The following is a 72089-nucleotide window of genomic DNA, read 5'->3' as shown; positions in this document are numbered from 1 at the left end:
AGCTTGGCCAACAGTTCATGGGTTCTCTCCTTAGAAAATTGATGATAATAATAAAACAAAACTTGTGAATTTTCATCACTATCAATTACAAAGGAGCCGTACTTCACATCATTTATGCCTAGGCATTTTTAGTTGTTTTTAGGCTTCTTTTTGAATAGTTTTCTTAGGTTTGAATCAAAGTTCTTATGTTTTTAAGTGAAGTTTTTATGACTAAGCATATGTTTGAAGTTGTTTTAGAATAACTGTGTTTTCAGGATTTATTTTCAAGTAATCGGGATAAAAGAACAAGAAAACACAAGTACATTTCCAGGGAAGAAACACAAAGTTGGCGCCAGGCTTCAAGAGGCCAAGTCCAGTGCTAGCATAGGGGAGCCAACGCCAGAACATGTGCCCAATGGTGTGAATTTTGAAAACCACAAACAAACCAATAAGTGCACCGAGTTGTACCAAGTAATACCTCAGGTGAGTGAGGGTCGATCCCACAAGTATTGATGGATCATGCAATAATTGTTGAGTGATTTACTTAGTTAGACAAGCAAAAAGGGGTGTTTGAGAGTTCAAATTGCATTAAACAATAATCAGAGAAATTTAGAATGCAAATAGTAAATTAGTTATGAAAATTATATGAGAAAATAGTTAAGGTTTTGAAGATATTTACTTTTCTGGATTAATAATTCTTATTAACCACTTCGATTATGCAAGGATTTAATCTATAGCAACTTTAAGTGATTAGATTCCAATTCCTTGGTAATTTAATTCTCCTCTAACTCAATTAACTGCCAATTCCTTGGTCACTCAATCTAATTAGAGGGTTTAAGTTCAAACCCTAGTTTATAGCCACACAAAACCCTAAAGATCCAAAGATGATATAATTATATGTCACGTATCATATAAAATTTAGATAATTAGAGAGTTCTGAAAATTCAGTTTCAAATTATTATTCAGGTGAAATAACTTTTCCAAGATTCAACAAGAATTCAATTTAGAAAAGAGATATTTTCTAGTACACTCTAATCCACGGCAACGACACCAAAAACTTGTGCAGATTTCGAAAACCACAAACTTACCGACAAGTGCACTGTGTCGTACCAAGTAATACCTCAGGTGAGTGAGGGTCAATCCCACGAGGATTGATGGACCAAGCAACAATGATTGAATGATTCACTTAGTCAGACAAGCAGAAAATGGTGTTTTGGGATTTAAAAGCAAAACAGTAAATTTGGTGTGAGAAATATATGAGAGAATAGTTAGGGTTTCAGAGGTATTTATTTTTATGGATTAATATTTCTTACCAACTATTTTAATCATGCAAGATCCAATTCATGGCAAGACCCTAATTGACTAAACCCTGATTCCTTAGTAATTTAGTCTCCTCTAACCTAATCAACTGCCAATTCCTTGGTCACTTAATATAGATTAAAGGGTTAAGTCCAATTCTAGTTTATTAGCCACAAAATTCCTAATTATCCAAATATAAGAGGATTATATATCACGTATCCCATTAAGTCCAAGTATTTAGTGATTTAGGAGGAATTACTTTCAAGTTGTTATTCAAGTGAGTTAACTTTTCCAAGAATCAACAAGAATTCATGTAGAACAAGAGTTATTTTCCAATATACTCAAATTCATAAGATGAAGAACGAAAGTAATCCTTGAATTTAAATCCATAGAATAATTAAAATAGAGTGACAATAGTATTAATCCATAGAATAAACAGAGCTCCTAACCTTAACAAGGAAGGTTTAGTTGCTCATGGCTCAAAGAAAAACTTGGGTTGTAAAATGTGTGTAAAGTCTAGAATGAGGTAGAAGAGAGAAGAGAGAGTCCGAATCTTTTTCCTTTTATATCTAACCTAATTTTATTTGAAAATAAAATAGAATATAAATTTTAAACCTAAAAGATTGTGTTTTGAAATACTAATTACCAAAAAAAAAAAATAAAACTAATTACTAATGAGAATCTAAGCCAACGAAGCCTTCTTTAAGAATCATATTCGCGCTACTGGCGCTAAATGCCAGCGCCAACTTCACAGAATGGCTGCACGCTTTTCAAAGCAAGTGCGCGCTAAACGTCAGATGTGGCTATAAGAAAAAAAAATATATAAATGCATTGGGATGATTGAATTTCGGAACATTAAGGACGAAGATGTATGTCACCTTCACTTTTTTTATGTTGACATTGCATTTGAGTTCTATAATAGGTATGCAAGGACAAGAGGTTTTAGTGCTCGAAAGAACAGGACTAGGAAGAGTCGTGCGGGCGTACTTAAGTTGAAGAACCTTGTATGTCATCGTGAAGGATTTAGCCCACAAAATAATTATGACACTGAAAACTGTAAGAAAAAAACCCACGCCATAGACAAGGTGTGGACGCAGTGCAATGATGAAGATTCGTCTAGATGTACCTGGTGGTCGTTGGATTATTTTTTATTTTTCTGATGGACACAGTCATCTTCTTCTAAATTGAACGGATAGCTTCGTGGGAATAGATTCATGTCTGATGCTGATATTGGACACATGATTAACATCAGAAAGGGTGAGATTAGTGTTGGGCAGATATATCGGGCATTAGCAAATCAGGCAGGTGGCTATGAGCATCACGCAAAGAACATGTATAATAAAATAGCAAAACAGAGGTGCCAGTACCGGGTGATGCATATGCAGTTTTGAAGTATCTAGAAGATCAAGCAACAAATGACCCTTCTCTGTATTTTAATCTTCACATAGATGTCGATGGTACTTTCTGCAATTTATTCTGGTGTGATGGTCTCAGCAGGGCAGATTACTCAGTATTTGACAATGTGCTGGCTTTTGTTGCTACCATAAGAGGAACAAATATATGTGTCCATTGGTGGTATTTTCTTGTGTCAATCATCACAACCAAACAATTATTTTTGCTGCAGCTTTAATTTGCAATGAGGAAAAAGACACATATAGGTGGTTGTTACAACAATTGAAGGTGGCAATGAATGGGAAAGCACATGTTTTGGTTATCACGGATGGTGATCTATCAATGAAGTTCGCCATTGAGAAAGAGTTTCCTAATGAACATAATAGATTATGTGCATAGCAGCTGATTCGCAATGCAACAAGTAATATTGGCAAGCTCCAATTCACCTTCATATTTAAAAAATGTATGCTATGCGACTATGAAATTGATGTATTTCATCAAAAGTGATTTGAAATTGTTGAGAAATTTGGTGTTGAAAACAAGAATTGGATCCTAGATATGTATGAGGAGAGACATTTGTGGACAAATGCACATATAAGAGGAAAATTTTTTGCTGATTTTTGGACTACTTCTCAGTGTAAGGGATTGAACTCGATCATTGCAAAGTATGTCAATTCAAGGTATAATCTGGTTGAGTTCATTCAACACTTTAATCAATGTGTTGACCATACTCGGTGGAAAGAGGTCCAGGCTGACCTTGCATCTGTGAATGGGAAACCAGTATGCAAACATGTTTCGAACATTTAGAGAGGAGTGCTGCCAATGTTTACACTCTATCTATATTTCATCTGTTCCAACCAATCCTTGTACAAGATGCATCAATGAAGGTAATAAACATGAGGCAAGCTAGCTCTTATGTGATTTACTCTGTCGGTTTGGACCGAAAGTCAAATGAGATGTGGCATGCATTTTTTTCTTGACATTGAGATAGAGTTCAATTGTTCATGCATGAGAATGGAGTCATTTGGCATACCTTGTGAACATATAGTTTGTGTGTTAGTGTATAAAAATATAGATGAGTTGCCAAGGTAATTAGTCTTGCCTAGGTGGACCAAGACTGCCAAAGCAGGTTTACAAAACACGACTGAATTTAGGTGGGATTCTTTGATTCTAAGTCAATATCGTTGTTTGATGGACTAGTTTAGACAACTAGCTAACATTGCTTGCCAAGATAACAAGATATTTATCTTCACACGGAAAGTGGCTATGAATTTGTTAAAACAATTTAGGGAGGAAGATGCTACACAAAAAGAGTTGGCTAATGATGTAAATAGTGTGAAAACGGATGTGCAAGTGAATGCTTCTAGAGCTGGGCTTGCAACCAATGATATGGGACATGGTATTCCAAGGGACCCAAGAATATGTAGGACAAAGGGAAGTGCTGCACAATTCAATGAAAGAAAACATCGATGTGTTAAGTGTGGCATGGAGGGCTACAATCGAACAACTTGTCATGTTCGTCGAGACATTAATCGGTTAGAAGGCAATGAATTTGATATATTTGAGGATGACTTGGTTGATCAGGTGAACATTGAAGATGATGAAGTTGTAAGTATATAGTCAATAAGTTACAATAATATGTTATTTGCTTCTTATTAGCTAGTACTAATGATATTGTTTTGCTTATATTGTAGGTATATGATGAGAATATTCCGTATGATAGCAATGAAGTTGTTGTAATATGATATAGTTAATGGTTTAAGGTTGTAGAATCCTTTGTCTGAGTAAAAGCCTTATACTTACTACAAATACAGATATGTTGGTCTCAAGGAAGGAAAAAAAATGTCATTTTCATCCTTTGATTTTACATTTTTAAAATGTTACAATGAATTCTGCATTACCCTTTTTCAAGCAACAAGGGAATTTGATTTCTGGTTGCGTTGGGTGAGTGTTTTCAAGAAGAATGAGCCATTGATCTTATTTAGTGTTCTATAATTTTTTTTTATTTTAATTTTTTTAATGGAAGCTTGAGGAGGAGAGAATTCCTGTATATTTTGAAGACTATTGTTTTATAGTTGACGTGTTTAATATCTTACATAAAGGATGATCAATTTTTGGCCTTTTACTTATGGTTAGGTACGTAGATCTTTAGCATTGTATAATTATAACGGGACAGTTCAAATATTGATTTATTTTATAATCATGAAAATTATTTAGGCATGGTTTCGTATAATAATAGGCAAGACAAGAATGTTTTAGTGTTTAGAGGAGAATTTAATGATAGTAGCATTTTTGGTGAATCGTTGATATGTTTATATTGTTTATATTGCACTTTAAATCTTTCTTGTTTGGTAACTCTTTTTTATAAGGGTATTTGCTATTATAAAGTAGTAAACTAATTCAGTCTATATAGCGATCGTTATATAGTCTTTAGCACTTACCACTTACAAGTCCAAACAGGGGGATTGAAAAAAAGTCATATTTACTACAAAATAAATTACTAAACAACTTCTTCTTAAAAGAATACTTTATCGGGTCATGCTTGTATAATACTATACCAAAACAATGATAATTAATGAGGTTTAGGAGTCAAAGAATGTTCTCTTGTATCACTAGTTGTTAAACTAATCATAATTATATTCAAGTTTGTATTTGCACATATATAATAATAATAATAATAATAATAATAATAATAATAATAATAATAATAATAATAAGGATTCTCTAATTAGTATGATTAGTGAATAGATCATTATTATTCAAGTTTTAAGTAATTTTGTTTTTATAGTTATGAAATATATATTGTACAGTTTATTTTTTTATTTTAATAAAAAAAGCTCACTATAAAAAAAGAAAAAAATGAGGTAAATAACATTGATGATTTTGAGGTTTAATAATAATTATGAGTAAGTTCTTACTAGGATAACAATAAAGTGATTCACAATGAAAGAAATAAAAAAATGCACAATAAAACAATTTGTCTATCGTATTAAGTCTAAAAGGAAGAGATGAATAATTATTCTCCAATGATGCTACTAGTGTATCATAAGCCACCATAATTAAAATCTCTTGTTAACATCTGCTTGTATCGTATTTCAATCTCTGGTGTCGAAATCTAATGCTAAATACATTATACTCCTTCTGTCATGCAGCTTTAATTTATTTTAATAAGTGTTAACACATGTATTAGTGTAATTAACGAGCATAATTGTCTATGTTAAAAGTTATCTTTGAGAAAACTACAGGAGTAAATTTCTATTACATATCTACTCATTGCGTAATCAATACAGTTAAATTATTGTTGTGTAACAATGTATCATATAATACCACACAAGACAGTCGAAAGCAATATATATATATATTAAATTAAATAACTAACAATTTTAATAATTACCTATTTATACACTTAAGAATACCTATTGGCCTGCGGACTTTCTAATCCTAAAAAATCACTATATTTTGTATACCACATTCTGTATACTTCTCTGAAAATATTATTTTAGAAAGAGCCACTCCTTGTAATAAAAATATTGTGCTTTATTATTTAAAGTAAATATAATATTTGCTTTGTATGTAGAATAGGTGAACTTACTACATTTCTAAAATGGTGTTTGTGTGGTTCATCATCTTCAACCTTATAGTGAGAGTCTAAATGATAAAGTATTTTATTAGAAATTCTCATTACCATTAGATATCAGTGATTTTCGTTCTCTTTGATTAGGACATATATCTATATAACAAATAGGATGTAATATGTTTGAATACAAGTTTGAGTACTTTTTATATTACAATAAAAATAATGCAAATAATTAATGAGAACTTACAAATTGAAGGTCACGGATTGGTGGCATATAATGTGCATATTTTTTTAGTAGATCTTGATTCTCCATATATAATGATACGTCATCCTAAGTATGTTTGAGGACATTGGTTATTTATTTTACCTTGTTAAAATGAGACAATCAAGATTTTAACTTACCACAAAGGATGGTGAAAGGGACCAAATATTCTTTAATTTTGTTATGCTAAGATTTGATGTTACCTTCAATGCCATCAACTTCATTACCAGTTCAGACACTTGATTTTTAGGTATAAGACAAAACAGATCTTTTTTGGTTGCAGTTGTGTCATAAATATGAACCAAATCCTTTTTAACACAAAGCTACAATTTTAGACACAGAGATAACTAAAATTAAAAATAAAAGAAAGCTAAAAATAATCCTTATGTTATATCATTATCATCACTAAAGATGTACATAGCTATGTTGACCAAGTCCTCACTCAATTTCATGTCTTGTGGTGGTCTGAATCTACAATTAAGATTTTTCATACAACAAAGAGGTTATCTATAATATACATATTCAAATAATATACTGAAAAATACTTGTAAATATATGAAATACTTTTGAGATAGAAGATTACTTGAATACCATTTTCTATTTTTTTTTTGCAGAGTTCATTCTACTTGTTAACCATGCATTGTCTATATTGAAAGTTAACGGCCTTTGCGTTGTCTAGTTGTCACTATTTTGCTTGATAATTGAATTTTGTACTCAAACTTAGGCATTTTAGCGGCCGTGTAATAGCAAACGCTTTAAAAGCTATGTTTTGGATAGATAGTAGATTATTGGCTCCTACTAATTTGCCCTCTTGCCTTACAAACTTACTCATATGTTCTTGCATTGTTTTATGAGTTATACTATTTGTTTGGAAGTTCAGTCTTAATTTTAGCTTCGACCTTCCTTCTCTATTGACGCCTGTTTGCATTCTTTTGCAAAATGATGATGGCATGTTGTCTAAAATCTCAGCGTCCTTATTCTTATCGGATAAATTAGTAAACACACAAGTCTTCGTAATTGCAGACTTTTCTTGCAATGGACACAAGTTCTTTGTTACATTATCAAAAGATTTATTATTCATCTCGTATACGTCTATATAATCAAATTTCTCGTGATGCTTCTCATCAATTTTACATTAATAGAAGGTTAGTTTATCAAGTGACTTTTTCGCTTGGCACATTACTTTCTTCATCTCATCACTCTCTTGATTAGAGATTATGCAATAAAAAAAAAATTAGTATCGGTATATTTAAAAGACATTCTAATTTATCAAGAGTTGGATATATTACTTTTATTGCATGTAGAACTTGCTTCAACAAAAAAGTTTTAATAATGTCCATTGAAAAAGATCCCATGTGATCATTTGTTTCTTTTTCTTTCATTGATCTACTGAATTATAATATTAGTTTTAATAAAAAATAATATGACACAATGACTAATAGTGTTTTGTATTTGAGTGTTAAAATATACAAAATAAGATTATATTTCATACAATTAATTTTTTTTAATAATTTAAATATGACCAGTAATAATTTATAATTTGAATTAAAATTAAAAAATTAAAACCAAAACCGAATCTAAAATTAAGATCTTTACCGCCAAGATTGTGTATATTTTTTTTAAATAACCTTATCAATAATGAATATGATGTTCTTTTAATATTAATTTTTTTAAAAGATAAAACCAGAACATTTTATATATTTTTATTATTTTTAATTTATTTTATTTTACTCTAATCAGTTTATCTTTTTTAATTAATTTTTTATAAAAAAATAAAATAAAAATATTTTTGAAATTTTTATTATTTTTATCTTGTTTTACTTTACAATAATAAGTTCTTCTTTTGTCGTTAGTCTTTTTTTAAAAAAAAAAAGATAAAATTAAAATATTTATAAAATTTTTATTATTTTATTTTATCTTATTTTTTATCATTAAATTTTATATATATTTATATTAATGGGTTATATAGTATAATACAAGACAAAATACGATCTAAGTGAGCAATAAGAGATTATTTCAATAGAGCACAATACAGGTTAAGAATATGTTTAACAATTTAACAAAAAGGATCAAAAACATAGAATCGGTAATTCATATTCTAAACCCAAAGATTAATGTGATCATGGCACAACAGATAACTTTCACAAATGGTGGCTCGATATTGAATTCTAATATAATTCTACACTCTTAAAAAATATATAAACTAGCAGTGACCTTACTAGCATTCTATCCACTTAACTCAAAATGTTCTATTCAAATATCACTTATGAATCAATAAATTCATCTAATGGACAACCACAGGTTAAAATAAGAGTTGTACTATACTATAGGTAAACTTTTTTTATTTTTATTTTTATCTTTGCTTTATTTTTTTCTATTTAATCTTAAAACTATATTTTTTTAATTACAGTGGTGGACATTTATTGCATTCGAATCTACATCTTCGATGATGTTAACTGAGCTTGAAGTTGATGTTGCAGCCTATATTTTTTTGAATACGCTAGAGGCGTATGTGTGATTTATTTTTATGTGTAATATATAATAATTTAAATTTCTATGATTCTTCTAGCTAACCATTTTATGACTTTAACAGTTCTAAACAGTTAGTAATCACACTAGATAAAAAAGACTATAGAAGTACTGATAAACTCCATTTTTAGGGTTTATCTTGTGCTTAATTTAGTAGATTCTATCCATTATTCTCACACTTATTCATATAATTCGCATGCTTTACATTTTTTCTCCTAATTTTGTACTATGATTGAAAACATACTTCTTTGGCCTTAAATTTGCTAATTTTAATCCCCTCTTATTATCATTCGATGCCGTGATATGTTTGATGAGTGTTTTCAGGGTTTATAGGGCAGGAACGGCTTAGAGGATGGAAAGGAAGCATGCAAAAGTGGAAGGAACGCAAGAAAATGATGTTTTGAGAAGCTGGCAATGACGCGTATGCGTGACCGACGCATACGCGTGACAAAGCGTCACGTGCTGCATTACACAGAAGACGCTGGGGTGATTTCTGGGTTACTTTTGGCCCAGTTTCAAACCCGAAAGTGAAGCTTAGAGGCTGTAGAGTAGAGCTGGATGGGGAAATGATTCATTCAACACTTTCATACACATTAGTGAGGTTTTAGATGTAGTTTTTAGAGAGAATCTCTCCTCTCTCTAGGATTTTAGGTTTTTTAGTTTTATTTCTTCTCCAATTCATATTTGCATGTTGCTTTAATTTAGTTCCTCTTCTACATTCTATTATTCTAGCACTTTAGTTATCTATTTCTCTTTGTGATTTCCTTATTTTGCTACTTTAGTTTATGAATTCTTCATGTTAAATTCAATTTTCTTTTAATGCAATTTGAGATATTTCATGTTTATTGCTTCTTTCTTCAATTGTTGTTATTGATTCCTTGCAATTGGTTGTTTAGATTTAATATTCTCTTATTACTTTTCTATGCTTTTATTTTGTACCTTCTAAATGTTTGATAAAATGTTTGGGAGGATTTTAAATTAGATTTTTGTATTCTTAGCTTGGATTGAGTAATTTGAGACTCTTGAGTTATCAAAACTCATTTGTTGATTGGTACTTGAAGATTGCCGGTTAGCTTGAACTTCACCAAAGCTAGTATCTCACTTTGAGTTGACTAGGACTTGTGAACTCAAGTTAATTGTATGTACTTGACTTTCCTCCATTGGTTAGAGGTTAACTAAGTGAAGGCAACTCGCACTTACCATCACAATTGACACTGATAATAAGAATAAAACTTTTAATTATCAATCCTTGCTAAGAGCTTTCTTAGTTACTAATTTATTTTCTTTTTATTTACATTCTTTGTTTATTAAACTCAAAATCCAAAAAGATACAACCTCATAACCAATAATAAACTACACTTCCCTGCAATTTCTTGAGAGACGACACGAGATTTAAATACTTCGGTTAATTTTATTAGGTTTGCTTAAGTGACAAACAAATTAAATTTGATTGAGGTTTAATTGTCGGTTTAGAACTATACTTACAACGCGCTTATTTTTGTGAAATTTTTTACCGACGATTTTTCCCCATCAAGTACATTTAAATGTCTCGTGCTAAAAAATTGTATCAAATCATGAGAAAGTATAAAAGTCAATGCATAATACCTTTTTTTATAATTATATTTTTTGTTTGTAATTTGTATTTTACCTATAAACATGTTTTACATATCAATTTAACATATTATAGGTTATAAACCTGGTTGCACTTATGTTAACACGTGTATTTCGATGTAGGAGTGAAGATCCAATTTACTAGTTTATGCCTAGGCATTTTATAGTAAATTTATCCTTATAATATTTTTAAAATATTAGTTAATATTATGGGCCAATATTTTGTACGAATATACTAATATATAGAGAAGTTCTTACTTCTAGACAAAATCATGCCATGTACTCACATGAGTAAAGTTTAAAATTATCAATTAAAAAATAGTGTTAAAAGTAAAATACATTTTGATTTAACAAGTATTTTTCTATTTGCAGCGATATGCTTTAAGTAATAAATATAAGCCGACTGAGGTTACCTATGATTTTTTTGGAGCTTATATGTCACAGAAAATTAACCATGTCATTAGGGTACAAATGATCAATTTGTTTCCCATTAATATACTATTTTCTAATGTTTATAATGGTTTAAGGTTAATTGCAGATTTTTATCCATATCTATGAGGATCCACATCGGTATCACTACAAGAAAATAGAATATTTGTAACAAAAATTTTGTATCAAATTTAAAATTGTTACAAAAAATAATTTTTTGTAATAATAATTAGTGATTGTCACAAAAGAATAATGTTTTGTAACAATATTACAAATTGTTACAAAACATGCTAATATTTTATAACAACCTGATTTTTTTATTACGAATTATGTTAGCTTTTGTAACGAACTATTGTTTCGTTACAAAATATTATAATATTTTGTAACAAAGAATAAAGTAGTTGCAAATATTTGAAATATTTTGTAACAAAATATTTTTTGTTTCAAAAACTTCGATTATTTTGTAACAAAAAATTAATTTATCACAAAATTCAACATTATTTGTAACAAGTTACTTGTTTGTCACAAAATATAAGTATATTTTATAATAAAAAAATTATTTTAAAATGTTAAACACTTTGAGAGTAAAAAAATTGTTTATATAATTCTTTTCAGAATAATTTTAATTTGTTTCAAAAATTAAAATATTTTACATATTGTTTATATTTATTAATTTTTAAAAATTGTAAATATTCTTTTAAAAAATTAATATATAATTTTTATTAATAATCAGATTTTTAATGTTAACTAAAAATTAATTTGTGAAACTTAAAAAAATTTAATTAAATTATAAATATAAATAACAATAATTAAATATAAAAGAGAAAAAACTAAGATACACAAATATAATTTTAAGTAATTAAAATTCTTATGTAATTTTTTATAATTGGTTATTTCATATGATTTGAAATTAAAATTTAGTAATGGAAGCATTATATAATTTAATTTAAGTAATTTCTATTATGAATAAATTATAGTTTATTTTATTAAATTGAGCTCTAAGAGATTAATTTATTAAAAATGATTAAATTAATTTTTATAAATACTTTAAGTTTAAGTTAATTAATGTTTATGTACAATTTTTATTATAATTAGTTATTTTATATAAATTGAAATTAAAGTTTTGGTAATAGAAAAATAATGAAAAATTATATCAATAATCTGAATAATTAATATTTTCGGGTTCAAAACTGTATTTTATAAAATGTGATTAATACGTTTATTTTATAATTTAAATTAAAAATAATTATTTAAACTCATTGATATATTGATAAATAAAATTTTACACGTTATGAAAGTAATCTTTTATAGTATTAAATTTAAATTTTAAATTATTATTTTATCTCAAATATTTTGTAAAATTATTATATTACTTATATATATTTTATCTTAACTTAAAATTCCTAAATTAAAACCTAATTTTATAAAACATAAACCTATACATATATTCAAAAAGGAAAGAAAGAAATAGGGGGGAGCTCGAAGGGGAAACGGGAATCAGAAAGCGAGGGAACCGGGAGGGAAGAAGGAAGGGGAAGAGGGAGACGGCGTGATGGGCATCACTGCCACCGGCGCCGCCGTCGAATCACGACGGGGGAGAAGGAGAGAGAAGCAGAACCGCAGAAAGAGAGATTGACAGAGACGTTCAGGCCGTTCGTTCGTCCTCGTCGACGTTAGTTTCACTATCGTCGAGCTTGAAGGAGAAAGGGAGAGCGACACTGACAGAGAGATTGACGGAAGCCAGTGAAGCGCGTGAGAGAAGGGAAGCCGATTTTGTCATCGCCGCCGCACCCAGTCGCGTCGGTCGAGCTCGCCGTCGCTGGAGGTGAACCGGTGTCGCGTCCTTGCTGCCAGAGCCACCAGCACATATCAGCCACTAAATTTCAAGTCACAAAGTGCGCAAAAGGAACGCCAAACTCAAAAGTCTGCTCAACCTTCAACTTATCCTCAAATTGAATTGCTTGATGATGAAGAGGAAATTATTTTTGTAGCCGGGTATGGAGAAAATCCAAGTTCAGATTACTCAGTTGTGAATCTTCCAGAAAACGACATGGGGCCACTAAATTAGGGGCAACATGTAAGTAACTGATGTAGTTTACAAAAGTAGTGTGTCAGTCTTTTATCTGATATAGAGTAACATGTAGTGTTGGCTTCTATATGAACCTAACTCGGAAGAAATAATAATTTGATTGGTGTGAATTTTAACCAAAAAATCTATTAGAAAGTTGGAGCATGTTCATAGTTATTTCTATGCTTGTGTCTTTTTGTAGATCTTGTAACGGTACAAAGTTTTGAGAAGAAGAATTAAATATTCTTGGATTGTTATGTAAAATTGTGCTCATTTCATTCAAATTGGCATTGCAACCATGATTTACACTTGGATCTTTTGCCTTTTAATTTAAGCATAAATCCAAGGTTGGGTAATGAATAAGGAAGTGAGTTGAGATGTAGCTGAGATGTCATGTTCTAAATGGAATGAGTATAATTTTGTCATGACAGGGGAATATATAATAATTTTTGTATCCATTTTATGTCTTAATTTATCTCCTTTTCTGTTTTTATGTTTTATCTGTTGTAAATTTAGCTCTTTTCTGTTGATTTACACATTCAATTCAACTCTTCTATAACTAGTTCTTCTTTTTTCTTCTTTATTTATAACTTTGATGTTAGGCCTTTGGTTGAATGCGCTGGGTTGTTCATTTCTTGTGAGCATGGCTTTCCTTGTCTGTCTCATTATCCTCCCTTTAATCTTTGGTAAGTAATTTATTTCTCATTCTATATTGTGGATCATATAATCCAAATTGATCTTTTCAAACATCATAAAGGGACTATTTATGTTGCGCAAAACTGAACTTTTCTGGATTACTCTCCTATTTCAGTGCAAGGGAAACCATCCAAGGCTGTTGTTGATACTTTGGAAGTTATTCTTTTCGGGTTTGAATTTTTTATTATGACAACTATTGAGGTGTTCAAAGAAAAATTTGAAGAGCAACGAACACGGCAAGAGAAAGAATTAGATCGAGTGAAAGCTCAATTGGAAGCTCAACACGCCATTGTGAACTCATTCATAGCGCGCTTTGACAATGAAAGAAACTAGACAATTAAAGGTACCCTAAAATTGCTTATTATGATTTAATATATATTCATAGATGATTCATATAGTTTAATTGTATATGGATAATCACCTATTATTTGGTTTGATAAATTTGGTTGTGTATTGGCTGAGAAATAAGTAATGAATTAGTTGTTTTTTATGGAACCGTAGACGGTGAAAATTAAATATCCAAGTTTTAGGAGAGGTTTTGTCAAAATTTTTCTAAAAATTTTGGATAAAAGTTAATGAAAAAAATTATAATTGGTGTTATATCTTATTTCTAATTTTTTGTTTTGGTTTCTCATTTACAGGAGTGCTAAAATGGTGACAACATCCTATCTAAAGGACTCAAGAACATTTTGATTCATAGAAACACTAATCTATGTTAGACTTTTAACTTTTGGTTAAACTTGTGTAAAAAATATAACTTGTAGAACTAATCAATGTAGTCACTAATGTTATTTTGTTTTAAAACAATTTTAGTTAAATGAAGCATGTTCGAATTATCTATATTTTTACATATTATATAAATGTTGACTTGCTTAGTAAAGTAGTTAATATATCAGTTAATTAAAAAAATAATTTGGTAAATTATGCATGCAATATTTATTAAAAAAATTATTACAAAATAAATATTGTGCTTTTGTAACTAAAGAAAAAAATATTACAAAATCAAGTTATATTTTGTAACAAAATTTTATGATAAAAAAATATATTGTCACAAAATATTTTGAAGATTAAAATTTGTTTTCACTTTTGTAACAAATTTTGGTTTTTGTATCAAAAAAATTTGTTAGAAAATATTACTTTGAATTGTAACAGTTTCATTTTTTGTTACAAAAATTTTTTGTAACGGGACATACTGCAACGACCCATTTTTTTGTTACAAATTTCTTTTGTTTCAAAATTTCGATTTTTTGTAACAATTTTTTGTTACAAATATTGCTTTTTTTATAGTGTATTTGGTTATTGTTGACTTTACAAGTTGTTGCCTAATCTTATTGGATTCACTCTCTTGTGTCGAAAAATATCAACAACGCAAAAGGAACGTAATTAAAGTGGTAATTATTTGTTCTAAAATAGTACTCAATCATCTTGAATCACTTAACAATTTAAATAACAGTTTATTGTAATTAGTACTTGTAATTAATTTAAATCACATATAATTAACTCCTGTACATGCAACTTATTTGGAAGCGATCTTAGATGTTCATATTTTTTATGATAATAAGTCTAAAGTTATAGATTGCTCTGGATTTTAGTCTATCACATCTCTTGGTCTACTCACTCAAAAAAATAAATAGTAAGTCTTCTCACTATTTTCTTTTGAATATTATAACAAGTTCAGTAGTTTATATCTTGCATTTATATAATAACTATTTATTAAATGCTTTATATCTTAGGAATGATAGTAGAGTTTTGGTGGCGAGTTGGATGAGAGAATGTAATTTAGACGCTGACTTCAAAATTTAGGTAATATCTATAATATTTGTATTTTTAACATTATTTTTTCAACACGCTTTTAATTATAATTATATTATTGGTGTTTTAATTAGATTAATAACTCCATACGAATGAGACTTGCTGTGGATCTAATTTTAGAGGAGTACAACGATTTTAGTCCTGTAATCTAAAAGAATGCTTGAAAATATAGGAGTAGGGTGAAAGTAGAGCAAGAAGATATTTGAAAATGATGAATATTTTTTTTTTAAATATTTTTACTATTTTTTTTAAAAGTCAAATTGTTGAATTATTTTTCATTAAGTTATATACTAATTTATCCTTCCTCTATATGTTACAATTCTATATTATTAATTTCTTTAAATTTTTCAGTTATATGACAAAGAAAATAATATAAGTTATTAGTGACCTATATATTATTGTAACTAATTATTACTGAGTATAATAGATACAATATAACTTAATCAAAAGAATGAGCAATAGCAAAGTTCAAACATATCCTAAATTTATAAGATACAATTGATCTATAAATGCACAAAAAAAAATAATGACCTACTAATCTAAAGAATCATATTGAAAAAAAGAATTAGACCATAATTACAAAAATTTGCTATTAACCAAGACCAACTAAAATCTTGGACCCAGGATTGGAAACTTGTTAAAACCTTTACTTGTCCAAATGGCAAAAGCAACAACTTTCAGTCACTTCTGATGTAATGCAATATTATTGAAACTAGCAATCTTTGAACCATTAAGCATACTTCTCCACAAACTCATTTAGAAAATCAACAAGCTTGTCTTTATTGACGTTTGATATCATCACCACATGTACTATATTTTTCTGGCATACTTCAGTTTTGTTATCTGAACACACAAGGCATTAGACACCCCACAAATTTGTGGTTGGAGACTCTAACACTACTAATGGATTTTTTAAAAGAAACTCTTGGAGCCTGATATAATTTTTAAATGCAAGACAAATAACAAGCTACAGTAGCATAGACAAGGTTATGTGCCAGAACCAAAATGCTATAAAAAATAAAGAATTACAACAAAAGTACAATAATACATACGAGTTCCAATTAAAAAAGAGAGGAGAAAAAAATAAATATGCATTCAATATCACGTTTCTAAAATTTAAATATTTCTGAAATTTAAACTAACAAATTTTACAAAAGATATCATGAGATAAAATTAATCAAATCCCTTCAGGAGTGCATCCTCGTCCAAAACTATACAAGCCAACATAATTTTTCTTGATTGCTCCATTGTTGTATACTAATACGGTGGAAAGATTTCGATCTGAATAGTTAGAAATGTAATCAGTTGATATTATGTTGACAAATTTTGTTGCAAGATGTAACCAGTTCTTCAATGAATTGCATCAAAATCTCACATTCAGTAATGCTATCAAAAATAAAAGTATAATAGATTTCATCAATCAGCACAAGAAGCATAACAATAAGATTAAACAAATTTGGATCACCCAAATAATTTATAGATATTATATGAGGACGTGTGGTGTTTGAAAACATTTTCTAGAATTTGAATATAGAAATGTCATATAGCATACTTATCTTTGTAAAGGATGACAACTATCCAAACATTAGAGAGAGCCTGTAAAACCTCTAGAACGAAACTAGATCATGACTTGGGAACCACAGATTCAAACCTCAAAATTTTAGCTGCTTCCTTGATCTCAGCTAATCTCTTTTTCCTGTTAAAGCATAATGATTTATATCATAAGATATAGAATAAGAGCAAGACTTAATCTACTTACACCTCATTCATTACTCATTCCATGCCAAACTCTCAATTCAAATCTTAACGAACTAACCAAGCATTAAGATAAGTAGACTTTTTCATATCTCCATAAAGGATATTGAACTCTCAGAGTTTATGAAGTCCCTAAATTGAATTTGCAAGTTATAGTTCACAATTCAATTTTATCTACGCTTCATGACTTCAAATGAACTCTAGAGTTTGATATCTTTGTTCAAGATTATTTGTTATAAATCTTAAATTTATCAAACTAAAGCAAAACAAACCATGATTACTGGCCAAATTTCAATCAACAGAACACAATCTACCAACAACAACTACTATTATTCAAATAGCTGGGAACAACTATATTTAGGGGTGGTAACATGCACCCTACCTGCAGGTATCCAACCCGACTCCACCTAGTCGGATAGGGTTGTCAACCCAATTTGCAGCGAATAGGGTAGAGTGCAGGTAGGATTCTCGTGCAGGTCGGGTAGAGTTCGGGTTGAACCTCAACCCTATCCGACTAACTCGCACCCTATATATGTATATGTTATATACTTATATAAAAAATATGTTTCAAATAGATGTTGAATCAAAGACTTCTCACTAAATACAAAAAATTTTTAGCCACTAAAAGAAGATCATTAATTAACAATTTAATACTTTTTTTTTTACATAAAAATCAGTTTTATTTTAAATTATCATCAAGTTATATAATAACTTTGCATCTTTTTGTAACCCGTGGATAAAGTTGGATACCCGCAGGTTAAGAACGGGTAGGGTTAGGATTGGGATATTCTCAACCCACAGATAAGGTAGGGTTGAGTTTATATAAAAATCTCAACCTATGGGTAAGGTTAGGATTGACTCCAAACCCGACCCTACCCTACCTATTGCCACCCCTAACTACATTGATCAAATGACGCCAACAGTACTATGTCATACACCATGAATTGTATTTTAGTTCTTGTCCTACTTCCACAATAGAGGTTAAATTTTAAACATGAAAAAAATAGGAACCTTATTCAATTAGAAATTAAAATAGTTTCTACCAACAAAATTTCAACAATGAAATTCAATCATTCAAGCATAATCAAGGACTCCTAATCCATTTTGAAACTTCTATTTGAAAACTGGTTTAGTATAAAATACTTTTGAAATCAAAACAACATTCAAGTAAAATTATTAAACTCAAATAAATTTATTGCCAATGAAAATTGTATTTTTGTACACTTCTCAAAAGGCATATTCTGAAAAATGAATTTATAAAGATTAGGCCATGGATAGATAAAAGAAATGTTACAATTTACAAATCTCAACAATTTTTTAAGACGTTCTTTCGCTGACAATGATAAAAGATACCTGAAATAACAAAAAGAGAAAAGATACAAAAGACAGAGATAGGTGCATTTGTAGATACTTTGAGAAAAAAGATAGTTGACAAAATGATCACTAGAACTAAATTAATAGAATGACAGTATCTTTTAGAAGTTCCTTAGATGAAATATGGGTGTTTATTCTAGGTCATAGTGCAATAACAGTCACAATTTAAAACATTCAAAAATTTACAAACTTGATAGAGATAAAAATGAATACAGCTGCGACAGCGACCCGGAATTTAAGCGGTGATAACGACTATAAAAGCAATCGTGATGATGCTGGCTGAGTACAGAAAGAAATTTTAGTAGAGATTTTCTATTCTTCGAATTTGAAAAGAATGTTTAGAAGAAAAGAAAAAAATTAAAAAAATTAAAAATTTTAAAAAATGTCTAATTATAAATGTTTTCAAAAAAAAATTTATAAATATTTTTATAACAATTAATGATATTCCCACACAAAAATAGAAATAACGAATCCGTGGCAAAAAAAAAAATCAGCCTCGTATTTCTTTATTTTCTTATAAAATTTTATTTTTCGGAAGAAGCTCCCTAGCTATTTTAATTTGTAGTAGCTCCTCATTGTTTCCATTCATTTTTGACGGTCAAATATGGTGTTGTCATCCGCTATGAATATAACAATTTAAACATAAGTATGATTACAATATAGGACCCGAATTAACAAGCTATATAGTCATGACGAAGTAGATTAGGCCAAATTATTGATTGATACACAACATAGGAGTAGAATTTCTAATAATAATATAATATAATATGTTATCTACCTAACTTTTCACTTCTAAACGCTACTAATCTTCAATTGATCTCGATCTAAAAAAGAAATTGGCATGATTAGTGCAAAAAATTTGGGAAACAACCGAAAAGAAAAGGAATATCGTATGAAGGGTGTTATTAGCTACAGCTTTATCCTTCATATATGTCATGCAAATTTTTTTTAACGGTATCTTTTGTCCGACGAATTAGACTAATTCGTTGTAAATTAAAATTCTATACAATGGTTTGATAATAATAAATGAATTACGGGATATACAAAATAAAATTTGAATCTCAATATTTATTTAAACGAACTAATAAATTAATCACTTAACTAACTTAAATTAATTATATATAAATTGTTAGATACCATTTTATATTTTCTTAAAATACATTTAATTTTTATAATCTAAAAATAATTATAATTATTTATTTTTATTTATAAGAACTAAAATTTTATATAAAAAAGTAAAAGTGATGGATTACTTATTTTAAAATATACATTTATTAAATATATTTAAAAGTGTAAAAAATTGATTTTCTTAACTTGAGTCGCTTTCTAATCTTTCTCATCTCCCACGCCAGATTGGAACGAAAAACAATTTTATTTTGGGTATTAAAGTGATAAAGTTGGCTTAGCTGTGGGACACAAACGCATCTGCTTCTGCTTTCTCATCCACATGTAGCTTTCAAATCTTACGTTATTGCTTTCGTCATCACTTTTTTCTTTCATTGGACCTTGCTTCCTTCCCTACATCGCAATTATTATTCGTCTTTGAAGGGTTTTCAAAAATTTCCAGTAGTTAACGCCAGTACTACACACTTCATAAAAAATGTTCCACTTCCATGCATATATCATATATAAATGCTATTTTTTTGATTTATTTAAGTAAAATTATATGTTAGGTAGTGGACATGTTTTCTACAAGATTAACATCGCATTTATTATTGGGTGAAATAATTAATACTTGGATGTAATACTTATGTTAATTATGGAAAAATTACATGAGAAATAATAGTAAAATATTTTAAAAAACTTTATTTACAAGGTGATACAAAGTTAGACATATTTTTGAGAACTATTTTTTAAAAAATTGATTAAACAAATAAAAATATAAGCATTATATTATCATCGTATTATATTAAATATATTTAATATATTTAGTTGTTACCTTAACAGATTATAACTTTTTTTTGAAACATAAAAAGTTTAACACATTAGGGTGGAGCAACAAACAAAGACTCAAAAAATAAAATCAAACACAATGAATATCAATTTTCTATTATCTCTAACATTGTCATCAACAACAAAAAAAATTGATGTCAGATCATTTCTTATAGTTCAAAAACATCCTTTATTGTATTTTCTTAACACCTACTTTTTTTTTGTTAAAAAATCTGTTATTATGTTTCACCCAAATATTCCAAATCACTATAAAGAATTCAATCAGCAATATCTTCTGCTCCTCTTTTTTATTATGCATGCCAATCCAATTCTCAAATATTCCTTTCATGGTTCCTGGGACGACCTATGGTCTCTCAAAACACATCAACCAAGCGCATCATACATGCCACGCAAATTCACAGAAAAGAAACAAATGATGAACAAATTTCATATCTTTTTTACACAGGACACGTATATTGTCACTCTGATGAATCATGCCTAATCTACTCAACCTCTCTTTCGTATTCACCCTGCCGATTAGAACAAACTAACCAAAAAACTCAATTCTCGGAGGTACCAGCCCTCTCCAAATTGAACTTGTGAAACTGTAGATCGTAATCTCCTCCGAAAGAATCTCCGATTGTAACATCTGCATAAAAGAGTTAGTAGAAAAAATATTTTTATTATCAAATTTTCACACTACATTATCTTCTCTACCATTTGATAGTTTCACCAATCTTAATCTCTCATGAAGTTGATGAATAAGTTTCAACTCCCATTGGAATAATTCTCTCCTCCAAAAAAAAATTTTAAATCCATTCTAATCCATTCCAAAACTTACTATCCCCATTTTTAGTTAAAAAATTATAACTAAAAGCATATATTAATTGAACTAGCTAGTACCTAGCTATCCGAGAAAAAAAGAAGTTGAAACAATATAAATAGATCAAATTAATATTAATTATGATTGTTCAGTAGTTTTCATCTCTTATAGCTATTTATAATAAATTATTCAAGCCATTTTGAATTCCGGGAAAATTTGTAAATTATTTTAATCCATTTTGAAGGAATTTTATATGTTAATTAGATCCATGGTTGTGGTGAAGGACTTGAACATCCTATTTCATTCTCCACAGCGAAAAAATATTTGTTGAGTGATGAGAAGTTAGAGAAAGGTGATGATGCATTGGGGAAGAAGTTATCCATAGGCAGAAACGTGAAGGGAAAATAAATCTTTGTTTTCTTTATTTTAGGACCTGTAATGTATCCATATTCAATATTTTATCTAATTGATTTAAGAAATTCTTAATAGAAAATAAACTACTCAATCATGTCCTTTGTTTTTTTTTTTTATAAACTAACTATAATTATGAACCAAAATAATTTATAATATAATTCATAATCAATGTTTCGAGTGTCATCCAGACTAGATATCCTATCCAAATGAAGTATATATTTTGTGCAATTTTATAGTTTTAGTGGACTAACACCTGGCATTCTGAAATAATTATTTGGCTTTATTATTTATTGGCAATAATGTAATATTATTAGAAATTGTTTGAGGGACATCTCAAGACCCAAGTCAGCCTCTCTCCCACCTAACAGAATTAGATATTTGATTCTTATATTAATTAATCCTTTTGACTTGAGTAAACCCTATGTATGCTTTTGATTAAGTTAATAACAAGTAGTTTGATAAGAGACTTAATAATATATCTTTGTCTTAAATAAATAATTAAATTAAAAAAACAAAGCGCTCACGCTTCTCATGAGACTTGGTCGTTTTTGGATTTTTATGGTTAGACTTGAGAAGAGAATTATAAAAGATCAACATGTATAATAAGGAAAACGCTCTAGAACCTAAACAATATAAGGTGAAGAACCCGTTAATTGAAGTGCCTCACATGGTCACATGGTATGTTTGCTGAACCAATTTAAAATTAATCAAATTCAAAGAATTAAATTCATTCTAGTATAATTGTTCAACGGCATGGCTTTGCTAGTCTGACGTGACTTTTATGCCCAAGTTGGTCCAACTTTAATTCTTTTTCTATAAATCTTTAAATTATTTTTTCCAATTTCATGCAAAGTTATGGATTATGGAATACATAAGAAGAAACCGTCAACAAAATGGGTTACATAGAAACTAGTATTTCTGTGATACATATATTCATTTAAAATATATCATGTTGCTATTGCTATTACTATTTATAAGATATATATAGTATAATTTATATTTCAAATGAATTTTTCTATTTCACATATATATATATATATACACACACACACATAAAGTCATAGATTTAAAATTTCGTTGAGAATTTGTAACTTTTTAGTGCTTTCTAGTTTAAGAACCTTAATTATTGTGCTTCTAACATCCCTAAGCAAAACCCTAAAACTTATAGGCATATAGTGGTTTAATTACTGGGACTCAGCGATGTCACTCTTGAGTGACCACAAACAAGTAAACATTGGATTTATATTGGGTGCTTGATTCAGAAGCGTTGGTTTTATAAACTTGATATTGACTTAAAGGGTTCGGTGACTTGAAAGCTATGGCAATGTTAATAACAGAAATAGACATGGTTGTCGAATATATAAGTGTAAACATAGGCAAAAAAAAAAAAAAAAAAAAAATCCTCCCAAAAAGGCAAATGTTGCCCTACAAATAACGCCTCAATCTCTCCTTCATTGATAGTGAAAGATAAAAAAGAAAAAATTATGGTATAACTATGCACTATATATGCAAATTCTAAACTTTAAATTAAACCACTAATAAAAGCGCGCCTCCATGCCCTTTGCATCTTATATGGGAACCACTAAATGAAGGAGAAACCATATGCATAGAACACAGATTTAAACCGCCCAAACCAGTTGACACACTTTAATGCACCTGAAAACTGAAATCACAAGAGAATATAACCTTGTCACCTAAACTGAGCCAAACCCACAAGACTATAAGAATGGAAAAAATCATAAAGTTGCATTCACACTTCACAGATCCGTTAGGAAGCTTCCTCTGAGCATTCAGGACCCAGCTAAGTCCTATCTTCGGGACCAATAGCCAAAAATATTTGGACAAGTAACAACGTTGACACGCAGCACATTCGAGTCAATCCCTTAAAATTCTTGAGGTGCAAATTACATTTATTGAAGCTTGCATGATACATTATAGTTTAAGCAAAGAATTAAATAGCCATTTCAGTACACAACCCTAAGGAAGAGAGTTAAAACGCCAAGTGCCAATTTCCGCCATAAATAAGGCACCACATTGTTAATACTTAATACATAAACATCTAATTGCATTGATTAGGTTAACTATGCTAAATAAACAAAGCTATTTTTCAGTTTTCACCATCCAAATCTCCAATACACCCTCATTAACAACAATAAAAGAAACTATGTGACAGAAAATACATAAAAAAAAAAAAAAGATTTTTTAAAAAAAAAGGAAAATACAGTCATCCATTATCCATATCTATCCCCTTCCCCAGATTTACAAACAGATCCTAGCTAGGCCTTCATATCCTGAACCCACAAGAGGGGCAAAAAAGGGAAAACAAAAAAAAGGAGAAAGGAAAGGAAAATTGGGGTGTGTCTGATCTCAATTCTCACATAACCTTCCATGACTCCAGAGTGGGGAAACTCGAGAAAGTGTCAAAATCTGCAGAACCGAGAGAAGGAGAAGCATCCACCAATCCCATGGGCTGGGAGAAAGGCAGTGGGCCTGAGACAGAAACACCGGGCCCAGCAGAACCCGAGTTCGGGCCCACAACCTGCTGCTGGTGATGGTCCAGCAAAAACGCTGACGTGTCCAGCGTCGGCAGCAAGCACGCTGCCCCGGCCGGAAACCTCCCTCCGCCGCCGGAAACAAGTCTCTGAGGCTCCGGCTTCAGCACCGGCGCCATTGCAATATCGGCCGCCGCTCCGCCCCCGAACCTCACGCCGGTGACCTGCTGCACCATCTGCCGGAAGTTCGCCGGGTCTGCCGTGATGAACGTCGTCTGAGATCGCTTCGACGCGCGTGACTTCCGTTTAGTAACCCTCCCTGTTGCCGGTGGAAGCGTCGATCCGCGGCGCTTGGGAGCAGATTCCTGATCGGAGCCGGCGGAGATGCCGGAAACTGTCGGCGTGGAGGCAGCGGCAGTGGTAGCGTCGGGCTTGGGAGATGCGATGAAGGGAGAGAGGACGTCGTCGCCGGAGATGGATTTTTGAAGCGCCTTGGTTAGGGTTTCGGCGTCGCGAGCTATGTAATCGGCGAACCACGTGTCGAGTGCAGGGCGAAAGGCCCATGACTCAATCAAATTCTCGGATGACGCCATAGTGAAAGACTGAGAGAGAGTTTTTGTGCGTGTTGAATTAAATACGAAAGAAAAAGAAGAGAATTTGTATGAAAATGAAGTGATAAATAAAATAAAGAAGAAAAGAGAAGCAGTGGTGGTTACTGGTTACTCAAAGGAATAAGTAGAATTTGTTTGCCATGGTGGTTATGGATGTTTGTTGAGTTTTGTTGTGTTGTGTTGTGGTGTGTGTGGGGGAAGGAAGTGAGATAGGAAGGAGAAGAGTAGTGGAGAGTAGGGTGATAAATAGGGAAGGTTGCAAGGGGTATTTTGGGGAGGGAGGAAGAGAGAGAGAGAGGACAGAGGAGAGGGGTGAGAAAGAAACCGCGTTGTTAGGGGGACGAGAAGACACGCGTCAGATTGTCCGTACGGAGTGCTGTGAGCTAAGCTGATGTTGATGCTCAACTTGGCGGACTCCCACTCCGACTCACAACCTCCCTCGCTATTTCTAATTCTGTAAATTACGAAAAATATATTTTAGAGATTGAGGAATTTTTTTCTATTGTAAAATAAAAAAATATTATTATTCGAAAACAATTATTCAAACTTTAATTTTTTTAATTTATTTTTTTTAAGCAAGTTTTTTGTATCTCGATGAATTTTAAATTCTTAGCGATAGGAACTCAAAGCATCTCTCTCTTTTCCATTAGAAGAAATTAACTTTAATTTTGATTGTCGTCTCATTTAATTAATTAATTAAAATACTTAAAATAAATGTAATTAATTTTTTTTAATAATATAATTTAAATTTATAAATTTAAAAATAATTATTATAATTATTAATAAATTAATTATTATTTAAATAATTAATATAAATTATTAATTAAATAAAAATATAATTATTTAATATAACTAATTATTATAATTATTATAAATTTAATTATTATTTAAAATAACTAACCCAACAAAAAATTATTTTGTTAAATATAAAAATTAAATGTATTTTTTTATGTAAATAAATTTAATTAATTATAATTTATTATAATAATATAAATAATATTTAATATTAATTATGATATAAATAATTAATAAAAATTATTAATTAAATAAAAATATCAGTATTTAATATAATTAATTATTATAATTATTATTGAATTAATTAACATTTTATATAATAATTTATTTTTTTTTACTTACTTTGTCAAATGACAAGTGTTGATTGAATAATGAGAGTCCCCATTCAAAGGGACTCCCTCTTCTTGAAATTAGTGAGGGAATTCATTTTCTCTCCACTCCAACGTTCCAACTCTTCTTTCTCTCTGACATAATAGGAATTCAGCTCCATTTTTTAACCCGTTGGAGATGCTTAGGAGTGGCAGTGGGGCGGGTAGGGACGGATTTTTGCCCTACCCGACCCCGCCTTGCCGTCCTTGCACTCCACTACTACCCGCCCCACGGGTACCTGTCCCGCCCCTATAAAAATTAAATAACATTCTAATTTTTATATATTCATATATAAATTAAGATAAAAACTTAAAATTCATAACTAAATTAAAATACAAACATAAGATTCATACAATGTCAAATAACTTGAAATTAAAAAAAGATTAATGTTTAATCACTATAAATTTAACAGCATAATAAAGAAATTGCATCAAAAGAGTCTTCAATTATTATTCTTGTTCTTCCACCATTTAACAAACCTACATTGAAAACACAACATATAAACTAGTTAAGTTAAGCATTATGATTAGTAAACAGTAAACACAAAGTTTTACCAAATAATTTGGCACCATTTTAAAAAAAAGGTAAAATAATTTTTCAAAAATAAAAGTAATACCATTGAGAAGAAAGCAACACCAAATTAAAATTCTAAAGCAAAGGTAACAAAAATAGAAGCAACCAACACTTATTTCAGAATTGAACAATCTGCATAGATATAGTTTTCATGGTCAACCAATAAAATAACTCTAATAATGATGCAATTAAAAATTACTATATAACTATGTAAAAATATTTACTCTAACTCTAACTCTGTAAAATAATAAATAAAAAATCCAATCTCAATAATGCCTCATGCTAAGAATATATAAAAAATGAGTCATATTAACCAATCTCACCACTCTTTACCTATTAACCACAACCAATCAAGTGTTACCCCAGCAAAAAATTTTTAATTATATCGAAAGACCAAGTGCAAACTCTACAAGACTGGTTCCAAGTTCCAAGTTCCTAGTCAATCTTTTTAAAAGTAAAGCCAAAAATAAATTAGGGTGATTCTTCATTCTTGTTTAACTAATTTGCTAGTTAATTGTTAAGGGAACGTTGTCTAAAATAAATTAAAAATTCAAATTAGAGTTGGTCCATGGCAGCCAATAACTTTAGCCATTCATCAAAAGAGGGACTTATCTTGGTCAATATAAATCTTTGGGGACCAACATGTGAGTTTGAGCAAAACCACTGTAAGACAACTTGGAAGCGAGTCCTTCATCACATCATCAATTCATTATCATTCATTCATGGTGCTACTATGTCTACTTGTATGCATAGCAAAATTATTTTTGTAAAATTGCAGGTTGCATTCAAATAAAAAGAAAATGTTGCAGAGAAAATGAATGTTTTGCTTGTTTGAATAAACAATATTATGAGTCTAGTTTGACAAAATCAAAGCATCAACAATAAAAAATCAAAAATCAGAATGCACACAATCAAAACATCAACAACACAAAACCAAAAATAAAAGCATCAACAATTAACATCACAAAATCATCCATCAACAACACAAAATCAGATTATCAGCCATCAACAATAATCATAAGTAATATTATGAATTTAGTTTAACTATTATAACATAAAAAATAAATCATACAAAACTAACTTAAAATAAAAACTGAAGAAGCGAGCCGGAGAGGAGTGCTTACCAGTTAGCGGAGAGACGATGAGGGAGAGGCAAGCAGAGACCAGAGACTGTAAACGGGAGAGGCGAGCTGGCGAGGAGAGTGACAGCAAGGACAGTGACGGAGAGGAGAGAAGTGGGAGTGACGCTGACGTGAGCTCAGTAAGGGACAGCGGCGAGGTGACCGAAGCAGTTGAGCAGAGGCTGTGGTCCTTAGAGAAGAGCTGAAGAGGTGAGCTCGGTGGCTGTGACGACACCGACCGGCTGCAGGGACGGGCCGTGGGCGAGCTATGACGGGTGGTCTAGTGCAGCTGAGCAGAGGCGGTCGTCCTTGGAGGCTTGGAGAAGAGTTGAAGAGGGTAGTTGAGGGTTTGGGATTTGGGAACTAGAGTGACGGTGACAATGTGACATCTGAACCCTAATGACCTAATCCCCCAAAAATTATATATGCACTCCGGGGCGGGTAGGGGCGGGTTTATCCTAAACCCGACCCCGCCCTACCCCACTCAACACCCCGCTCCGGTCAGACCCCGTCCCGTTCCGGGTCGGGTTTAAACCCGCCCTGACCAGGTAGGGGCGGGCAGGTACCCACGGTACGGGTACTACTGCCAACCCTAGAGATGCTCTTATGCTCCTTAATCACGTTTGTATTTTTAATTTAGAAAAAATATATACTCTTCAATCGCTCCTATATTTCTAATTTGAAAAAAAATATCAAGATCAAAATTTTTTATTTTAGAAAAATTTAGGTTGGTTTAATTTTGATTAAAAGAAAAGTTAGAGAGTTGAATATTAGACAGATAATAGGTATGATTTTCTTAACATTGCCACGGCAAAGACAACCATTATCATGGCCGTCCATATTTAAAGAAATCATACTTGTTGTCCGTCTAAATTAAACCAAACTAAATTTTTTTAAAATTAGGGTGTGTGTGGTTCAAGTATTACATTGTTATAAAGATTCCATTCCCATGAAAATTAAAGATACTTAAGGGGAAGGTGGGAATTAAAAGGATGGTATTTTGATTCTCTGGAATCAAACTTGTTTAGGAATAATTTTTCAAACTTTGAACCAAACATGGGAATATGATATTTCCATCTTAAAATTTTTAGGAATTATTTATAATTCCTCCAACCACACACACCCTTAAGGTGTTAGAAATACCATTCCTCTATACCATTGTACTCCTGTAATGATGGTCAACTTTTCTTTTCATGTAGTATGATATTTATGAAAAGAGAGAAGTGAAGTTTGTCAGGAGATATAATATAGTGTGTATTTGGATTATAATTTACAAACGAGACTTTGCATAAAATTGATTTTGTAAAATTGATTTTAATGAAAAGCAAGTTTAGGTTAACGTTTTTGGCAATCTTTATATCAAAACTGATTATAGTAAAATAAATGTTATTTGGATTATACTACTTAAAATCACTTTTAGATGAAAAATTACTAAAAGAGACATTAATTTAAATAATTTTTTTATATACATGCAAAATCAAAACACTAACAAAATTAATATAAAAAATATTTATTATATAAATAAAATAAATACAATAAAAAATAAAATTATAAAAGAGAGTACTATAAATTTTATAATGTCAAACAAAAAAAAAACTATTCTATAAATTTTCTAGTACTGTCAGTGCTTTTTAATTTTGTATTATTTTAGACTATAATTTTTTATTATTTATAGCTCTATTGTTACTTATAATTAATTTTGTCCTTTTTCTATAGGATCATAATTTATATTATACAAAATTTTGATAATAAACGTAGTATATATGAATTACAATTAAAAATTTTACAAAGTCAGAATAAAAAATAAAAAATTAATACAACATAAATAAAAAGTAAATAAAATTCATATGAATAAAATTAAATAAAAAAATTTCATACACAACATAAATATAATGCAGTAAAGGATAAAAAAATTCATATGAATAAAAAATAATAAAAATATCATAAAAAATGTCAACAACATTTGGTATATGAATAAAAGAAATACAATAAAATAAATAAAAAATCATATGAACAAAGCCAAACAAAAATAAAAAAATTCATAAAAAATATACATATAAAAAATAATAAAAAAATTCATAAAAATATAACATGAAAAATCAGAATACTACGCAAATAATATAAAAATATTTATCATATAAATAAAAAATATAATTAAAAAATATAAATAAAAAATACAATAAAAAATATAAAAATTAAAATATGAAAATGAATACTAAAAATAATAAAAAATTAAAATATTCAATTTGCTAGTAATTCAAATAAATCCGAACTATTTTGATGAAAAAAAATTGGAGCGAAGAACTATGAAGAAGTAGGAAGACCTACAAAGAACTATTGTGAAGGTAATAGTTACTGTATCCCTTTTAGAGAAGAAAATAAAGAGTAGGGTTGGTAAAAAAGAAATAAATTTTTCACCTAATTTTTCAAGGGTAATCAACAACCATGAACGTTAAACGAAGAAACTACAAATTTTAGCTTCTCCCGAACGTGCGTTCAGAGGCAGAATCATTTCTACCTTCAAAAAGATAAAAATTGCCAAATATACAAGTGAAACATTTGTAGCCTGTTTTAAACTTTGTGGCTGTTTATCTTGAACTTTGTCTCTGAATAGTTGGCGATAATGTTTTGGGTACCAAGTAGATAACTTGGTTGTGATACTTTTGTTTTCCGAGCATATAGCTTGGCTTAATGATGACTTATCTTATAAAAGATGATGTTTTAGATAATTTTGTGATAGTGTGTTGGAAGTAATCGTATATATGTATTGGAGATGGTCAAAGCCATTCTGTTTAAGTGAGCTTGTTAGAAATGATAGTAGATGTTCTAATGTAGTACTTGTGTTTTTGAATGGAAGCGCGGTAAGATTTGTTTTAGTAATTAGATGATATTGTTTGTTTGTACTTCTTCTGAGTAGTATGCTTGGCGTGCGTTTGTTGTTTTCCGAGTATGAAGCTCGGATTAGTCTGTTGATTGGAAAAACTTTGACATTTTCTTATGATGGAAATATTCCGAGGATTATGCTCGGCTCGTGATGTTAGTGTTCCGAGGACAATGCTCGGATAAATCGGAGCGTTCATTAAATGAAACGTGTGTTGACTGTCAGGATGAGAACTCTTTTGATTGCACAGTGAGTTTTGTGAGTACAATGATTTGTTTCGGCCTCATTAAAACCCTTTTCGAGTAAAACCCTTGCGTTTTGGGAAAAAACCTTCGGAGGGAAAAAGAGTACCATCATTCGCTATTATACAGGCTATGTCATGACTGGTATTTCCTTAGAGAGGAGACGTTCCAAGTTCCTGGAAGTTGTTCTCCTCTAAGAGTTTCTAATTTGTAAGCCCCCTTTCCGAGGTTTTGAAGGACTCGGAAAGGTCCTTCCCAATTTGCCGCTAATTTGCCATGTGATGAAGGTTTCCGAGCATCTTCTGTTCGTCTGAGTACAAGATCTCCATTGTTGAAAGACCTGTGAACTACTCTTTTGTTGTGTCTTTGCTCTAGGTATTGTTTTCTGGCTCGCTGCTTTATGGCGGAAATGTCTCTGTTTTCTTCTACAAGGTCCAATTCGGCTTTTCGAGCTTGTTGATTGTTTGATTGATTATAGAGCTCGGTCCTTAATGTTGGGACGCTGACCTCTACTGGAATGAGCGCTTCTGCGCCATATACCAATTTAAAAGGATTTTCCCCTGTGGCGGATTGGATGCTGGTATTGTAACCCCACAGGATTTCTAGGATGAGGTCGGCCCACTCTCCTTTAGCTTCGCCGAGCTTTTTCTTTAATCCCTGCAAGATAATTCTGTTAGCTGATTCAACTTGTCCGTTAGTCTGTGGGTGTTCTACTGAGCTGAAGTGATGTTTAATGTTAAAATTTTTCAGAAAAGTGGCGAGCTTGTGATCTGTAAATTGTCTCCCGTTATCCGAGATTATTTCTCTTGGGATACCGAATCTGCATATGATATTTTTCCATAGAAAAGATCACACTTTTTATGCTGTTATGTGCGCTAGTGGTTGTGCTTCTATCCACTTAGAGAAATAGTCAATTGACACTAAGAGAAACTTTACCTGGCCTGGCGCTTTCGGAAAGGGTCCGAGGATATCCAATCCCCACCTATCGAAAGGGCAGCTTACCTCTATGGTATGGAGCTCCTCGGCTGGGGTTGCTGAGAGGGTGGCGTGCTTTTGACAATTATCACATGCTTTGACTTTTGTGATGCAGTCCCGTTTTATCGTCAGCCAATAGTATCCTGTTCGCAGGATCTTTGCTGCTAATGCTCGGCCGTCGATATGGTTGCCACAGACTCCTTCATGTGTTTCAGCCATAACCTCCTCGGCTTCCTCGTTGCTGATGCACTTGAGCAATGGTTGTGAGTGTCCTCGCCCGTATAGGGTGTTTCCGAGCACTGTATAGAAGCTTGCTCTTCTTCGGAAGAACGGCAAGTTCGGCTCATCATTTGGAATGGTGCCTGTATTAATGTAATCGAAAAAAGGTGTTCGCCAATCTGGGACCTGTGTAATACTCAAAACTGTATCTTGCTCAAAGCTTGGTTTGTCAAGTGTTAGCTGGGACAGTGCCGATGTGTTTTCGGCTTGCCGTGTTGTGGCTAACTTAGATAACACATCGGCCCTGGTATTTTGTTCTCGGTTTACATGGATAATATCAAATTCTTTAAATTTTGAAATTAGATCCTTTGTTATGAGCCAATATTTCTCTAACAAAGGATCTTTTACCTGAAATTCGCCCTTTATTTGATGTACCACTAAGGAAGAGTCGCAGTAGGCTGTTATTCGAGGTATTTGTAGTTGTAGGGCGAGCTTCAGTCCAGCAAGTAGGGCCTCATATTCTGCCTGATTGTTGCTTGCGTTGAAGCGGAACTGTAGTGACTGCTCGGCCACCACCTTGTCTCTTTCTTTTAGTAGTATCCCTGCCCCACTGCCTTCTTTGTTTGACGCTCCATCCACATGTATGCTCTAACTGACCTCTGTATTATGTGTGTCTTTAGTCATCTCCGATATAAAGTCGGCTAGCACCTATGACTTCAGTGTTTTCCTTGATTCGTACTGGATGTCGAACTCGGAGAGCTCGACCGACCACTTTATCAATCTGCCGGCGAGCTCGGGTCTGGTTAATATCTGCCTCAGCGGTTGGTCCGTTCGTACTATGATTGTGTGGCTCTGAAAATAGTGCCGCAGTCTTCTTGCTGTGGTGATTAGTGCTAGCGCCAGTTGTTCTATCTTCGGGTACCTTGTTTCTGTTGGTTGTAGCACCCTACTGATGAAGTATACTGGGCTTTGCTTTCTTCCTGTTTCTGTTACTAAAACCGAGCTTATAGCATGGTTAGATACTGATAGGTATAAATACAGTGGGTTACCTGTCTCTGGTCTTTGGAGGATTGGTGGTGATGTTAAGTGTTGTTTAAGTTCGGTAAAAGCATTTTCGCATTCGTCTGTCCAGTTGAACTTCCTGCCTTTAGAGAATGTCTGAAAAAAGTGATAAGATCGGTTTGCCACTGCAGGTAGGAAACGTGACAGGGCAGCTATTCGTCCTGCAAGTTGCTGGACTTCCTTTACCGTTTTTGGGCTTGTCATGTTCAGCACGGCCTTGCACTTTTCTGGGTTGGCCTCGATGCCTCGAGATGTTAACATGAATCCCAGGAACTTCCCTCCTTGTACTCCGAATGCACATTTGTCTGGATTGAGTCTCATGTTATATGCTCGGAGTTGTCTGAAGATTTCTACTAGGTCGTCACAGTGTGACCCCTGCATAGGTGTTTTTGCTACCATGTCATCTACGTAGACCTCCATATTGCGGCCTATCTGTTGTTGGAACACGTTGTCCATTAGCCTTTGATATGTCGCACCTGCATTCTTTAGGCCAAAGGGCATTACCTTGTAACAAAAATTCCCATGTTCTGTTATAAAAGCTATTTTCCTTTGGTCTTCTGGGTGCATTAGAATCTGGTTATAGCCAGAGTATGCATCCATAAAACTCAAAGCTTTGAAACCAGAGGCGTTATCAACTAATTTATCAATGCAAGGCAGTGGATATGCATCTTTAGGGCAAGCTTTATTTAAGTTTGTAAAGTCGACGCACATGCGCCATTTACCTGAGCTCTTCCTTACCATTACCACGTTGGACAACCATGTGGTGAAGCGAATCTCTCTGATGAAACCTGCATTGAGGAGCTTTTGGGTTTCTTCGAGTGCTGCTTGTTTTTTCTCTTCTCCGAGGTTCCTTTTCTTCTGTGCAACTGGTCGGATTGTTTTGTCGATTGCTAGCTTATGGCAGATGACTTCTGGATTGATTCCGGGCATGTCATCTGGTGTCCATGCAAAAAGGTCGGCGTTCTGACGCAGTATGTGAATGAGTCTTGCTCGGTCTACTCCTTCTAATGCTTCTCCAACATATGTGCATTGTTTGTCGTCTGATGTCAGTGTTACTTGTTGAAGATTGTCCATTGGCCGAGGTCTTTCGCCGAGGTCTTCCCTTGGGTTGAGATCGGCTAGTGTCGCTGTGTTGGCAGACGTGTGGATTGCTTGAACCTGGGGCCGAGCTTCCTGTTTTGTTTGTACTGGTTTTAGACCAGCGTTATAGCATTGCCGAGCTTCTTGATGGTCGGCATACACCGTAGCGATCTTGTTTTCCTGCACTGGAAACTTGACACACAGATGTAATGTGGAAACCACTGCCCTGAATATATTCAGGGCGGGTCTCCCAAGTATAATATTGTAAGGGCTGTAACAATTTACTATTAGATATTGAATATCAATCGACTTTGACATAGGGATTTCTCCCATTGTGGTCTTTAGCCATATGTGTCCCATGATAGGGACTCTCTCTCCGGAGAACCCAATTAGCTCTCCGGAGGAGGGTTGTATCAATTTTTCTGATAATTTTATTTTGGTAAAAGTAGAGTAAAATAAAACATCAGCACTACTACCTGGATCTAACAATGTTTTTCTTACCAACAGTTCTCCGATCTGGATTGAAATTACCACGGGATCGTCGAGGTTAGGGCTTGCCGATTTGAAGTCTGCTTGGCTGAAGGATATTGTGACATCTGGTTCTTTGTCCTTCTTTGGTTGTATAGTTCCTTCGATTGCCAGCATCGCTTTATAGCTTCGTTTCCCGGCCGAGCTTGTTTCTCCTCCGCCTGCGAATCCCCCTAATATGTGGTTGATGACTCCTCTTGGTGGATCAGGAGTCGTCCTTTCTTTTTTGTCGTCGGCGACCGCTTGCTTATGTTCTACCCTGTCCGAGTTCCCTCCTCTGCCTTTCCGGGTCTCGATGTATCTGTCCAGGAGCCCTTGGCGTGCTAGCCTTTCCAGGAGGTCTTTTGCAACGATGCAGTCATCCGTAGTATGACCGAACTTCCGGTGGAAGGCACAATGCTTTGTCTTGTCCACGAACCGTTGATCATGGTAGTTCCCTGCTCGGGCTGGTGGCTTTATGATTTTGGCATTGAGGATTTCTCTGATGATGTTGAATCTGGTGTATGTGTTGTACTTCGACGCGGGCCTAGAAAGTTTCTTAGTGTCCCTATTGCTTGGCGATCTGAAAGTCCTTTCCTCGTCTCTCCGATGAGGTTGTTTGTCCGTCTTTTGGGCTTCTCGGAGTTCTTCGATCTCCATTTGACCTGCCGCCCTTTCTCGGAATTCCTCTAGCGTCTTTCGTTTTGTTATGGCAATGGTCTCCCGAAATTTTCCAGGCCTGAGGCCGGCCTTAAGAGCGTGCAGGTGGACGGCCGGGTCCAAGTCTTGGATCTCCATAGTGGCGTCAGCGAATCTGGTCATGTAGTCTTTCAGGCTCTCGTGCTGACCTTGTTTGATGGTGCCGAGATAGTCCGAGCCATGTACGTAGATTCTTGATGCAGCAAAATAATCGATGAATGATCTGGCGAGGTCTTCAAATGAGGAAATCGAACCTGCAGAAAGTTTAGAAAACCAGAGTAACGCAGCGCCGTCTAGGTACGTGAGGAATGCTCGGCAGAGGACGGGCTCATTGTTAGGGCCGTTGAAAAACATCATTGATTAGAACTTCTTCACATGGGCCCGAGGGTCGCCGAACCCCTTGTATGGTTCTAGCGCGGTGGGCAGCGTAAAGTTTTTCGGCATCTGGTAGTTTGTGATCTCCTCGGAGAAAGGGTTGTCAAGGGTGAGCTTCTCCTTTGGCGGGACGATGTTTAAAGGGTCCGCCGCACTTTGAGCCGAGCCCTTGGAGTTCTCTCCATTGTTCTGTGTTGAAAGCTCGGCTATCCTTCGTACCTCCGCCTGAAGCTCAGCGATTTGAGCCAGGAGGTCATCCTGTGAGAGTTGTGGGTTTTCCTTGTCAGCCATGTCCGAGGATCGGAAATCCTGCAAAAATAAAGTAGAAGACTAAACGAAGGAAAAAATGGGGTTAGATGTACTCCGGGCCCCACGGTGGGCGCCAAGTGGTTCGTCCGAACACTAGGGAGGCCGAGCTTAAGCGCTTCCGAGTGAGTTGACACCGGGGTGGAAGAGCTTGACGTCGGCCGGAAGTCAAACACCGCGGCGGGAATACCTGCACAAGATACTCCGACGCTCAAGTCAGTAGTGATTCACAGTGAGTAAGTTAAGAGAAAAGAGTGAGAGAGTAAGAGAGTGATGGAACCTGAGACCTAGCTGAACATTTTAGCTAGGTTTTATAGGAGTTGGTTTTCTCCCGTTAGTAGGTGAGTCCTGGTTTATAGATTGGTTAGGATATTCTGTTTTGGTGCTATAAACCAGCTGAGCACGTTTCTTATTTTCAGTTGGGTGATGCTGCTTCGGTCCTGATCACGTGCCGAGATTTGCGGACGGCTGATACGGGACCGAGCTTTATGATGCACGTGTCTTTTTATTCGAACGGGTAAGGTTGAGCTTATCTGCTTTTGTTCCGAGCTTGTTTAATGTGACGCCAGCCCCCGATATTTGCGCGCCGAGTATTTCGGGTGACTGATACGGGGCCGAGCTTTCTGTGCAACCGAGGATAAGGGTGACGTATCAACACCCATAGAAATTTGCTGAAAATGCGACAAATCTTACCAAATTAGTGAGATTTGTCGGAGCTGCGGCAAACTCAACATAAATACCAAAAAAAAAATGAATTCCAAAAATTTTATTATTTTTATAAAAATAATAATTTTTTTAATTTAAAATAGAAAAAAATCCTTTAGAGATATGACTAATTTCTTTAGAAATGGACCTATACAGTGTATTATTTATTTATTTACTGTTATGGGTAGGTTAACCTTTTTTTTCTATTGCTAAGACAAAAAATTTGAGGATCAATTGTATAATTAGATTTTATGGATATAAATTTGATTTTTACATTTGTATTTTTAAAATAATAAAATATTTGAAAACACAAATTTAATTCTTTTTTTTTTCTAAATCTAATTCTTAAATTTCTTTTAATTGTCCTTTATAATTGTGACATATTTTTCATTTTCGAAATTTAACAAACATACACAATTCTCCAATATTAAAAGAGGAGTGCTAGGAGGCCAGCACTTTTGTTAAATTCTGTCCCGCACTTAACCATTAAAAGAAAATTGAATGATTCTATACCATTAGATGCAATCTCATACCATTAAAAACATCAGTGATAACTAATTGATGGTTAAAAATCACAAAATTTGCTGGCCTCCTAAACTTTCTGATATTAAAAATAAAAACCGTCAAAGATTATTTATATGTTGATCAAAATAAGTATAAATTGCTAAAAAATCATTTTATATTTTAAATTACTTTTTATCAATATTAAATTTTTAGATACAATCTTAATAGTTTTCTCTTTGGCATTTTCCTCTCTTGTTCTCTTTTCTAAGGACAAGGTATTAGCTACAATGCAGTATAGCACTTTTTCTGTTTACCATTAAATTCAAATCATCCATCTTTTAGTTAAAAATTCAGGTAATTAGCTACTAAATTACATTCATATGGTTTGTCCTTTTCGTACTTTAAGAAACTTTCATATATGTCTGGCCATTTACGATTTTCGTTTCATATTATTTATTTATTCATCTAAACCATATTTGTACCTTTTGAACATTTGAAATATTTCTCTCCTGACCTTTACAATATTTTAGTTAACTTTATTCTTTTCAAATAATTACCCAATTTTAATTATTTGAATTCTGCTAAAAAGTGTTCTTAAGGTATATATTAAAAGGAAAAGTCTAGAGGCCGTAACTTTTGTGTTTTCTGACCAGCACTTAACCATTAAAATAAAAGTGAGTGATCTCTCACCATTAGATGTAATCTCACACAATTAAAAATACTATTGATGGCCAATTGATGGTTACAAAACACCAAAATTGCTGATCCCCTAGCATTCCTCTACATCAAAATAAGGACCTATTTAGTTTGTATTTAAATTTTTATTTTAAAAATTTTCAAGAAAAAGTAAAAAAAAGAAATCAAAAGAAAAATCATGATTTTATTTTTGCATTGATTTTAGAGTAAATCACACAAATAAAATTATTCTAACTCAAAATTACATAGATTTCTTAAATTAAAATCAATTATTCTCCATATACAAATAATTTTTTGATACAAGTCTATACAATTCATTTATATTCACGCGCGTACAGGGACCAGATCCACCTATATAAGGTGGGGCAATTGCCCCATTGAATTTGAAAAAATCAAATAATAAATATACATGTGTATTTGCAATGTCCCCATTACAATAATATATTTGCCCCCACATTTAAAAATTTTTATTTATAATGTGAAAAAAATTATACTATTAAATATTAATATAACGATAAAAATTATTGTATTATATAAATTTAGAAAAAGTATAAAAAATCATTTTTAATTAGTTAATATTAATCTATTTTAGTGTTTAAGTTTATAATTTAGAATTAAAAATTAATAATTTTAAGTTTAGATTTTAAGATAAACAGAATAATTTTTAAAAATTGACCGTTGTTGACTACAAAAATTAGTTAATTCCGTAAAAAAAAATTTATAACATAAATATTATAGAGTGTTAACTCAGTAATTAAATAATAAAAAATATTTGAATAATAATTTGATAAAAAAAGAAATTATCTATAACTATATATAAAAGAATTATGATTTGTTTGATTTTTTAATTTTTATATTTTACACAATTTTTTATTGTTCTCTCACACACTTATATTAAAAAATCGAAGTTAGTCCATTTAAGTTAGGCTCCTTATAGATTTTTTTTTTCAAATATTAAGGTATAATGTTTTTATTATATAAAAAATAATCGATAAAAATAACTTTTTATGGGTATAAAATATTTAACAAGATGCTAGTATTAAATACTATGTGATATATTAAAAAATTGATTAATATATTTTAAATTTTAAATATATAAATATATTGTTATTTTTGCCCCACTACCAAAATTTTCTGGATTCGTTACTGCGCACGTACGTTCTTCTTCATGCCGTTACTGCCCGTTCTTCTTCATGCCGTTACTGCCCGTTCTTCTTCTTCTTGCTGCACGCTCTTGTTCTTCTTTTTCGTTATCGTCGTCACCAACACCACTGATGCCAGGGCATCTTGGCCAGTTTCACTGACCTTTTCTTTACTGTTTTTAGGGTAGTTTCATGCATTTCTTTAGGAAATAAGCTAGTTTTGGGTAGATATTCACCTACACCTTGATTCAAGCATACATTGTGCATTTTACATTATTTCATGAGGATTTTACATGAATTTAGTGACAAATTGTATGCTGCATTACCCATGACTTGGACTAGAACTTTGATGCACTCTATTGCTTGATTTCAGGACCAAAGGAAGCAAGGAAAGGGAGGTAACTTGCAAAGTTAATGAGAAAAGTGATTGCCAATAACACTCTCAAAGCCATCATTGCCCACGTTAAGAGTCACGTTAACTAAGTTAACGTGAACTCTAACGTGGAGAAGGGAAGTTGAGCCAACGTTAGTGACGCTTAACATTGTCACTAACGTTGGCAAACACTCATGAGTGGCCACGTTAGAGCCCACGTTAACCTAGTTAACGTGGCCTCTAACGTTAAAGGGGAAGAGAAGCCAACGTTAGTGACGTTCAACATTGTCACTAACGTTGGCCTAAGGATGCAACACACCACGTTAACTCCCACGTTAACTTGGTTAACGTGGGAGCTAACGTAAGAAGTGAGAGTTGTCGACAACGTTAGTGACACTCAACATTGTCACTAACGTTGGAAGCAACCACACAACCCCCCAAGGAGCCACGTTAACTTCCACGTTAACTTAGTTAACGTGGAAGCTAATGATGAGGAATGAATGATGAGCCAACGTTAGTGACACTCAACGTTGTCACTAACGTTGGGATGGCTAAGAATGGCCACGTTAGAAGCCACGTTAACCTAGTTAACGTGGACTCTAACGTGAGGTCTAGGGGCACATGGGAACGTTAGTGACAATGTTGAGTGTCACTAACGTTCTCGAAGTTTGGCAAGGCCACGTTAGAAGCCACGTTAACCTAGTTAACGTGGGCTTTAACGTGAAGCAAAAAGGGGCACACTGGAACGTTAGTGACAATGTTGAGTGTCACTAACGTTCTCGAAGTTTGGCAAGGCCACGTTAGAAGCCACGTTAACCTAGTTAACATGGGCTCTAACGTGAGGCAAAGGGGTACATTGGAACGTTAGTGAAAATGTTAAGTGTCACTAACGTTCTCGAACTTATACTTTCACTAAATGTTAACACCCCTAACGCCCTGAGCTAAAGTCTCTGCCCACTTAGCACTTTCTCTCTGCAAGTAAAGCCAAGCCCAAATGAAGAAAAGAACTGCTTCAAACTCAAGATCCAAAGGCCCAAGACTTGAAGAGCCAACTAGAAGCTGAGAGAAATAGTATATATAGGAGTAGTTTTGAATTGTTAAGGAGTTCTGGAGGCTGGAAAAAGAGAACTACTCTCTGTATTTTACCTTCTCTGCATTTTCTAGTTTTATGATGTATTCTCCATCTTTGTTTTCATTTTCAAGAGCTATGAACAACTAAACCCCTTTCATTGGGTTAGGGAGCTCTATTGTAATTTGATGGATCAATACTAATTTTCATTATTCTTCTTCTATCTTTTCTCTTGATTTTACATGAAAACTTTCGATCTTCATCCCATTGAGTAGTTATCTTGGAAGAGAAGCTATTCAAACTTGGATCTCTTTTGAACCTTGAAAGAGGAATGAAGAGATCAAGCTAGAAATGCTTTCTCATGCTGGACCAAATTGGGTTTGGATGGGTATGTGACTATAACCCTCTCAATACTTGATTTGGGAAATGCATGTGGTATAATCAGTGACCATACTTCATCTCTTCTCATGAGCAATTGACCAAGGAATTGGCTATTGATCAAGATTTGAGAGATTGAATTGCAAAAAATTGTAATTCAATCACTTAAGATTGCCAAGGAGATCAATGAGTGCATTGATTGAGGAAGAGATGAAAATGAACTTGATCCGGAGAATTGCAACATCTCCTAAGCCCAATGAACTTCCCATCTCTGATCTTACCCATTCTCTTTAATTTCTGCCATTTACTTTTATGAGCAAATCCCCCATTCCCATTTACAATTCTGCAATTTATTTTCAGTCATTTACTTCCAGTCCTTTAATTCTAGCATTTACTTTTCTGTTATTTACATTCCCGCCATTTTATTTTCTGCAACTCTCAACCTAAATTCTGGATTCGCTCAACTAGAACATTCTTCTACTTAAAGTTGCTTGATCAATCAATCCCTGTGGGATTCGACCTCACTCTATTGTGAGTTTTTACTTGACGACAAATTCGGTACACTTGCCGAAAGGAGATTTGTTGAGAGACAAGTTTTCCGTGCATCAAGTTTATGGCGCCGTTGCCGGGGATTGATTGTGCATCAACAATGATTAAATTGGAAGATCACTAGATTGAGCATTTTTATTTTTGTGAATTTCATTTTCTGTTTGAGTGATTTACTTTTTGTTTTAGTTAAACTTCTTCCCTTCCCCCTCTACTCTTTTGTTTTTCTTTGTTATTTTCAATTCTGTTTGCTAACCCACTAACTGTTTGATATATTGCATCACCCACAACTAACAATAATTCTGACACAAATACTTTCTGCACCTAGCTTTTCTTGCTTGCACTTGATGGTTGTATGACAGGGAGAAGAAGCGGGGCTTCAACTTCCTTCGATTCTGAACCTGAGAGGACCTTCCTTAGATTAAGGAGGGAGGCAAGATGAAAGAAAGTGGTTGGTGCTGAGGAAAAAGAGGAATTCTTTGAACCAAACATGGAAGACAACATGGAAAACCATCATGAAGAAGAAGATCACAACCATGGGGGAGGAGGTAGAGCAAATCATGCTGGGGAGGATAGAAGAGTTTTGGGCTCTTACATCAATCCAAACCCAGGCAATTGTGGAAGTAGCATCCAAAAGCCAACAATCCATGCCAACAACTTTGAACTTAAACCACAGCTCATCACCCTTGTTCAGAACAACTGTTCGTTTGGAGGAGGTGTTCAAGAAGACCCCAATCAACATTTGACCACCTTCCTGAGAATATGTGACACAGTGAAGTCTAATGGTGTTCACCCTGACGCCTATAGACTGCTCTTGTTTCCATTCTCACTTAGGGACAAAGCAGCCAAGTGGCTGGAATCTTTCCCAAGGGAAAGCTTGACAACTTGGGAAGACGTGGTGAACAAATTCTTAGCAAGATTTTAACCTCCTCAACGAATCAATAGGCTGAGAGCTGAGGTCCAAACTTTCAGGCAACAAGATGGTGAGACTCTATATGAAGCATGGGAGAGGTTCAAGGACTTAACAAGGAGGTGTCCACCTGACATGTTCAACGAATGGGTGCAGCTGCACATTTTCTATGAAGGGCTCTCTATGAGTCAAAGAAGGCCGTAGACCATTCATCCGGAGGATCTTTAAACAAGAAGAAGACTATTGAGGAAGCCATAGATGTTATTGAAACAGTAGCAGAGAACGACTACTTCTATGCTTCCGAAAGAGGGAACACAAGAGGAGTAATGGAGCTAAACAATGTAGATGCTCTGTTGGCCCATTACCCAGCAGCTGGCTGACCTCACCAAGAAGATGGAGATGAACCAAGTAGCAGCAATCTCCACTTCATCAACAACCCAAGAAGGAGTGAATGAAGAAGCAGAGGGGAGTCAGGAGCAAGCCAACTACATTGGGAATTCACCAAGGAAAAACTATGATCCATACTCCAAGACCTACAACCCTGGATGGAGAAACCACCCAAACTTTGGGTGGGGAAGTGAGCAAGATCAAAACCAAGACCAGAGACGTTACAACTCCAACAACAATGCAGCTCACCAGCAATTCACACAGAGGACATCTCAACACCCCCACAACAACACTTCTCCACACACCTATCAAAACCAAAATAGCACATCTGCTCCGAATCACCCATCAATTGATGACAAGCTCTCTAAGATTGAAGCCTTACTTGAAGGAATATGCCAAGAGATTCAAGAAAATAAGGTGTTCAAAGAGGAGGTGCGAGCCAATATTAAGCACCAGGGAGAGACCATCAGGAAGCTGGAATTCCAAGTGGGATATTTAGCTGAGAAGATTCCCAAACCTACTGATAGCTTCCCAAGTGACACGGAGAAAAACCCCAAAGGAGAAGCAAAGAAAGTAAGATGGGAAGATTGCAAAATGGTCACTGCGAGTGATCAAGAGACTAAAGACAACTCAACAAAGGAGGAGGATAGAGATCGCCAAGAACCAGAAATCTCACAACAAGAGCTGCTGAAGCTCTATGCACCCTTCCCTCAACTACTCAATGGTGCTGTGGGAAAGAGAATATGCTCAAGGTTCCTAGACTTGTTTGCATCTCTGCATGTAAACATACCATTCATCAAGGCAATTCAACAAATGGCTGCATTCATCAAGTATATGAAGGAACTTCTTCCCAGGAAAAGCTCACTCAAAGGAGGCCAGACTATAGTGATGAACAAGGAATGTAGTGCCCTTATTCAACCTGAGTTGCCTACAAAAAGAAGAGACCCAGGGAGTTTTCACATCCCTTGTGCCATAGGTGAAACTATGTTCGATAGAGCACTATGTGATTTGGGGGCCAGCATCAACTTACTGCCCTTATCCCTGGTGAAGAGGCTGCAGATCAATGAGATAATGCCCACAGATGTAATCATCAGACTGGCTGACAAAACTCAAAAGCAAGCAATAGGAGTGGTGGAAAATGTGTTGCTAAAGGTTGGGAAATACTTTCTCCCAACAGACTTTGTAATCCTGGACATGGAAGAGAGTCACACTCACCCAATCATATTGGGAAGACCATTCCTAGCTACGGCCAGAGCACTTATCGATGTAGAGAAAGGGGAACTAATATTGAGAATCCATGATGAACGACTCAGCTTCAATGTTTTTAAACTCTCATAAGAAACAGATCAAGAGGACAAGGAACTCAACGCAAATGATAATGAGACACTGAAGGAGGAAACAAGCACTAAAGCACAGCCAGTTCATTCTGAGATCCCCTTAATAGATAAACAAGGAAAACAACAATTGCCACAGCTCAAGGAAAAGTTGGAGGAACCTAAACCTCTAGAGGTAGATGAAGACAGCATCACAACTCCTTGGAAAAAAGAGGTCACCAAGGGGAAGGCAACTTCAAAAGAAACAAAGAAGAAGGTACCAAAGAGGTGGAGGAACAAGAAGATCCCTACGGAAGACTTCTCTCCAGGGGATAGAGTTGTCTCAGCTTACTTCCCAGATATTCCCCCTAATCTCCCTACTGTACCATCTCAGTTACCCAAGGTCTTCACTATCAACAGAGTTCTCTCCTTGGAACATGTGGAGATCATTGATCCAACCAATGGATATAAATCCACAGCAAGAGGGGAGGACTTTAAGCACTACCAACCACCCTGATGAAGGAAAAACGTCAAGCTAGTGACGCTAAAGAAGCGGTTCATGGGAGGCAACCCATGTTTTATATGTTTTCAAAATAATGAATAAATCAATGTTTATGAATTTCAACCCAAACTTGACAAACACTTGGTGCAATCTTTATCATGCAATATATAGTGAAGAACAAGTTTGGTGTTCAAAGCAAACCAAGATGCATGCTAGTCTTGGGAGCTTTGAACAAAACTTTTCATCACATTGTTTCAAACTAAGTTTGGTGTCACCCCATGGTGCCACCAAAATGCATATAAGGACCCACCAATAGTTAGTTAGTTAGTTGGAATTCATAAATAAACAATCAAATCTTTTCTTCCCTTTTATTAATATTAGCCGTAAAATTCATATGGTCATTTTAATATCCTTTCTTACTTTTCTTAGTTTGTCTTTATAGGAAAAGAAAAGGAGCATTAAAAGGGATAGATTGGACAACCAAACAAAGAAGGTTCGGACACCACAAAAGGAGGGGCTACACACTTGTTCTAAAAAGGGAATACATCGGAAAATGTTGCCATGCAACATTGAAAAAAATGGCACCCCTAGAAGACCAAGCAATCCCCATCATAAAGTGATGATCCTTGTCTTCTAGCCATGCATAACCCCAACCGTCCATCAAGTGACCACTTCATCAATCTACACCCTCCATTCTCTCACAACTTCTCTATATAAACGACCCTTGTCCGTACTACCCTTCATTGTCATCACACACCCTTCACCACTCTTCCTTTCGGTACAAGACACCCTCTATCCGATTATAAACATTCCTCCCCTCACTCTCTTCATTGCCATAAAACCCTAAACAACCAAAAGTCTTCACAACCTTACCACCTTCACATATTAACTATCATTCATGGCATCTTCGGGTTCTAAAAGAAGGAAGGGAAAGGAACCCATGGAAGAACACCCATATGATAAAAGGAGATTTAGAAGCATGCATCATGCATTGCAATACGGGTGGATGGTTGATAAGGAAATCATTTATGAGCTGGGATTTCAAGTTACAAAGACTGAGTGCCCCGAAATCACAGAGAAGATAGAAAGGAGAAGATGGGAGCTCCTCACTGACCCGGTCATTAAGGTGAATGCAAATCTCATAAGAGAATTTTATGCAAATGTGGTTCGATATGATAAGAAGGATGAGTCTTACACAAGCTTTGCGAAAGGAAAGACAAAGAGTGGAAGAGAGTCATGAGTCAGTAAGGAAGGCACTTGAGGATTGGAAGCAAGCAAGATTGGCACGGATGCGAGGAAATGCAAGCGGAAACAAGGAGGACAAGCAAGGAAAAGAGCATGGACATCCACAACAGTAAAAAGTGGTGGAGTTCCTTCTTTGTTCCATCTTTCTCTATGTTTTAAATAAGGAAGATCTTGTATGAAATAGAACTTGCTTCCATGTTATGTTTAAACCTTTTTCAATTATGTCTTTTAAGTTTTTGGTATTGAAGAAAGTCTATGTGCACTAGTCTTTATGTCACTGCATCCTTACTTTACTTTCTTGTAAGCTTGTCCCTTTAAATCAAATGAAGAAGAGAATGTTTATGTTTTTAAAAGACCAGAGTAGGGTTCATAATGTGGAAGTGCATTCATGAATCTTTGGGGTAGTCATAAGTTAGCTAAGTTGGTTCAACCACAAGGCTAGGAGGACAACTATCTATCCTGAATACTTGACTTTGGATATATCCATGTGACTAAGTTAATAACAAGATCCTAATAAGAGAAAAGGGAAAGAACAATGGAAGTGAAAAAATAAAAGAAAAAGAGTAAGCAATAAGGCTAGGCACCAATGGTTTGGACCTTGAGACAAGTGTCTGTGGTGCTCCTGTGTGAGGGATCTACTTGGATGAATAAGCTCCCAGGGGTGCTTTATCACTTGGTAACTTGGGTTAACTAACCCGGGATTATCAGCTGAAAATCCATTATCAAGAGTAACCCTCACTACAGAACATTTAGTAACCCAAAGAGGTGCTGGACACCAAGATCTTAAGAAAAGAAAATAAATAAACTATATGCCTGTGGTGTGTATGTATGGGGGAGAGACTTGAGGGAGTAAGTCCTTAGGGGTGCTTCAACACCTAGCACCTTGAACCAACTGGTTCGGGAGTGTTGGCTGAAAGCTTATCTTAAAGAGTTGCCCCCTTACAGAGCACTTAGCCTAAATAACACAAATAACCCTTGAAATAACAATAAAAGGATCAATGAATAAAAGTCTCATGGGATATAAACAAAGTAAGTGTTTAGGGACATGATAAAAGTCTGAAAGCCAGTAATGGAATGAACCTAAGTTGCTATGCATGAAACCACCATAAAATCAGTAACATGACTTCCACAAGAATGACTCATTCCTCTGGATATTCCATTCGTCAATCTCTTGTTCCAGTACTTGCTTAGGGACAAGCAAGCTTTAAGTTTGGTGTTGTGATGCCAGGGCATCTTGGCCAGTTTCACTGACCTTTTCTTTACTGTTTTTAGGGTAGTTTCATGCATTTCTTTAGGAAATAAGCTAGTTTTGGGTAGATATTCACCTACACCTTGATTCAAGCATACATTGTGCATTTTACATTATTTCATGAGGATTTTGCATGAATTTAGTGACAAATTATATGCTGCATTACCCATGACTTGGACTAGAACTTTGATGCACTCTATTGCTTGATTTCAGGACCAAAGGAAGCAAGGAAAGGGAGGTAACTTGCAAAGTTAATGAGAAAAGTGATTGCCAATAACACTCTCAAAGCCATCATTGCCCACGTTAAGAGTCACGTTAACTAAGTTAACGTGAACTCTAACGTGGAGAAGGGAAGTTGAGCCAACGTTAGTGACGCTTAACATTGTCACTAACGTTGGCAAACACTCATGAGTGGCCACGTTAGAGCCCACATTAACCTAGTTAACGTGGCCTCTAACGTTAAAGGGGGAAGAGAAGCCAACGTTAGTGACGTTCAACATTATCACTAACGTTGGCCTAAGGATGCAACACACCACGTTAACTTGGTTAACGTGGGAGCTAACGTAAGAAGTGAGAGTTGTCGATAACGTTAGTGACACTCAATATTGTCACTAACGTTGGAAGCAACCACACAACCCCCCAAGGAGCCACGTTAACTTCCACGTTAACTTAGTTAACGTGGAAGCTAACGATGAGGAATGAATGATGAGCCAACGTTAGTGACACTCAACATTGTCACTAACGTTGGGATGGCTAAGAATGGCCACGTTAGAAGCCACGTTAACCTAGTTAACGTGGACTCTAACGTGAGGTCTAGGGGCACATGGGAACATTAGTGACAATGTTGAGTGTCACTAACGTTCTCGAAGTTTGGCAAGGCCACGTTAGAAGCCACGTTAACCTAGTTAACGTGGGCTTTAACGTGAAGCAAAAAGGGGCACACTGGAACGTTAGTGACAATGTTGAGTGTCACTAACGTTCTCGAAGTTTGGCAAGGCCACGTTAGAAGCCACGTTAACCTAGTTAACATGGGCTCTAACGTGAGGCAAAGGGGTACATTGGAACGTTAGTGAATATGTTAAGTGTCACTAACGTTCTCGAACTTATACTTTCACTAAATGTTAACACCCCTAACGCCCTGAGCTAAAGTCTCTGCCCACTTAGCACTTTCTCTCTGCAAGTAAAGCCAAGCCCAAATGAAGAAAAGAACTGCTTCAAACTCAAGATCCAAAGGCCCAAGACTTGAAGAGCCAACTAGAAGCTGAGAGAAATAGTATATATAGGAGTAGCTTTGAATTGTTAAGGAGTTCTGGAGGCTGGAAAAAGAGAACTACTCTCTGTATTTTACCTTCTCTGCATTTTCTAGTTTTATGATGTATTCTCCATCTTTGTTTTCATTTTCAAGAGCTATGAACAACTAAACCCCTTTCATTGGGTTAGGGAGCTCTGTTGTAATTTGATGGATCAATACTAATTTTCATTATTCTTCTTCTATCTTTTCTCTTGATTTTACATGAAAACTTTTGATCTTCATCCCATTGAGTAGTTATCTTGGAAGAGAAGCTATTCAAACTTGGATCTCTTTTGAACCTTGAAAGAGGAATGAAGAGATCAAGCTAGAAATACTTTCTCATGCTGGACCAAATTGGGTTTGGATGGGTATGTGACTATAACCCTCTCAATACTTGATTTGGGAAATGCATGTGGTATAATCAATGACCATACTTCATCTCTTCTCATGAGCAATTGACCAAGAAATTGGCTATTGATCAAGATTTGAGAGATTGAATTGCAAGAAATTGTAATTCAATCACTTAAGATTGCCAAGGAGATCAATGAGTGCATTGATTGAGGAAGAGATGAAAATGAACTTGATCCGGAGAATTGCAACATCTCCTAAGCCCAATGAACTTCCCATCTCTGATCTTACTCATTCTCTTTAATTTCTGCCATTTACTTTTATGAGCAAATCCCCCATTCCCATTTACAATTCTGCAATTTATTTTCAGTCATTTACTTCCAGTCCTTTAATTCTAGCATTTATTTTTTTGTTATTTACATTCCCGCCATTTTATTTTCTGCAACTCTCAACCTAAATTCTGGATTCGCTCAACTAGAACATTCTTCTAATTAAAGTTGCTTGATCAATCAATCCCTGTGGGATTCGACCTCACTCTATTGTGAGTTTTTACTTGACGACAAATTCGGTACACTTGCCGAAAGGAGATTTGTTGAGAGACAAGTTTTCCGTGCATCAACCACCTCCTCCTCCTCCTCCTCCTCTTCCTCCTTTTTTTTTCATTAGAATTTCTTCTCCTCCTTCCTTTTCCTCCTTCTCCTCCATCATCAGTTATCTCGTTGTTGAAGATTATAAATAATTCAAGTTCAGATTGTCAATTGAACCAGAACAAAATTGATTATTGTTTTGAATCCAATCAAGTGACTGAGTTGTGGTTCGATTCTAGTTAATTTTTTCGTTAGTAGTTAAGTGAATAATGTTTCATCATTGATGGTTTGAATTGAGTGTAATGTAAAAGTTTTGCATTAAAGAAAATATTTTTTTGTATTTGTAGCAAATTTGGGTGTAACACGAAGATATTTGGGTGTAACACGAAGATATTTGAGTGTATTGTTTAAGACTTTTTGGTGTATGTGTGCTGATAAGTTCTGCATAATTTAAAACTCTTCTTCTCCCTCCTCCTTATCTTCTGCTACTTCTTCTTCTTTTTCATCATTATCATCATCATCATCTTCTTTTCTATTTCTTATTCATTTTTTTCTTGTTTTATCTTCTCAAGTTTCTTCTTGTTTTACTCTTTTAACAAGAATAAAAACAAAAAAAATCAAACAAAGAAGAAGAAACATATAATGCTGTAAAATTACTTGGAAGAGGATGAACTTACATTCATTCAACTAAAAGAAAGAAAGAAATAAGGGAAAAAAAAAGAAAAAAATGTAGCATGAGAGGAAATATTTTTTTAGTATTTGTAGCAAATTTGGGTGTAACATGAAGATATTCGAGTGTATTGTTTAAGAATTTTCGGTGTATGTGTGCTGATAAGTTCTGCATAATTCAAAATTTTTCCTCTTCTTTCTCCTCCTCATCTTTTGCTGCTTCTTCTTCTTCATCTTCTTATTTCATATTCTCATAATTCTTCTTGGGAGGAAAAATCAAACAAAGAAGAAAAAATACATAATATTGCAAAATCGATAGAAAGAGGAGGAGGAAAAAAAATACAGCAACAACAACAGTAATAAAAAAACGACGACGAAGATGAAACACGCAAAGAAAAAGGAGGAGAAACGCAAAGAAGAAAGAGAAGAAGAAGGAAGAGGAGGAGGAGGAGGAGGAACGCAGGATACAAAGAGGAACGTGATTTCACACACACGTTATGTAAGTGACTTGTTTGACTTGTATGCTAAAAAGACTTGTATGTGTAGCAGTACTCAATCAGAATTGGTTACATGCTCTGTCTTCATTACAAGAATAATTAATTTTAGCAACAAATATTTAGCGGCAATAATACAATAGCAGCTATTTTTTTATTTAAGTTATATTTTTGTGGCTATTATATATTTGTCATTAATACTATAGATTATAATGGTAATTATTATTATTGCCACTAAAAATATAAGAAAAACTACCTTTAATAAAAAATTTTAGTAGCCATAATACAATGGCTGGTTTTATTTTTATTAAAATATAAGAAAACTACCTTTAGTAAAAAAATTTTAGCGGTCATTGTACTATGGCTGGTATTATTTTTATTAAAATATTTTTTTTATAACAATTAGTCAAAAGAAGAACAAAGACCCACGGACACCCACCTCACCCCCTTTCTCTTACTTTCTGAGAAACCTAACCCTAAACCCAGCCACTATTACCATTCTTCCAGTAGAGGGTGCTGCCGCCAGCGGGGACAGACCGTGGATGCCGTCGCACTCTTCTCATCACCGAACTCTTCTTAGCTTTCATCGTTCCTCTTCTCGTTGCCATCTCATGAAGAAAGCGTTGACCACGTGTTGCCGTCGCGAAGGTTGCTCGGTCGGTCGTCGTGTCTTCGATCTCTCTCTCTCTCTGTGTGTGTGTGTGTGTGTGTGTGTGTGTGTGTGTGTGTGTGTGTGTGTGTGTGTGTGTGTGTGTGTGTGTGTGTGTGTGTGTGTGTGTGTGTGTGTGTGTGTGTGTCCGAGGTCAACATGGCTCTTCGAGCTCTCTGTTGCTCTCTGTCCAAGCTCACTTCCTTCTTCCATCGCCGTCACTTGCCTTCCTCCTTCACCGTCGGTGAGCACTACTGCTTCAATTTAATTTTGCTTGTTTTGTACTTTTGTTAATAATACAGGTTGCTAGGTTTTTTTATTTCTGTTTGAGTTTATTAATTTTTTTTCTTATTTTGAGATACTGAATTTGAAATAATGGTTAAATTGAATGATTCCTCGCCGTCGAATGTTCCTTTATTTTTTTTCTCTTTTAAATTTGGATTTTGGTCTGCACAACCTTGGTTTGAGTCAATATGGTTAATTTTTTTATTATGAAATTGTTAACAGCGACAATGGTGAGGGTTAGTACCTTGAATGATTCTCTCAAGAGCATGTACAATGCCGAAAAGCGAGGGAAGCACCAGGTCTATGATTAGGCCATCATCAAAATTGATTATTAAGTTCCTTTTGGTGATGTAGAAGCATGGTATTTCCAAATCTTCTTCACCTCCTTAATTTAAGTCTTTTTTACCACTATTGGATTCTTAATCCACGATTCTTACTCTTGTCCCTGATGCATGCACCTCATTTTTTTTGTTTACTGTTGGATGGAAAATTTAGTTGATAACGAAGGAGATGTAAATGATCGTTGCGAAACAATGAAGAAGGTGAGGAATAAGATCGGCAAGTATGAGGTTGGTAGAACCATCGGCGAAGGTACATTTGCCAAGGTCAAATTCGCTAAGAACACCGACACCGGAGACAGCGTTGCCATTAAGGTCATGGCTAAATCCATCATTCTCAAGCATAGATTGGTTGAACAGGTCAACCTTACGCTTTAGTCTTCTTTGTTTACTTATCTTCCCAATTATTGTTAATTGTTCTTTTGATTCCTTTTGTTTTAAGTCAAGCTTGGTTTTTCATTTAGCTTGAATTTATATAAGCTAGGTTACCGATGAAGCTAAATGATTTAGGGTTACCAATGCTACTAGGGTGACGTAAATCAACATTACACATAGTGTTGCTACAAACTCTTAGTTTAGCTAAGAGATGGCAGTAAATTTTGCAGTGTATGAGGATGTGCATTGTAATGCTTGTGTGTAAATGTGTTGATAATGTTTTTATCCTCCGTAAAACCTGCACAGTATTCTCTCTTGATTATGCTACTTTTCAGTGGGATTTACATTGCATGCAGTCAAAGACATTTTGTTTCTTCTATTTGTATGCTGGACTTTTCATTTTTGGCTGAATAATCATGTAGCTTGTTATACTAAATTGTTATTTTGATTCTTTCTCCCTTATGCCATGCATTTTCTAACTTGAATCGTGTAACAAATTAAAAGAGAGATATCCATTATGAAAATTGTCAGACATCCAAATATAGTTAGGTTGCATGAGGTATGTATAATATGCTAATACATGACAAATTTCATTGTATTTCTTTATCTTATTATATTTCTAAAGCTTCTTATATTTTAGGTTTCGACCAGCAAGACCAAGATCTACATAATTCTTGAGTTCGTAATGGGAGGAAAATTATATGATAAAATTGTAAGAATTCATATGCTATTTGTCTATCGGATATGTTGGAGATTGGTTCTGCTATACTCATCTTGAAAATTAGCTTGACATGTCAAAGTTTTGTGCTTGATATGTATATGGTTACACCCTTTCTGGATCTGTAGGCTCAACAGAATAAGCTTTCTGAAAATGATTCTAGGCACTACTTTCAACAACTTATAGATGTTGTTGCTCATTGTCACAAGAAGGGTGTGTATCACAGAGACTTCAAGGTGAAAGATAATATATTACAGATGAAGTTAACTATAATCTTGATGTAATTTTTGTTGGCCTTATTATGTTTTGATCATGATGAAGTTGTTTTCTTTCTAATTATAGCCTGAAAACCTTCTTGATGCATTCGAAAACTTGAAAGTCTCTGACTTTCGATTGAGTGCATTGATAAAGTAGATAAGAAAGTACTCTATTTGTGAAATGGAGATGAAAGAAATGATTTTTTGTACATTAAAAATAAGCAGAGTCATTTTATTGTATTGGCGTATGAATGTGCTTTATCTTTGGAAAATGTTTGGAGATGGCAAATTTGACTCTTGCATTTTTTTTTCAAGGGTGTTGATGTTCTCCACACGACATGTGGGACCCCAAATTATGTTGCACCTGAGGTAAAGTAAAGTATGCAGTTCTAATCTGTTATATATATTATCTCGATCATTTGCTTGTTTTCCTTGAGGTATAGTTTTAGTTATGTTATGGGAAAATAAGTCTATAGTTTGATGCCCTAATAGCTGTTATTAGTAAACCCATTACCTTAGGACTAAAGTCATTCTTAGCTTGGTTCAGTATTTCAGAGTATATTTTATTTGGTGCTCGAGTTTCTTATGAAGTGATCTTTTGTAGGTGCTAGGCAATCAAGGTTATGATGGTGCAGCAGCTGATGTTTGGTCATGTGGAGTCATCCTGTATGTTTTGATGGCTAGATATCTTCTTTTTGAGGAGGCTGACCTTCCTGCACTGTACAACAGAGTATTTTTCCTCTGCCTCTCCTTAGCTTGAAGTGGAGACCTCAAAGAGCTAGTCAGAATAGGCAAAATGTGTTGTGAGTGTCATGGAAAATAACAGTTAAAAATAACCTTATGTTGTAACAATAAACAATATCAGAAGGCATACTGTCAACAATTATTTAAAACTACTAGGAGCATGTAGTGCTATAGATTAATAAGTAATAACTACTGCTTATAAAATACTCATTTACTTTTAATCATTAGCTATGTGCCAATCATTGATGTAACATAAACTTGTAGTATTTGTATTGTTTAAATTTTTATTATGCTTTATTACTTTTCAAGAGAAATTTGTATATAAATATTTTTAATTTAATAAAATATTTTATTTTATAGTAATTAATTTTAGTATATTTATATTACGTACAATAAAAATAATTTGAAATTTTAGAAAAAGGATAGGTTGTTATTTCTAAAAGAGTGAGTATAATTAAAAGAGACTTAAGATTTTAACAGCAATAGTAATGGCAACTAAAAGTGAATATTAAAATTTTAGAATTATTTAGTGGCTATATAAATTGCCGGTAAAATGGATTTTGGCGGCAATAGTAATGACCACTAAAAGTGAATAACATTGCAATCTTAGAATTACTTTTGGTAGCTATATAAATTGCCAAGAAAATGACCGCTAAAAGTTATATACTTTTTGCAGCCATTAAAAAGGTCTTTACCGGCAAATGTTATAATTGCCAGTAAAACCTTTTAGTGACAAAGTATAAGACGGCTGTTAGGATTTGGTTGAATTAGTCCCACATTGCTTAGGATAGCAAATGGAGTAGGTGGCCTAGGCTATAAATATGAGGCTAAGTTCTCCATATTTTTTGCACCAGTCGGAAACACTTAAAGCTTGTATCTGACTTTTCTTTTCCTCTATACTCTTTGATTAGAGAGTGTTGTGAGGTGTAGTTAAATATTTGCTTTGAGAGAGTGGGTGTACTGGGGTGCCAGTGTTAGATAGAAAGAAGTCTATGTGTTGTAACAATTTTCACATAGTGATATTCTTTGGCTGTCATTTGACAACGGCCGTGGTTTTTTTCTCCAGTAATTGGGGTTTTCCACGTTAAATTTTGAGTTGGATGTGGTGTCTTCTCATCTTATGTTCTCTCGCTTGATTCCTCCCCGAAGTCTCCCCGGTGGTCAAGAGCTCTCTGCGGTTGGCCCAACATGTGGTATCAGAGCTTCGGTTCGGTGGGATTTATTCTTAGTATGCTCTGTGGTTGCAGCCTAGTCTGACCTTCCACATCAGAAAAGAATTTTGTCCTGTAGCTTGAGGTTGATCTTTGGTTGCTGTTGTTGTTGCTGGAAGGCAGTGTGACACTGTGAGAGTGCAATTTGGAAAGGTTCTGGCTAAGGAAAGACTTGGTATTTAAGTGTGTCCATTATGACCCACCTCTCTTTCCTGGGACCCTTCCTAGTGCACGGTCTACAATTGAGTTATACTATTCTAGTATACGGTTACAACAATGTCAGGATATTCAAGTGTTGTGAAGCTTGAAATAGAGAAATTTGATGGAAGAATCAATTTTGGCTTGTGACAAATACAAGTCAAGGATGTGTTGATACAATCAGGTTTGCACAAGGCATTGAAGATGATGTTCTCTAGAAGATAAGAAGTATCCTCATGGTATTACCGCACTGCCATGGATAAGGATAAGTTGTGGCAATCGGGTCCACAATTGCACACGGGCATTGGTTGGCGTTGAGAAGCAAGGTGTGTGGCGGAGTTATGTCGATGGCTGAAGAACTTCCAGGAAAAGCCAATTTGGAAGTTGCACCATGAATTTTCAGCAAGATTTCGATCTGTACCAAGGCGAAATGCTTGGAGTGGTCTAATTCCAAGTGAGTATACTTTCATGGTGGAGTATGATAGTTCTCTGAACTATGATTGTCGGTATAGACAATGGCAGCAAAGAATTGTGGGTGTTGACTATGGAAGCTGAAGATGTGTGACTATTTCAATCAAGGTAGAGATTGTTAGGATTTGGTTGAATTAGTCCCACATTGCTTAGGATAGCAAATGGAGTGGGTGGCCTATGCTATAAATATGAGGCTAAGTTCTCCATATTTTTTGCACCAGTCGGAAACACTTAAAGCTTGTATTTGACTTTTCTTTTCCTCTATACTCTTTTATTAGAGAGTGTTGTGAGGTGTAGTTAAATATTTGCTTTGAGAGAGTGGGTGTACTGGGGTGCTGGTGTTAGAGAGAAAGAAGTCTATGTGTTGTAACAATTTTCACATAGTGATATTCTTTGGTTGTCATTTGACAACGGCCGTGGTTTTTTTTTCTCCAGTAATTGAGGTTTTCCACGTTAAATTCTTGTGTTGTGATTGTGTCTATTTTATTTCTCTGTGAAAGGTATTTTCTCAAGGGGGAATGGTGTATTATTCCCAATAACGGCTAATGTCTAATTGCCGGTAAATGTATTAGCGGCTATTTTTATTACCGCTAAAAGCAAATTAAATGGCTGCTAAAAGTGATTTTTCTTGTAGTTTTGAACATCTCTATATAAACCGAATTAAATTAATTCAATTTATGCCACTACAAGAAAATGGAACATTTGTAACAAAAATTTTGTAACAAATTTAAAATTGTTACAATTTTTTTTGTAACAAAAATTCGTGATTCTTACATAATAATAATGTTTTGTAACAACAATACAATTTGTTACAAAATGTTTGGATATTTTGTAATGACTTGACTTTTTTGTTACAAATTATATTGGTTTTTGTAACGAACCGGTGTTTTGTTGTAAAATTTTATAATATTTTGTAATAAAAGATGAAGTTGTTGCAAAAGTTCAAAATATTTCGTAACAAAATATCCATTTGTTCCAAAAATTCCAATTATTTTCTAACAAAAAATTAATTTGTTACAAATTCAATATTATTTATAACAAGTTATTTGTTTGTCACAAAATATAAGAATTTTTGTAACTAAAAAAAATTATTTGAAAATGTTAAAATCTTTAAGATAATTTTATTTTGTTTCAAAAATTTAATTTTTTAAAATATTATTTGTATTAATTAATTATTTTTTAAAAAATTAAAGATTAAAAAATGATTAATTTTTAAAAATATTATATATTATTTTATATTTTTTTATAAAATTGATATATGATTTTTACTAATAATTAAGTCTTAAATATTGACTAAAAATTAATTTTTTAAACCACTTTTTTGTTGTTAAACATAAATAAAAACAGTTAAAATTTAAAAATAAAAACAAATGTAAAAAAAGTAAAAACCTAATTCTAACCCTTACTTTCGCTCTTTCTTCTGCTGTTCGCTGCCCTCGTTCACTCTCACTACCTCCACGGCTCCACCTCTCACACTTAAGGTCGTTGTCTCATTGCATAAGGCAGAACTGTCGTTACTATCTCGTTGGGTCACCTCCTTCTCTTATTTAAAATAAATTTATAACAAATATAATTTTTTTGTTTCATTACTGCTATAAAATTTAACATATTTTTACTCTTAAACAAATTTTTAAAAACTCCCTTAAGAATAAAATATAGAGCTTTGGTTTCTTTTTCTTCTATTAGTCCTAAGTCTACCATAACCCAACACTCATCATTAAGCCTGTAAGACTCCTGATTGTTAAAAGATAAAAAATAATAATTATTTGTGATTTATTATATTTATTCATAGTCTTATTTTTAAAAAATTATTTATCAAAAAATAATTAAATCAAAGTTATGAGATTTTAAATTTAAAATTAATTAGAACTCATATAATTTTCATAAATATTTGGATATTTTCTTATTTAGAATTTAAAACTTTAGTAATTTGATTATTCCTAGTTTTATTAAAAATTCCTATTCTATATCTTAGTTTTATTAAAATTCCCAAATAAAAACCTAATTTACACACACTCTTCAAACCCTAACCCTAACCCTCACATTTTTTTCCAGCTGCCCCATACACACACTCAGCCCCTCACCATACATACACATGCGAAAAAAAGAAAAGAAAAGAGAGAAGGGGAGCTCGAGAGGGGAAGAAGGAGAAGGAAGGAGAAGGGAAAAAGGGGAGACGGCATCGGTGGGTCTCACTGCCACCGTCGCTGTCGGCAGAGTCATAACGTGAGGAGAGAGAGACGAGCTCGTGAGGGAGAGAGGAAGTAGTGTCGTTGACATTGGAGGGGAGCCTGGCTGCCCTCGTCACTGCCAGCTCTGTCGCCGTCGTCAACATCGAAGTTGTGCGAAGCCGTCGTTACTGTCATCACCATCGATGCTTCTCCTCGTCGTTTGTGGGTGTCACCTCTTCTGTTTCTGCTGTCACGCCGTCGTCTGCCCCTCTGGATGTTGCTACTTTTGAATCACGCCGTGTCACTAGTTCTCTGCCTCATCGTTGTGGCCCAACCTCTAATTAGGTAACTCAAGTGTGTCTTGTTCTATGATTTTAATTGATTTAGTTTCTGTTTTTATTTGAATATTGATTTGGTATAATTGATTTAGTTTCTATTTTGATTTGAATATTGATTTGGCCCAACTTCTGATCTTTGATGGTTAATAGAGTTGGTTTCCCATAATTTGTATTCATATGATAAAATGATTGTTCATAAAATTGTGATTTTTCACTGTTTAGGCCATGGCAAATCAGATTGACCAGATGGGGCTAGTAAAAATTTAGATGGACTGGTTCTGAACCAATTTAGAGATTATTCAAAACTAGAAAACTAGTCCATAATCAATATTGAATCTAGTTTCTATAAAACTGATAGTCATCTTAACTAAAATACCATAACAAAATTACAGTAGTGTTAAAAACTATACATGATTTCATGACCCGCTTGCTGTAGCTTGAGTTCCGAATTCAAAAATTTGTGTATTGTCTCAGACTTACAAAGCAAATACTACGGATTTCAAAGTAAAAAAAAAAAGAGACTAAAGTTTTTTCTAAACCTTTCTTAGCTATTTGCTATTGCTAGATACATGTTTTCATGATGCTAATAATTATCCCAACTGCATAGTAATGAAAAATTATCTATACAAACACGATTTCATAATAGCATTTCATATTGTTGTGAATTATGATAAAATTCATTGTTATTATCTCTCTGATGTTCAATTGACTGATATTTCACCAGTGTCTTAGTGTGCGTATTCCTCATGCATGTTATGTTGGTGCATATGTGTAATATTAATGTGTACGTGGATGCATGCAAGAAAAAGAATTTTGAAGTGGGGAGTTATTGTACCAAAATCCAAAATAATATGGAGTAGATGTTTATATAGAATAAAGTTTTAAAGATATTGAAAACATATATGATGATTTTATCAGTGTTAATATATATTTTATCGGTGTTGATATATACATGTATATATAGTATTAAAGCACTTTTGTCAAAATAAAATTGAGTATTCTAGGCACTGCTGCTCTGGAACTACCTTTGTCCATCATGCACTCTCAATGCTATACTAATATTTTCCTTATATATAGTAGTGCGTTCTTACTAGAATACTCATATGTACTTGTTTGAATATATATACACATTTGATAATTGAGAAGTATGGAAACATACTATTATGCATTGGTTGATTAAGAATTCTACTGCATGAATTTCTATATGGTGAGGTACATGTTTGCAGAACTTATATTAGTATTGTACTATTATGTTAACAGATGAGGCTTGAGTGAAGGAATTTGACCTCAGGCAAATGTGGAAGAGTCCAAATGGGACAATTAGGAACATTTTGAATGGTAACTCAGCTTATTTTTCGTTGATTATTGTTTATAAAATATGAACTATTGATCATTTTATAGGTTTTTGGTCAAGGAATTGGTGGCTACTAAATGATAGCTAAGTTGTTCTTACTGGTTACTCTTAGAAAAACTTTAGGAACTGTCTTCAGAGAACCCATTGGAAAACATGCATTTTGTAAATTGTAATGATCTAAATATTTTCAGGTTGGACAAAGCCAATATGCATCGGAAGACATGCATTTCGTGATCAATATAGGGCCACTGGCAGTTATTAAAGGAGCTTGGAAATTAAAGCTGGTGTTCGGTATTGCTTCTTACTTTGTTTTAGACAACTTTGTCGTTGATTTGGTCGTCGATTTTAACAGTATTTCTTGTAGTGATGTAAAATTACTTATGATTTTAATACATATTCACAGATGATTGATATATTATTAGTCTAGTTTAATTATATATGGATCTATTTATTACATTTTAGTTGTGTCATGGTTGAAAAATAACAAATGTCCTGTTACTTGGTTTGATAAATTTGGTTATATATTGGATGAGGAATAAGTGATGAATTGGTTATTTTTTATGGAACCGTAGATTGTGAAAATATCAAAGTTTTAAGGGAGATTTTGTTAAAATTTTTCTAAAAATTTTAAATAAAAGAATAAAAAAATTATAATTAGTGTTATATCTTTTTTCTAATGTTTGTTTTGATTTTTTCCATTTATAGAAGTGCTAAAATGGTGACAACTTGTTACATAAGGGACTCAAGAATATTTTGATTCATAGAGACACTAATCTATATTAGATTTTTAACTTTTGGTTGAATTTGTGGAAGAAATATAACTTGTGGAACTAATCAATGGAGATACTAATGTTATTTTGTTTTAAATAATCTTAGTTAAATGAAGCATGTTTGAATTATCTATGTTATTACATACTATTTAAATGTTGACTTGCTCAGTAAATTAGTCAATATATCAATTAATTAAAAAAATAATTTGATAAATTATGTATGTAGTTTGTATTAAAAAATGTTACAAAATAAATGTTGTGTTTTTGCAACTATAGAAAAAAAATGATACAAAATCAAGTTATATTTGTAACAAAATTTTATGATAGGAAATAATATATTATTAAGAAAAATATTTTAAAGGTAAAAAATTGTTATCACTTTTGTAACAAATTTTGGTTTTTGTATTAAAAAAATTTGTTATAAAATATTACTTTGTATTGTAACAGTTTCATTTTTTGTTACAAAATTTTTTTATAATGGGACATATTGCAACAGTCCTTTTTTTGTTACAAATTCTTTTTGTTTTAAAATTCAGATTTTTTGAAACAATTTTTTTAGTTACAAATATTACTTTTTCTTGTAGTGTGCTATTTACATGCAAATCGAAACGAGTTGATTCGATTTATTATTTGTGCAGGATAACTACAATAAATCAAATTAGCCTGATTTGATATACTATTTGTACATATTATTGACATTACCTTCTTTTAAGTTAATTGTTAACTTTAAAACATAAATATCAATAAGGAAATACTCTCATTTAGATTCAAATAAAATATAAAAAATAAAACAAACAAAAATAAAAATTCAAATTATGTGTTTTAGTTCAAACTCCATAAAATCGACATTTTTATAAATTTGAAAAAAAACAATAAGCGATTTCTAAAAATTCGTTAAAAATTATTCTTTAACTCTTTAGCATATAAAGAATCATTATCGAGACTTTTGATATTGAAAAAATTATTATAAAATATAGCCATCCAAAATAATATATAAGTTAAAATTTAAAATTTTTCATAATAAAAAATAGTGCATAATTGACCATTAACAATTCAACAAAAAATACAAGAATTAGACAAGACTTTATGTCATATGTCTCTTTTCTATTTTTTTAACAATATCTTCCTTGTACAATTGCTACACTTTTGTATTTACTTATTTTAATTACTTTAGTTAATATAACAAATAGTAATATTTTTTAAGAAATAAGAGACATTAAAATTAAAAAACCTATCAAATTTTTGTTTTTTTAATTCTAAGATCAATAATAATGTTCAGAATGCTATTGATTAATTTTATACAACGTACTTAACAACAACATTGTATAGAAAATGAGATTACTTTAAAATTCTTTTCATATATAATTATAAATATAAGGTTTAATTACTCTATTGGTCCTTATAGTTTCGAAAAATTTTTAATTAGGTCCCTATATTTTTTTTTTCTTTTTAATTAGGTCCCTGCATTAAATTTTTTTTCAATTGAGTTCCTACACTTTTTTTCCTTTTTATTTGAGTCCTTGCACCAAATTTTTTTTAGTTGGGTCACTGTATAATTAAGCCAATTACTACCAAAAGGGACTTAATTGAAAAAAAAATTTGGTGCAGGGACCAAATTAAAAAGAAAAAAAGTATAGGGACCTAATTGAAAATTTCGCGAAACTATAGGGACCAACAGAGTAATTAAACCTAAATATAATGAGTTAATTCTGACTTTAAAAAAATTTTAAGTTTTAACTCCTATGTCACCTTAAAAAATTATATTTTATAATAACTTTTCAATATCAAAAATCTTGATAATAATTCTTTATATGCTAAAGAGTAAAAGGATAATTTTTAATGAATTTTTAGAAATTATTTATTCTTTTGTTTTAAATTCACAAGTTGATAAAAATGTAAATTTGCTGGAATTTAAATTAAAATATAAAATTTAAATTTTTATTTTTATTCGTTTTGATTTTTTTATATTGTATTTAAATTTAAATGGGAGGATATTTTTTTATTGACATTTTTGTTTTAAAGTTAACATTAATTTAAAAGAAAAAAATATCAATAATCTATACAAGTAGTAAATTGAATCACACTGATTTGATTTACTATTTATGCAGCACATACATAGTAAATAAAATTAATTTGATTCGAGTTATATGTAAATAGAATAAATCAAATCAATTTATATAAAGATGTTTACGACAAAGCATGTAACCAATTCTAAATTAAGATATATATGCAATTTGAGCTGAAGTCATTTTATTTGTATGATTTACCTTGATTTCAGTTTCTTTTTCTTTATTGTGAAAAATTACTTTTTTTTTTGTGTGTCTATTATAACTATAAAAAAAAAACGAAGACCAAGGAATTATAATATCATTATTAGGGTAAATGTGGGAAGAGGAATTAATTTAAACTAAGGATTAACAAATATGTACGTTAAAAACACATAATAAGACTATTATTAATAGAAGTTAAGATTTTAAATATTTTTATTTAATAAATAAATTACAAATGAATTACAAATTTAAGGGTGTGTTTGATTTATGTTTCATTTTCTATTTTATTTTTAGTATTTTCTGTTTTTACCTCCTATTTTCACTTTTTTCTTCACAAATTCAGAAAATAAAAAACACTGAAAATAAAAATAGAAAATCAAAACGAGAATCAAACGCACCTTAAACTTTTTGTGTTTGCAATAAAAATTTAAAAATTTTCTAAATTTATAATCCTAACATTTGTTCTTGGGTTGCGTTTGTCTGCAGAGACCGAGAGACTTAGACTCAGTATCATGTATGATAGCCAGAGACAAAAATTACTTCAGTTCCAGAAAAATTTTAATCCCTTTAATATCTCTAGAAAATGGAGACACACGGGGCCAAAATTTATGAGAACGAAAAATGAAACTTCAATAACATTTTTTTTCGAAAATATCCTTGTTTATTTTTTAAATTCTAATTCTACTCCTCTTTGAAAGCAAATTAGGGCTTCACTCTGTAACACCCTACCACACAAAACTTTACACTTAAGTCGTAAATTAGAGGTGGTAAGGTACTACGACTTCTAAAAGTAAAAACACGTACATAGATATATTTAAAAGGATATTTATCTAGGAGCCTTAAAGAAAAGTTGAACAAAACAGAACTCGAAAGTCGCATCACACTCGAACGGTTAAGCGTAGAAGAGACAGATAATAGCGTACGGAAAGGATAATATACATACGAATATAGAGTTCCAAAAAAACACATATACCAAGCTCCCGACTCGACCTGCGAAGCAAAGGCTGGCTAGAGTATATATATATAAATTATACCAAAAGACAAAATATAATTCCTGATTCTCCGAGTTAACCTCTAGGAGGGACAAAATACAAGTTTATACAAAGTGGAGAATATATATATATATATAAAGTCCCCAAAACTCACATCTTCGCTCCCAGAGAGTCTCCAGTATGCTCAGCGAGGTGCTTCACGTCTTACATTTGAAAGCAACGGAACATGTATGGAATGAGAACCAGAGGTTCTCAGTATGGTAAAGGTGCCCATATAGATAATACATAAGGTCCTGGGAAGCCAGAGACATTCCAAAACTTTAACAACCTATATCAAATCCTAGAGTTCTCATTAAACCAAAAATATGGTGACTATATTTAAGGATTCTAATCTAACTCATCATTTTTCATTCTCTGCAAACCTCCAAATCACCAAGTGGAACAACCCTCAGCGTCTCCTCTACGCGTATGAGGGATCTCTCAGAAACAAACACAAACAAGACAAACACAAATATAAAAAGCAGATACAGCAAATAGATTAGGTAGTAGTTAATTATAGTTAAGGAAATAGGCAAGTCAAAACAAATGTATACTCAAACGAAACATACAAGTGCATATGATATATGTTTGTCCTATGGCAGATGATATCATCTGTCGGTTATACAATCAAGTCCGACATGTCCGGTAGCGAACCGTGGACAGTCCCTGTATACGTGCATTCCGAAGAATATATATATATATATATATATATATATATGGAGTTCTATGGTGGCATTAGTTTTGGTAACTAAGGCTGACATGAATTTGACCTATAATTAAAATAGTGACACATGGTAAGAAAATTAAATTCAACACCAAAATGATTCTCTCTCTTATAATTTTTTATGATTACTTTTATCAAAATAATTTAAAAAAATAACACTAAAATATTTTTTAACTATATTTATAATGATTATTTTATTATTATTTTTATTTTTAAAAAATAATTTCTTATAATTATTTTTATGATTATTTTACCAAAATAATTTTTTTATAATTAATTTTTCTTTTTGAAATTTCGAGAAACTAACACCAAAAAGATATTCTCTCTTGGTGTTAGTTTAAAAATAATCATAAGAAACTATAAGAGAGAGAATATCATTTTGGTGTTAGTTTCCTAAAATTGCAAAAATAATAATTATAAAAAAATTATTTTGATAAAATAATAATAAAAATTATTATAAGAAATGATTTTATAAAAATAAAAATAATAATAATAATAATTTTGGTGTTAGTTTTAGAAATTATTAAAAATAATAACAAAAAATAATTAAAAAAATAAAAATAACTATAAAAGATTATTTTAGAAAAAATAATCATAAAAATAATCCTAAGAAATTATTTTTTAAAAATAAAAATAATAATAAAATAATAATTATAAAAATTATTTTGATAAAAGTAATCATAAAAAAGTATAAGAGAGAGAGAATCATTTTAGTATTGGATTTAATTTTCTTACCATGAGTCAAAATTTTACTTATATGTCAAACTCATGCCACCCTTAGTCACCAAAACTAATGCCACATTGCCACCATAGAACTCCTATATATATATATATATATATATATATAGGAGCAAGTGGGGGCAAGTCACTGCATTTACCCAGGAAAACTCGTGTCTCAAATAATATAATGCATATGCCGTGTGGATCTTTCAGTCACAATTCATCAATATCATCATTACCCTGATTCATATCTCATCCAACATTATCCATGCATCGTTAATTTAATTATTTATTTCACAATTCTTCCTCAGTATCAAACTAACTCCCTCAATAAGTTTTCTCTTCTTTTGAAACCTAACACTAGCTATCGGACCTTAAACAGGGGTTACAGAGGTTTGGAAAGTTAGAGGAATGGTTGAAAATTCAAAAATACCATTTTGGCAAACCAGGGTGGTCATGAGTACGCATGCCACTCGTGTACGCGAGAATTTGAAAATTTACAGTGTCGTGTACGTGAGATCATGTCTGCGTACACGAGCTCATGAGGCAGGGAGCGATCCCCGCGTTGCGTGGCATTACCGTGTACGCGAGATTGCGGATTTTACATTACCGCGTACACGAGGTATCTGGGCAGATCCCAATACTCACATCGCATGACATTGTCGCGTACGCAAGTATGGCAGTTTTGCCAAAAAGCTGTTAATTTCAGAAAAATCAGTTTTTCACACCAAATTTCAAACGCACATAAGTTTTTTGTTAAAAATCATTTTCAGTCCATTCTTCAAATGTTGTAAATTTCACGGACCCAATTTTTATTCAAGATAAGTTTCACAAGATTTGGGGATTAGGAAATCAAGTTATGGTCTACCAAAGTTAGTCAAAAATAGGTTTTTACCAAAAGTTCCAAGTCCTCTAGTTTTCTACAATTCTCAATAGAAACTAAACCAAACCACTCACAACCAAATTAATCCCAAGCATTCATATACATCACTAAATACTAGTCTCCTACTTATCAATCACCCAAACACCTAAGTTATTAAATTTCGATTATATCAACTCATCAACATACTCATCATACATCACATATATACACATTTAGTCTACCAAATCCAATAATTCAGAGAATTCAAGCCTAAATTATGGTAACTAGCCTAAGTTTCACGCAACATTAAATATTAACTACAAGAAACCGAAACCGTACCTTGGCCGATTTCTCCCCAAGCTCAAAACACCTCAAAACCCTCCTCTTCACAAGCTTTCAAGCCAACTCAACAAGTTTTCAGCCACCAGAGTTCTAATTCAAGCACTCCACTTCACCAATTTGACTTCAATTCACATGGATTCAGTCTAATTTCATACAATTTCATACACAACTACCAATTTCAATACGCAAACTTCATAAAATTAAAGAATTAAAAGAGGATAAGAGTTTCTCACCTTTATCTACTGAGCACTTGGATGAAACCCAGTTATATCTCGCACTAGAGTACCCCTAAACCATCAAAAGTACAAAATTCCTCAATACCCATGAACTAAAATCACAAAAATGAAAGGAGTCAAGAATTGGGTGAGAAATTCGAATTTCTTACCACTTTGTTCAGATGGATATGAAGAGCTTGGTGAAGTGATCACGTGACCACAGATGGTGCGGTAATCAGAGCTCCATAGAGAAAGTTATGAGAGATTGAAATTTAAAGTGGACAAGGGTTTATGTTCTTGATTCTTCTCTTTCTCTTCAGCGTGTTTCTCTATGAATGAAGAAGATAGTGGCTGAGCTAGGGTTTTATATGTTGGGCTTGGGCCCAACTTGGGCCCTGTCTAACCGATTTACCCCATTGGCCCAACGTTAGGCCAAAATTTTAAAAATTAGTATTTTAATTCGTATTTTAATTATTTTTACTTCTTCAAATTATAAAATTTAATTTCTAATTTCTTTGACTCATAATTATTTTTACTTCATTCTATTTTATCTTGTCTTATTTCCCTTTCTGGTGTTTCATAATTATTTTTCACAATAACTATCACTTGAGTTTGTTTGTATGTGCAGTACTTGTGATTACTCAGGAATTCAAGGAATCTCTACAAGCTCTATCATCAAAACAATTGCTCTTATCACGGTTGTATATGTGCTCATGGAGTGAGTTTGGTGTGCCATATCGAATTCGTATTCCACTGGGTACATGGCTTGGTTTACATAGATGGTATCACACTAAGTTTGGTGTTCTCACAACAAGTTTGGTGTTGCCATATTCACCATACAAATATAGTAACAACTTCATTATCTTATTTTATTTTGGCTTGCCTTTCAGTTTGTTTTGAATTGGACTCTGTTAACTGCACAAGCCTTTGCTTTAATTGAATTATTTCACTTGATGATCCTGTTTTCATCACCATTTTTTTCTTTTCTTTGATGCTTGAAGACAAGAAATCACTCTAAGTTTGGTGTTGGAGGCTATGCTCTACATAGCCTAAAAGGTGATGGAGAAAAAGAAGATGAAGAGAAAGGCAGTGGGAACTAAGGTTGTTTCCTTCCTTTTTAATAATAATATGCATGCGCCTCAATTTTTTTCTCTCATATAATGCATTTAAGATTTCCAACTGTCAAGTACATATCTTGTCCATCACAACCCACAATAATAATTGTGCTCGCTCCTGAACGTGAATAAGGAGTCATGTGCTGACAAAGAAACAAAAGAAACAGAGAATGATCAATAAAGAGCATGACAAAGTGAGTTTAGGAAAACCAAATTAACTGAGAATGTTCAACATGATCTGAGCCACATTGCTTGAGGTCTTAGTCTAGAGGACTATTATGGGATCCTTATACTTGACAAAACCTTGAAGAAGCAACAATGTAAGAAATAATAAGTAAGAAAAAGAGGTTATAAGAGAAACCAAAGGCTCTGAGTACCACTGACTAAGGACATTAAAAGAAAAATAAGCTCAAAGAGCGTTCTAGTCAAGTGCTTGTGGTGCTTATGTATCAAGCCAAAAGGTTGAAAACAAAGCATTAAGAGTCACGGTTAGGCTCAAGGTGGAAAGCACCCCCCTAAAATGAGAAAGCCAAAGGCTCTGAGCACCAATGTTGGGGAAGAAAGAAAAGATAAAATAAGCTCAAAGAACTCCCTAACTATGTGCTTGTGGTGTTTCTGTGCCGAGCAAAATCTTGAGATAAACATTAAGAGTCACGGCTAGGCTCAAGGTGCAAAGCACCTAATGAACTTAAATGGTGGAAAGAAAGTAAACAAGCTTGCTTCAAGGTGATTATTCAAGGAAGGATTCTATAATCTAATCGGGACAGAAGTTTTGAAAGATTTTGATCAATTGTGTTAAATTGTTCATAAGTGAAATGGTTAACCAAACTTATTTAGATTGCTATCCTTGATAAACCACTATTTTATGGTTTATTTTGTACTGAGTGGATTTTGTCAACTATTCTCACACTTATTCATGTAAATTGCATGTTTTTAAGTTTCCTTCCTAATTTTGTTCTATGATTGAAAACATGCTTCTTAGGCCTTAAAATCGCAAATTTTTAATCTTCTCTTATTACCATTTGATGCCGTGATATGTGTGTTAAGTGTTTTCAGGTTTTATAAAGCATGAATGGCTTAGAGGATGAAAAAGAAGCATGCAAAAGTGGAAGAAACACAAGAAATTAAGGAATTCAGAATCTGGTAGCGACGTGCACGCATGGATGATGCGTACGCGTGACCGGTGCAACAGACAAATGACGCGTACGGGTGGATGACGCGTACGCGTGACCAGGAATTCATTGAGCGACGTATACGCGTGACGAGCGTCACATGCTGCAATTAACAAAAAATGCTGGGGGCGATTTCTGAGTTGATTTTGACCCTGTTTTGGGTCTGAAAATACAGATTAGAGGCTGCAGAGTGAATCTAGAAGGAATCATTCAATCACTTTTCATTTATTCACACTTTAGGTTTATATGTAGGTTTCTAGTGAGAGAGGCTCTCTCCTCTCTCTAGGTTTTAGGGTTTTTAGTTTTATTTCTTCTCTAATTCAGATTTTCATCTTGCTTTAATTTGGTTTCTCTTCTACATTCTATCATTTTAGCATCTTAGTTTATCTTCTCTTGTTGATTTCTTCATTTTTCCAATTTAGTTTATGAACTCTTCATGTTAGATTCAATTTCCTTTTAATGAAATTTGAGGTATTTCATGTTTACTGCTTCTTTCTTCATTTGTTGTTATTAATTCCTTGCAATTGTTGGTCATTGATTTTACATTCTCCTATTAGTTTTCTATGCTTTTATTTTGTGCCTTCCAAGTGTTTGATAAAATGCTTGGGTGGATTGTAATTTAGATTTTTATGTTCTTGACTTGGATTGATTATTTAGAGACTCTTGAGTTATCAAAAGTCTTTTGTTCATTGGTGATTGAAGATTGCCTGTTAGCTTGAACTTCACCAAATTTAGTCTCTCACTATGAGTTGACTAGGACTTGTGAACTTAAGTTGATTGTATGCACTTGACTTTCCTCCAATGGTTAGAGGTTAACTAAGTGAAGGCAATTCACATTTACCATCACAATTGACGATGATAATGAAGATAGGACTTCTAATTCTCAATCCTTGCTAAGAGCTTTCTTAGTTATTAGTTTATTTTCTTGCCATTTTACTTCCTTGTTTCTTATTACAAAACTCAAAAATATACTTTTCCATAGCCAATAATAAACTACACTTCCCTGTAATTTCTTGAGAGACAACCCGAGGTTTGAATACTTCGGTTAATTTTATTGGGTTTGTATTTGTGACAAACAATCTAAACGTTGATTGAGGTTTAATTATCGGTTGAGAACTATACTTGCGTACACACAACAAGGGAAGTTTTGGCGAATGTGCGTACGCACACATGCGTGCGTACGTACAAAGTGGATTTCACGTAATACATAGAATTTCCCATGTACGACGCTAGGGTAAGCAACAAGCCAAACCGATGAAAATTGGTTCACGTACAATGCAGCCTACTTCACGTTGTACGTGAGCCCAAAGAAGACATTTTAGGACCAAATTTTCATATCACGTATAAAGTGATACAAGCCAGGCACTACGTGGGCCTTGCAGCCTCTTCTAGAATCTCAAATGAAGACCTTCTGTTCTTCAAATTCTCAACCTTTGAAGGATCAATCACAAGCCTATTAACGAGGACAATTATTAAAGATCACAAGCAATCAAAGGAGATATCTTCTCAATGGAAAATAATTAGGAAATAGGTTTGATTATGTTTTAATTTTGATTCTATTTTAAATTGAATTTGAATTTGAAATTAGGGTTAGTATTTAAAGTAGAGGGAGACTCTCTCGGAAGGGACCTCTTAGTTGCTTCGGCAATTTGATTTTTCTCAAGGATTTCATGGAAGAACATGAGTTTCTGATTCTCCTCGGTTAAGATTAGGAGCTCTGTTGATTCCATGGATTAATGTTTTAGCTTTTTACACCTTTGATTAATGCATTGATTTCTTTTCAAGAATAAGTTTTCGTTCTTCATCTTAAAGGGTTTGAATGTGATGGAAAACAATTCTTCTCTGATTTGAATTCTTTTAACTTCTTGAAAAAGTTGATTAGTTGAATTAAGCTTAAAAACCGATTCTCATAATTCTTAAGTTTTGAAACTGGATTGATAAATGGCATAAAATCAACTAGGGAAGATTCTTATGAATTGTGTGGCTTTATAAATTAGTGAACGTTCTTCAACTCTTTTCTTAAGTAATTGACTAAGGGATTAGCAATTAATTAGGTTAAAGAGAAATTAAATCACCAAGGGATTGGGGTTTGATTACTAATGGTTTGCCATAAAAATATTGTTGCATGATCAAGGTGGAAAGTGAAAAATATTAATCCGGAAGAGTTAACATCTTTAAAACCTTAACTGTCTTAATTCATATTATTTTTCAGAATCATTGTTGCTTTTGTTTTGCCTTCGTTAATTGCTGTTTACGTTTAAAGCCTTCCAAAACCATAATTTGGTTGTCTAACTAGATTAATCGATTGATTTTACTTGCTTGATCCGTTAATCCTCGTGGGATCGACCCTCACTCACCTGAGGTTATTACTTGATTCGAGCCGGTGCACTTGCCGATGTTTTGTGGATTGTAAAATCCACATCATAGCCCCTCCTTGTTTCCTCTGTTCTATTCCTTACAACATCTTCTGCAGCTCTCAATCATTTTGTTGAGCCTTCTGAATCTTAGCCTTGAAATCACTAGAGATATGTAACTGGTCCAGGCACATATTCACAGCTACCACTCTAACGCCCAAGTTAAGGTTCTCAAACTCTCTCAACAACTTCTCCTCCTCGATCATCATTCAAGCAACGTTTAAGGAGTTCCGGCTCAGTGCATCCGCCACCACATTAGCTTTTTCCGGATGATAACTCAGCTCAAAATCATAATCCTTCAGCAATTCCATCCATCTCTTCTGACACATATTAAGCTCATTCTGATCAAAGAGGTATTTTAAGCTCTTATGATCAGAGAAGACTCAGAACTTCATTCCATACAAGTAGTGTCTCCACACCTTCAATGCAAACACAACCAAAAAAAATTTTAGGTTGTGAGTTGAATAGTTTACTTTATGCGGTCTCAACTGTCGTGAGGCATAAGAACAACATTTCGGTGTTGCATTAGCACACATCCCAAGCCTTTCAATGAAGCATCACAATATACCTCAAATGGTTCATTGGTGTCAGGCAATACAAGTACATGCGCTGTTGTTAATTTCTACTTCAAAGTTTGGAAGCTCTCCTCGCACTCTAATGTCCATACAAATGGCACAT

At 33.2% G+C, this 72089-nt stretch overlaps 3 protein-coding genes and 1 non-coding gene across 4 annotated transcripts in view; 1 reads left to right on the top strand and 3 right to left on the bottom strand.

Annotated features, from left to right (window-relative positions):
* Window positions 1-2291, bottom strand: part of LOC107647129 (uncharacterized) — a 3447-nt gene extending 1156 nt beyond the window's left edge. Inside the window, exons 1-2 of the mRNA XM_016351250.1 lie at window positions 2280-2291; window positions 1-29 (exon numbers count right to left, since the gene is read on the bottom strand). The exon at window positions 1-29 is cut by the window's left edge and continues 310 nt beyond it. Of these exons, the coding sequence (XP_016206736.1) occupies window positions 1-29; window positions 2280-2291 (41 nt within the window). The remainder of the gene's footprint in view (window positions 30-2279) is intronic.
* A 21670-nt stretch (window positions 2292-23961) lies between these two features.
* Window positions 23962-25490, bottom strand: LOC107604706 (calmodulin-binding protein 25). The gene has a single exon (XM_016306353.3). It carries the CDS (start codon window positions 25035-25037, stop codon window positions 24327-24329), a length of 711 nt encoding a protein of 236 aa, XP_016161839.1. The 5' UTR covers window positions 25038-25490; the 3' UTR covers window positions 23962-24326.
* Window positions 25491-42615: 17125 nt separating this feature from the next.
* On the bottom strand, window positions 42616-42719 carry LOC148562363 (small nucleolar RNA R71). The gene has a single exon (XR_015886584.1). It is a non-coding gene; the product is annotated as a small nucleolar RNA R71 (small nucleolar RNA).
* Window positions 42720-52134: 9415 nt separating this feature from the next.
* On the top strand, window positions 52135-54049 carry LOC107647128 (CBL-interacting serine/threonine-protein kinase 24-like). Its single transcript, XM_088490866.1, has 7 exons — window positions 52135-52294; window positions 52806-52873; window positions 52955-53026; window positions 53161-53268; window positions 53375-53441; window positions 53600-53658; window positions 53894-54049. The coding sequence occupies exons 1-7, from the start codon at window positions 52135-52137 to the stop codon at window positions 54047-54049; spliced, it is 690 nt and encodes a 229-aa protein (XP_088346992.1).
* Window positions 54050-72089: the final 18040 nt, after the last annotated feature.

The sequence above is a fragment of the Arachis ipaensis genome, chromosome B6 (assembly GCF_059453495.1).
Source record: "Arachis ipaensis isolate K30076 ecotype BB chromosome B6, ASM5945349v1, whole genome shotgun sequence".
Lineage (NCBI taxonomy): Eukaryota > Viridiplantae > Streptophyta > Magnoliopsida > Fabales > Fabaceae > Arachis > Arachis ipaensis.
The sequence above is the reverse complement of the archived record's forward strand: the minus strand, read 5'-3'. Positions and strand labels throughout refer to the sequence as shown.

Coding starts and splice junctions, on each gene's coding strand:
- LOC107604706 (XM_016306353.3), bottom strand. CDS start 25,037: ATGGCGTCATCCGAGAATTTGATTGAGTCATGGGCCTTTCGCCCTGCA.
- LOC107647128 (XM_088490866.1), top strand. CDS start 52,135: ATGAAGAAGGTGAGGAATAAGATCGGCAAGTATGAGGTTGGTAGAACC. Junction 53,027..53,160: donor GAAAATTATATGATAAAATT/GTAAGAATTCAT, acceptor CTGGATCTGTAG/GCTCAACAGAATAAGCTTTC. Junction 53,269..53,374: donor TGTATCACAGAGACTTCAAG/GTGAAAGATAAT, acceptor TTCTAATTATAG/CCTGAAAACCTTCTTGATGC.